The sequence below is a fragment of the Alexandromys fortis genome, unplaced genomic scaffold, assembly GCF_014885135.2.
Source record: "Alexandromys fortis isolate MF-2015 unplaced genomic scaffold, M_Fortis_MF-2015_v1.1 scaffold_62, whole genome shotgun sequence".
NCBI lineage: Eukaryota > Metazoa > Chordata > Mammalia > Rodentia > Cricetidae > Alexandromys > Alexandromys fortis.
In genome coordinates this window covers 1,701,903-1,773,991 of record NW_026067942.1, presented here as the reverse complement: position 1 = coordinate 1,773,991, position 72,089 = coordinate 1,701,903, and positions in this window count along the sequence as shown.

The window sequence follows — 72,089 nt, the reverse complement described above, 5'->3', positions numbered from 1 at the left end:
GAATCAGGAAATGCTCAACATCCTTAGTCATCAGAGAAATGCAAATCAAAACAAATCTGAGGTTCCATCTTATACCTATAAGAATGGCCAAGATGAAAAACACTGATGACAATTTATGTTGGAGAGGTTGTGGGGTAAAGGGAACACTCCTGCATTGCTGGTGGGGGTGCAAGCTGGTACAGTCCCCTTGGACATTAGTATGGCGATTTCTCAGAAAATTAGGAAAGAACCTTCCTCAAGATGCAGCAATACCACTTTTTGGGTATGTACCCAAAGGATGCTCAATCGTGCCACAAGGACATATGCTCAACAATGTTCATAGAAGCCAGAACCTGGAAACAATCTAAATGCCCCTCCACTGAAGAATGGATAAGGAAAATATGGTATATTTACACAATGGAGTACTACACAGCAGAAAAAAATGACATCTTGAGATCTGCAGGCAAATGGATTGATCTAGAAAACATCATATTGAGTGAGGTAACTCAAACTCAGAAGGACAAATATCATATGTACTCACTCACAAGACATAAAGCAAAGAAAACCAGCCTACAATTCACAATCCCAGAGAACAGACAATAATGAGGACCCTAAGAGAGACATGGGAAATCTACATGGGAAGTAGAAAAAGACAAGATCTGAATAAATTGGGAGCATGGGGACCATGGGAGAAGGTAGAAGGGGAGGGGAGATACAGGGAGGGTAGCAGAGAAGAATGTAGAGCTCAATAAAATCAATTTAAAAAAAAGCTAGTAATGGCTCAGCATAGGTCTTGTCTGGTGATGACCACCAGGAGGAGTGGAGGAAACAGGCAGTAAGAAACCAGAAGAGAATGGGGTGTTCTTGGAGCAATCTGGAGAACTCACAAGATCTCCACCAAAATGACTCATGCGAACTCCAAGAACTAGCTTTGCAATAATGAGACTACCCAAAGAGACCAGAAAGTAGAAGTAGAGATGTTTAAATATTCCTCATACAGAAGGCATACTTGGTGGAAGATTATGGATTTTTCTCACTCCTTAACACACATTACCTCTTCCTGTAACTCTGACCCTAAAGGGGTGTTTTCAGGTGGGCAGCCTGAGTAAGGTGTGGTAAAAAAAAAAAAAAACCACTAAAATATGAATCACACCACTCGTTGCCACACTGCCGGTTCCCTCTGCTGCCACCTAACTTGAGGCCGACCCGGAAGCTGCACAATATTGCATCTTCAACCAAGTGCAAGGTTTTCCTAAATGGTTCGGGTGCAGCTTTGTGCAATTTCTAACTCGAGATTTTGTGGCTTAAAGTGACCCTAGGACTTAAGCATGATCTACAAATAGCCTAATGGATTTTTTTTTCTTAATCTAGGTTAGATAACAGTGGGAAAGAGTAGTGGGAAAGAATTTTTAAAATTCATTTGATTACATCATGAATTCTACTTACTCGGGAATTGCTTGCCTTCCCGTAGATGTGATGAACCCTGAAAAACATTCCAAGTCTTCTTCCAGATCTGCCCCATCACCTAAATAAACCTTCAACCAGTTTTTCTCGAATCAGGGCTGCATCCCATCAAAGCCGTGACAAGAAAGCCACATGGTTATGACAGTCCCACTAGGTCACTTGGAGAAAGCAAGCGGCCCATTCTGTAAAATAGATTCTGGGACCACATGAATGTACCCTATGGCAGGACATAAAGACAGGTGACATCTGAAATACTATAGGGAGAATCCCCTCAGGTGAGAAGAGATAACTAAGGTTGAAACAGAGTGTCCTTTCCTGGGATGAGCTGGGGCAGAGCAGTAGGAACTGTCGCCTGCAGGGAGGGGGTGACCTGAGGTGTCAGAGTGAGGAGTTCTGGAGCTTTCTTTCTTGTGACTGTTGTCATTCCTAAGCTACCCAGGCCAGCCTAGTCATCAGCCTCCCCGATGCTGGAGTGAATGGTGGAGAAAATTCACACCAGCTCCCAGCATTATTCTAAGCCCTGCAGTGTAGCACGGATTCTTATTGGCTTCAATAATAAAAACCCAGAATCATAAATTTGGGGGTGAAATTGAATGATCAGAGAAGCAGAGCAGGCAGCCCCTGGTTCTTACCTGTACCGAATCCTCAGACGGAGTGGGCAATCCTGTCCCTAGGAATCCTCAGACTGAATGTTCTCCTCCTACCTTAGATTCCCATCTCTGCCCAGCCATATCCCTTCTTATCTCCACCTTCCTACTGCTAGGATTAAAGGCTGTGACTCCCAAATACTGCGTTTTAAAGGTATGAGCCACACTGCCTGGCTCTGTTTCTCTTTCAGAGGTAATCTCGCGTAGCCTAGAGTGGCCTTGAACTTACAGAAACCCCTGCCTCTGCCTCCTGAATGCTGGGATCAAAGGCATAGGCCACCACTAACACTGCCTGGCCTCTATGGCTAACTAGTGGTTTGCTCTGTACTCTGATCTTCAGGAAAGCTTTGTTAGATCACAAACAAAATATCAGCACACTACAGTACTCCTTAGAGTGACTTAGAGGGTCATAAAGTAGTTAGCAGTTAAGTATTATCTAGTATTTATGAAACAAATGCTGAACCTACAGTTTGGAGGTACCTCATTTTCTACACTCTTATATTCTGTGTGATGGACACCATGCTAGACCATAACGATAGTAAGAAAAGCATGTACCTGCTTGTGCCCCTTGACAGAACGGAGTTCTAGAGTATATGCTGCATGTGCTTGTACTTGATGAAAAACTGGATGCAAGCCTAAATGTCTAACAACAAAGAACAGAGAAAGTGGGGCTTGAACCCAATGGTATTTGCTTTTAGTCGTAAAGATAAAGGAAGTTATGTCATTTGTAGGAAAGTGAATGCAACTGTCAGTAATGAATATTAATTGATATAAGTAAGCCTGGGAAAGTGATAGCACACATTTATGGATCCTAGATGTCACAGGGAAATCATACTGTATACATACCCCATGGGCATAGAAGTCAAAGAGAGCTATCTGGGGAAGCAAGGGGGACTTGAGAAGAGGGAGAGGGCTGTGGGCTACAGGTCTCGAGAATATGCTCAAAGTCCATTGTATACCTGTACAAAAGTGGCCTTGTGTTACTCTGTAAACTAAAAACAAAGAACAAAGATCATGGTGTAGAGTACAAGTTCAGTAAACATCACTTCCTTGGGTTCAATGGAGGAGTAAGCTGTGTCAGCAGGATACAGTGGAGATGATGGGTGACCCAGAGAACGCAAACTACATAGCAACAAACAGAGCAGAGGTGAAGGAGGAGAGAGAACTGGGGACAATAGGATGCTCTGAGCATCCCCCAGCTCTAGCTTGGCCTTGTTTACTGCTGGTTCTTGATTTCATGTTGCCTCTTTGGGCATAGTGGGTCAATGGTCCAAGAGCAAGCACATGAAGTAGGGAGGGTTCTTACTGTAACTTTGCCATGGTGAACTCACAGTAGGGTGTGCTTTCCTGCATAAGACCTGCACAAGATCAAGCCCACCACCATCCCAGCACGGAACCTCACTGAGCTGCACCTGGCTGGCGATGGTTACTGGAAGAGGAAGGGTTAATGTGCCAATGATGTGACCCGGTAGGATGTGAGCACCATCCCTGTGGGACTGTGGCCTGTAATTTCTTGGCAGAAGCCATCCTCTTAGCGCTAAGGTCAGAGCTGGGGAAAGACGCCATAACCACCACACAGGCACTTGGGCCCAAAGGCAACACCCGCCTTGTGATCTGCACTTGTGCTGAAGTGCACAGCAGCAAACTCTTCCTGCGTGTGGCCAATTTGATGGGGTTAAAATATGATTAAGCCTAAACATGTAAACACTAAATTCCCAAGTCGACCATGCTGTAATACTCTATTAGGGTTAGGCCAGATTACAGCTGGTAGTGTTGCTTCATACTGGATCCTCGTCCAAAACGATGAATCCTCTTATAAAACCCGCAGTGATTCTCAGAAAGAACCCCATTCGCACAGAGAGCTGTCCTCAAGTTCCAAGAGGGCTTCAGCGCGGCGTATTTTAAGCACCACCTGGAAAAACCACAGGCAGAGCTGGCTGGCTCTTGGGGAGCCTCAGGGAAATGCCACACATTTAGAGCCCCAGGCCTGCAGAACCCTTCCTGGGGGCGGGGGGGGGGAGGAGCTCCACGTGGAGCCTGGGTCACGCGTGCTCTTCCTCACATTCTAACAGGGAAGAAAAGCACCAGGCCGTTAACCATAAAGGAAAAATAATACCACACTCGGCTGAAATCACATCCAACTGGAGCCCGGTTTGTAATCCTTCATCCTTTCTGGGAGTCAGTCAGCTGCCATGGACACCCCCACAGGATGGATCTTTTTCCAAGGCAACAAACGCTCAATTCATTGGGGAACTGGAGCCCGGCTCCCGTGCTGTTTCTTCGAGATCCTTGAAAGGGTTGAATACGAATTGAAACCAAAGACATATTATTTTCAGAAGTGAGCACATTTTCACCCTGGTTGAAGGATGTTGGCCTTATCCCTCCCTAGCGTAGGGAGGGTGTCCCAGCTCTGTGAGGCCATTCCCAGTGACTTCACAGGGCCCGGAAGACAGGCGGGTCTCTTCTGTTGCAGCCACAGCGTTTCTGACAGCCTCTAAGTGCGAAAGCAAATGTTTCGTTTAGGTAGGGACCTTAAAATAATGAGGCTTGGCTTTTGAAAAGATTAGCTACAAGAAAGAAAAATGCCGTAGGAAGTCATAACAGTAATGGTTATCACGATATTAATACGCAACATCTGGGCTCCCAGGGATTATGCCAGTGAGCTCCAGAGGGCGGCTGAGTGCATACAATTTGGGTGAGAGGGGAGAGAAACACACGTGCATGCGTGCGCCCGTGCGCACGAGAGAGAGAGAGAGAGAGAGAGAGAGAGAGAGAGAGAGAGAGAGAGAGAGAGAGAACAGTTCTTTAAGTTTGAATGTGAGTCTGTTTTGTAGAACTAATGATTACATGCCTAACAATGGGGAGCCTTCCTATTGGATAAAGCTAAGCAGCTGACTCTATTCTCCATCCTGTGCAACGGAGAAAACCAGTCAGCCTGGGAAAGTAATGGCTGCTGGGAAAGTAATTACTCAGTGGGAAAAGTGCTTGCTGCTCAAGGACGAGGAACTGAATCTGGGACCCTGGCTCTGTGTAAAGAGGAAGGGGCATGGTGCTCTTACCCCAGCGCTGGGGGCTGAAGAGAGCCAAGCTGTGGGGAGGTTGCTGGCCAGTCTGTCCAGTTGAAACAGCAAACAGCAAGTGCCAGGCTCAGAGAGAGCCCCTGCTTCAAATGGGAAGGCAAAGAAGCAAGTGAGGAGGGCTTTCAGACCTCAGCCTCTGACCTGCACACACGCCCGCACAGGTGAACACACTCCTCCACACACACATGCCTGCAGAGGTGAACAATCTCCTCCCCAGATACTCGCTCACTCAGATGCATGGTGGCCTTATTCCCAGACCCAGCCAGAAATTTCTATCTGGATAATTCCTCCCGGGATCATGTTTTTGGAGGTCTCCTATCTCCAAGCCCCACGAGGGCCATCATCTGCAGGACCTGCTATGGATAATGAAATGGGGAAAAGCAGGAACCTGTAGAATGGAACCCTAGTCACCCATCCCCTTTGGCGATTACCCGGGTATAGGTTCACTGTCTTTTCTCACCTCCTTTGCGTCATGGGAATTGCGACATCTTGCCAGTCCAGGGGCAAAGACCAGAAAGGGGATATGTCTCAATCTGAAGTCTATTTGTATGTTAAAAACAATGAGCTGGGTGGTGGTGGCACATGCACTTGGGAGGCAGAGGCAGATAGATCTCTGTGAGTTCAAGGCCAGCCTGGGTGACAGGGAAATGCCAGGACAGTTAGAGCTGCACAGAGAAACCCTTTCTCGAAAAACCAAAATAATAAATAAAGAAATTAATTAATAAACATAGTGAGGGAGTAGAGGTGTGACTTCACTGGTAGATTACTTATCTGGCAAGTGCAAAGACTAGGTTACATCGCCAGAAATACATAAACTTGGCAGGAGATGGAGGCAGGAGGATCAGGAGTTCAAAGCACCCTGTTACGGTTACGTGGAGAGTTCAAGGCCAGCCAGGGCTACACGAGACCTCATCTCAATGAAAAGGGAAGAAAACAGTAACACCATAGATCAATCAAACCTATCTGCTCTCATGCAGGGGAGTTAAATGAAGCAACTCCGGTGGCTTTGTTTCACGCTGTACCGAGTTTTTATTTGGACAGTTTGATGTTTTCTCACCTCTTTCCATCACCAGATACTTCCCCAGACCTTACCCATAATGGTTGAGGAGGAATATGAACTAACTGTAAAGACATGTGGGCCCCAAAGCCAGGCAGGACACTGACATATTTCTTGAAGACCCCTCTTTGTTTTACAATTTCGCCTTTGTTCTGCTTGTGTGTCACGCTTTCCTCCAGTGCATTTGTCTACCACTTTGTGTTTTAAATATCTCAACAATCCCTAGTCCCTGCGCTTATCCTGGCTCTAGCTCTTTAATCCAGTCACCCAACCTGACATTCCATCTCTCCGTGCAGTTTCTCCGTAGGAGACGTGGTACTCATCCCAAGGGACAGTGCCATCCTTTCACACCCCACCAAGCTCCCCATCTGCAAGGCAGCCCTGCTGTCATCTCCCTACAGGACTGGCTCTGTGTTAATTTTCTATTGCCACCCAGGCTTTGTACACAGCCTATCTCTTGAGAGTCGGAAGTCCATCCTCATGGGACCATCTTCTCAGTATCCCACACGACTCCTACCAAAGTGTCGGAGGCGGCGAGAGGGGGAGATCTGCTTCCCATCTGACTCAGTCCAGGTGAATTCCCTCCTAGCTGTGGGAGCCTAGCCTCCTGGGTCTTGCCTACTGTCCCTGGATTGAGAATCTACCTGGATTCTTCTCATTTCCGTTCCTTTTGACTTCAAGGTCTCATTAGCACTTTAGAGATGGTTTCCTTACTGGGTCTGCTATCCTTACACGCTCGGGAGCTCTTTCCCTTCCATCTAGAGCCTCTGACACATGGCGGCTCCAGATGTGAAGGAAGAGAACTTCTTGCATTCACCATGCATCCGGGGTCCCTCATGAAGGGTGCTACCATGTCAAAAAACGTTCTCAAGAACAGGCTAGAAGCACATTGCTGAAGAGGTACTGATGTTTGTGGGTTTTTTTTTTTTTTTTTTTTTTTTATCAATTTCAAATTGAGCAATCATTTTACATCTGTTTTCCAAACAGATAAAGCTGATGGTGGGCAGAACTGGAATAAACAGTGAAGCAAGAGTGGCCCTGGTATAAAATGCATTACTAAATTATTTTTCCCTCTGAAACACATTTTCATAAAGGAAATAGAGGGAGTGTCACCGGATAAGCTTGGTTCTCCCTGTTTGTTATGGGATTAATGGAACCAGGTTTTTCATTTGTTTGCTTGCATGTTTTTGTTTCTATTACTTTCTCTAGGTAAAAATTAAAGCTAGGTAAGAGTGCTGGGTGGCATACGCACACACGCATGCCCCCAAACCTGTGTAAGAAACAACTGCTTTTTGTCTCTTGAGCGATGTAAAATATATCCTGATGGCTGATTTCTGTTAAGATAGCTGGGATTTGAGTCGTTGCACACTGTAGGCTGAGTTTCAGGACTCTTCCATTTGAAAAGAATGAGCATAGGAAAATTTCCAGAACCACAGCTCTTTACTGCAAATAGGAAAAAAAAAAAAAAAATCTGGAGTCTATCCCTGAATACTCTCTGTAGGACAGCACCAGTCTGCAGGCGTTCTAAACTCGGAATATCCCAGATAAGACCCAGCTAAAGGAAGACTTGGGGCCCGCTGCCTTTTCACACGTTCGCAGGGAACAAGGATTGTGTGCTCTTTGCCAAAGGAATGCTGAGACGGAGGCAGCAGCTAAGTTAGGACAACATCTAACAAAGCGTGTTGAGCTGGCACCGAGCTTCCGCTAATGGTGTCCCAGAGAAGATGATTCCCACAGGTTCCTCTCCAAGGTGTTTTCAACTCTGCAGGGCGAAACAAAGGATGGGAGAAATGAATCAAGCAGACTACCTCGTGGGTAGTTAGGCTAAGCTGGGATGAATGAGGTTAGCCTCTGTTTTCTGATCAGTACCTTCCCTGAGACATTATGGATAGTGCCCTCGCCCTGGCCGGCGGAGACAGCTTAAAAAATCGGTCTGGAAAACTCAGCAGTTGACCCGGAACCACACTCTTTGTCAACGCATTCAGTCACATCTGGTCCTGAGTTGGGAAATTGCTGGCCTGCTGCAGAGCTGGTTGCTCTGATAGCTGCAGGCATTTCCCTACAAAGCAGTTCCTCTCGGAGATTAAAGGGACCAGCACCACACAGCCTTCCTCACTGGGTCACTGTGTATCTATTGTGTGTGTGTGTGTGTGTATCTTTATTCAGTGAGAATCAACAGACTATCAACTCATTTCTCAAAGCATACATGACATACAGCACCCCCAAGAGAGAAGAAAAAATATTTTTTCTGTATGGCTGAGGAGGTGACTTCATTGGTAAAGGGCTTGTCACTTGAGCAGGAGAGTTCCCAGCACCTATGTCAAAAGCTGTTTCAGTAGTCTAGGCACTGATGAAATGCCACGCTCCTGTAAATAACCTCTCATCCATGCTCACACAGGCATGAACTCAGTGGGTACCACACAGAAGAGGTGAAAATGAGAGAGGAAGGCTTGTTGGGCTGAAGTATTTCAGGCAGAGAAGTGGGTGGACGGTGAGATGGGGTAGTAGAAATCGAAAGAACAAAAACTCATTATTTTTACAATTATGAAACTGTCAAATAATAAAATTTTAAAAAATAAAACTAGACATGGTGGTACATACCTAAAAACTCAGGGCTGGGGGGACTTTGAGATGGCAAGATTTTTGAAGTTTGCTGCCAAGTTAATCAGGGAGCTTCAGGTTCAGTGAGAGACCCTGTCTCAAAGAGTAAGGTGGAGAGCAACCACGGAAGACACTGCTAGAGACCTCTGCCCACCTCACACATGGATCCGTGGGATCTGATGCCCTCTTCTGGTCTTCACAGGCACCAGGTACACATGGTTCATAAATACACCCACAGGCAAAATATCCATACACACAAAATAATAAATAAAAACTAAATTTAGTGCACAAACACTGCTGATGAAGCTTCTGGAACTCAGGATTTAAGCCACAGACACAAGGAACTGCTGAGCAAGAGGATCCTTAGGGTTCACAACCCATGTCTCTGGGTTAGAAATGCAGAAGGGTCATGCTATGTTAGCTGCTGTAGGACACCAACTGCCGGAATGAGCCAACAGTCTCTAAGTCATTCACCACCTTTTAAAGAGATGAAGTAGAACAGCCTACTTAGGTCCCCTCAAAGGTTACCAGTTTAAGCTTCCTGTTACTTAAGTGAGAGCTTTCAGGCCATTTGCTTGTCGTAAGAGTCAACTTTCTTTGTCCTCTGCTCTCAGTCTAAGTGTGTGGCTTCTCCAGAAGCTGCTGTTTCCACGGCGCTGGTGTCTATGCAGCTCCGCTCCGGTCACAGCATGCCGTCCTCTCCACCGTGTCTTGAATTGCTACATGAGTTCATGACTCTTCCTGGAGGTATTTTCAGTCACACAATAACTCCACTAGCCTATAATTGAGGAATCCTTTAACTTTGTTCCCATAGCCTTCTGGGCCCGTCTTTATTATTAGGTAGGTTACATTTAACTACCTGCTACCATTGGACTGTAAATTTACTATCTCTTATTTATATTGTGAGATCAGTAGGTGACTTGAAACATGTTCATTAAGAAATGGAAGGTAATTTCTTTGTTCCACGTCACCCTTTGTTATTCTGGGACCATGAGAAATGACTGTTACACGACTTCTTAATGCCATTCCCATATTTTCAAATCAATACTTAGAAGGACGTTTTCCACATTTACAGTCATACAAAGACCTCATCAAGTACCTGTATTGAAAAATATGAAAGTAGAAGATCATAAGCTTTCATAGTATCCATCTCCCCACATATTCAGGTGCAAAAGGACAAAGATGCATGTAATCATTAGATCACATAATGACATTTATCATTTGCATTCTCAGGGTCCCACAACTCTTAAAAGGATCAATTTCCCCTAAATAAAGGGGCTGCATGCTCTTTCTCGTCTGTAATCTTCTTTAGCCTTAGTTCAAGGCATCTGCAGGGTCTGAACTTGCCCATCATCTGGGGCTTTGCTCCCTTTCCTAGGTCACGTGCAGCTTGTCATTATCCCTTCTCAGGCAGATTCCCTTCTTCCAAGACCAGAGGGCAGCTTCCTAGGCGTGGATGTCTCAGACAAGGAAGCATTGATAACAGGCGGGTAGCCACTTAATCATCCCATGTGGTAGTTGAGCAACCCCTCACCCTCAGCCTGAACCCACACAGCCTGATGTGAATCAGAGATCTCCAGTCATATTTTTCTTTGAGAACAGCTTTGGGTTCCCTGGTTTAAGTTCATCCTTGAGCCAGAGCCTTTTTTTTTTTTTTTTTTTTTTTTTTTTACAATGATCTTTTCAACGGGAGCCCCAGCTGTCAGCAAGCAGAAGGAGTGGGCAGTGCACACAAATAGTAAGAGTAGAAAGTACACACGTGCACATCCAGTGAGGAGTGAACAGTGCACACGTGCACAAACAGTGAGAAGCAGAAAGTATACACACACATCCAGAAAGGAGTGGGGAGTACACAGGGCACAAATAGTAAGGAGTGGAAAGTACACATGTGCACATCCAGAGAGTAGTGGGGAGTTCACACGTGCACAAATAGTAAGGAGTGAGGAGTGCACACATTCACATTCACGGAGGAGTGCTGAATGCATACATGCACATACAGGGAGGAGTGGAAAGTACACACATGCACATCCAGAGAGGAGTAGGGAGTGCACACGTGCACATTCACGGAGGAGTGCGGAGTGTACACATGCACATCCAGGGAGGAGTGAGGAGTGCACACACACACAAACAGTGAGGAGTGCAGAGTGCACACATGCACATTCACGGAGGAGTGGGGAGTGTACGCACGCACACACACACACAGTGAGGAGTGCAGAATGCACACGTGCACATCCAGAGAGGTGAGGTTAGGAGAAACCCATCTTCCCAACCCTGTCAAGATCTTGCTCATCCTTGAGGATGCTTTGGATGGAATCTGACTCATTCCAGGATAATTTCCCCAAAGTTTAAGGCATCTCTGTCTTGGGTACCACTGGTCAGAGAAGAATGACACAGCTTTGCCTTTGTATTACCAGAGGTAGGGGTGCTTTTCTAAAATGTGTCACACACCCCTAGCTTTTCAGTCAGAGGATGGATGTGCTGTTCTGTCACGCGCTACTGTGACAGGACATTGTTACTGAGCTCTTCTTATTGTTTAATTAATTTCTAAGCTGATATCGAGGCTCTTACCATGCCTTTGCCTTTAGAACTTCCACAGGGCAGGAAGCAAAAGCTTTGTGGAGCCAACGACTCATCCCATCTTCTGTAAAGTTCCAAACTATACAGTGGTGGGTCACGGTCCCAGCATGCTGGCTTTTCTCGATTGTCTGTTTGCTTTGTGCCTGAAGATTTCAACCACCGTATGAATGCTAAGTTCAAGGAACTATTGCACTGACTGATGGGTTCCTGTGAGTGTCAAACAAACAAAATACAAAGCACAGTGGTAGTGCCTACTGACAGAAATCTTATGTCTAAAATCTAAACCCCACCACAGTTAGTACATAAAAGCTGCAATTTTGAATTCACTACTAAAGCGAAGAATCCATGACCAGAAGATCTCAAATCCAGTAGTCTTTGAATATTATCTGCCATCTCTTGATTTAGACATGGAGAGACAGAAGCATTTCATATTTATGTGGTACAAAAGCACATGTAGACAAATGTGTGTGTAGGTATAGGCCAGAGGACAACATTGGGTGTTCTTCCTCAGTTGCTATTCACATTTTTTTGTTTTTGAGACAGGCTCTCTCACTGGTATGGGACCATGTTAGGCTGAGCTGCAAGGATCCACCAATCTCTGCCTCTTCATGCCAGGACACCTGACTCTTTTAGTTGGGTTCTGGGATTGAACTCGTGTCTTCATGCTTGCAAGGTAAGACCTTACCAACTGGTGTAGCGTGATCTCTAATTGGTTTTAATAATAAAAGCCCTGAGTCAGACATAGCTGTTAATGCTGAAAGGGCAGAGAAGCAGAGCAGCAGCCACTAGTTCTTACCTCTACCAAATCTTCAGACCAAATGGAATGGCCTGTCTCGAGGAATCCTCAGCCTGAAAGCACTTGAGCTCCTGTCTCCTCCTCCCTTACATTCTTCTCTCTACTCAGCGTTATCCCTTCTTGTCTCCACCTCCTTAGAGCTGGCATTAAATGCACATGGTCCCCAAGTACTGGGATTAAAGGTGTGAGCCATCACCATCTGGCTCTGCTTCTCTTTTAGACTGGAACAATCTCGTGTAGCCCCGGGTGGCTTTGTACTCACAGAGATCAGTCTGCTTCTGTCTCCTGAATGCTGGGATTAAAGGTGTGTGCCATTACTTCTTGGCCCTATGGCTAACCAGTGGCTTAGCTATGCACTCTGTTCTTCAGGCAAGCTTTATTTGTTAGAAAACAAAGTATCACCACAAACTGGGCTATTTCTCAAGCTCTTGAATCTGAGTTTTCTTGATTGCAAGACCAGCAATAACAAATGTCTTAGAGGCTGAATTAGAGCTTCTGGACTGATGCAATTGAATATTTAAAATTCACCTATGACTGTCTGTCATGTGAAGAGAGATGTATGGGCTCCAGTTTTCAATAGCCAGGCTTGGCTCTGCTTGTGGTTAAGTTTTGGGTAAGTTATTAAAACAGTGTTGCTATTTGTAGCCTACCTAAATATGCTCTCTCTCCACAGCAGAAAAAAATTTGAAATTCAAGAAGCCAGTATGACATCTTGGCTGATTTTCTTCCGTATAAATCAGCTACCTATAAATGGGTAATTGAATTGAAACCTCTAGAGTTCAAGTGCCTTTGGAGTATTCATCCAAGTAAGCCAGACTTTTTTTTTTTTTTTTTTTTTTTTTTTTTTTTTTTACTCTGATTAACCTCTAAAAAGATATAATTGTCTCAATCTGGGCACAAGAGAGAAAACATAAACAAAACCTCAAGTATATTCAGTGGGAATAACTTGATACAGGGGGTTGGACTCTGGAGTCTTCAGAAAGGCCAAAGAATGGGCCCCAGTGTGAGCCTCCACCAATGCTCCCTCGGCACTAAAGGTTCAGAAAATCTTTGCTTGCATGACAGCTGCAGAGTCAGAGACTCTGAGGAGATTGATTTGGTGTCTTTCACTCTGCTTAGGATGTGGCGATTGGAGTCACTGACTCAAGCCTGTGTCACAAGAATCAAGAAGCAAATGTTGGCTATGCTCTGGAGTGCCGCGCACAGGCTACCACATCTGCAGACTTTTGAAGGATTTGAAACTAGGCCTGGACACTGGAACCCTGCTGCAGAAAACACAGAACACCCTGATTTTGCTTGTGTGTGTTTCCTAACAAGAGAAACTATAACTAATGTTTTTGTGATGACCCACAAGCTATCTTTTATAGAGTCAAAGATCTATTCCTTTGCTACTAAAAATCCCTCTATTTTCAAAGAGTCTAAAGAACACAGGGAAGATGAACTATATCAGGCTAGGGATCCAAGCTGCCTCAGATGCAGTAGTTGCCCATGGCAACGTTCCTCAGTTTAAATGAGATGAGATAGGTGGTGAGAAGAACAGTGTGGGAGGAGAGTCTGCAAGGTTGAGAGTCCCTGCATTTGATCTGGACAACAGAGAGTTGTTGAATCTAACATTTGGACAAGACAATGAGAGGCAGAGGCGCTGGCAGCCAAGAGCTGTCATCTGGGGTGGAACTCTTCCAAACGCCTTCTGATATCATTCCAAACCAAGTGAGCTTTGTGAAGGCAAGGCAGGATGGACAGACACATGCCCTGTGCTGAATTCACAGGCAAAGGACAGAGAGCACTGAAAGAGCCATCCCATTAATGCATGCCAATTACAGTGATGGAATTCACAATGGTAAGAATGTTTTTCAGGAGAAAAAGAAAAATTAGACCATAAACAAGCAAAATAATTAACGATTCAAAAATTATAACCACACCACACAGCTCTATTTACTACAGCACAGGCACGAAAACAACAGAAAGAAAAATACAGCTGGACAGTGGCTCACACTTATGATCAGTTCTTGGGAAACTGAGGCAGGAGGATTGCTATGAGTTACGGGCTAGTGATTGATCCATAGCAAGACCCCATTTCAACAGCCAACTCTGTGTATGGTGGGGGCTAGAGAAGTGTTTCAGCTCTTACAGAGGACCTGGGCTTGGTTCCCAGCATGCAGTGTATGGCAGCTCACAATGACCTGTCTCTAACTCTGGCTTAGGAGATCCCAATGACTCAGGCCTCTGTGTGAAGCACACACATACACATATACAGATAATTAAAAATAAAATAAATCTTTGAAAACATCAGTATTGTGTTCTGTTAGATGTTTAAGTAAATGGATCAAGGTAAGTGCTTACATTATATCAGCCTGTGCTTGAGCCTCCCCCCCCCCCCCCAGAACTCTGGTGTGTCTGCCTGGCTCTGTCACTCCATCACCAACTTTTGCAAATCAAAGACAATCTTTAAATATTCAATTGACTGACTGACTTTCCAGGAAAACACACTAAAGCAGAAAATAATAGCAAAATCTTAACTAAGCAAAATCGCTAAAATAATCTCCAGCTGGCAAATCTCTCCTCCCTCCCCCTTGCAGGAGATTAATCGCAGCACTTAACATTTGTAAAGCATTTCTGACACAGCAAGATGGCCAGAGGGGAATATGTACTGAAAATCTAATCTATTATTATTAAAAAATTGCCTTGTGGTCCCAGCAACTCCCCAGGGAAGCAGAGATGGGAAAGAAAGGGAAACTCACATTCAATATTTTTCTCAATGTCTTAATTTGGGAAAACGCAGAGGGTTTGTTGGTGGTTCATTCAGAGGTCTGGGCAAAGGTTCAAGCCCATTCCTGAGTTATCTAAACTGATTCATCCTTCCCCTGTCTAAAGCCAACAACTGCAGAGGTTTGCGGCCGCCGCTGCCCTGGCTGCGCTTCGCGCTGAGGGCTTTAGTAATCCTTCTCTTGTTGGTCTCCTTATCGTCTGGTGCTCCCCTGTCTCATCTCCCTTCCAGAGGCTCCCAGCACAATCAGCATCTCCTGCAGCTGCTGACAGACACAATGAGCGGATGAACCGAAAGGTTAATGGAAGGGGACCGGTGGATCCAGTTTGACCTGGAGAAAGGAAACCAGGCCAGAAGTTGAGCAAGAGCAACATGCAAGCAGAAGGAGGCAGAAGGACTTTAAAGAGGCCAGATACAAAGTCAGGAAAGAGGAACTGAAGAGGTGAGCTGGCCATTCTCTCACACCTTCTCCCCCAGCAGTTTAAACATTTTATTTGCTTCTTTAAAGAAGTGTCTTATATAGATTTCAGGCAAACACTATTATCTATCTATCTATCTATCTATCTATCTATCTATCTATCTATCCATCCATCCATCCATCCATCCATCCATCCATCTATCTATCTATCTATCTATCTATCTACTAATCTTTTCATATATATTTACATACACACATATTCCCCTAAAAGCTATTGGGTTTTTGTTAATGTATGTGAGTAACTTACCAGCTCTTTCTGTTGGGAGACAGTTCTGGATGATTATTAGTCTGTGTGTCCTGCCCGGCACCTTCCCTCCCTCTAAGTGCCCAGGAGGTGAGAATGACTTCTCCCTTCTACTCTGAGACATCTTAGTGAGACTCTCCATCTGATTTCTTTCAGGACTGAGCATATGACCCAAGGAGCCCAACCTGAACTCTTTCTCCCATCTTAGAGAATGGAGTCAGACAAGCTAAGGGACTGGGAAGGTTCCTCAGTAGGTACAGTGTCAGTTTGCAAGCATGGGAATCTGAATGCAGATCCCCAGGACCCACATTAGATAAGTCAGGAGTACACTTGGAGCCCTATCACAAGGGAAGCAGAAGCAGGTGGATCCTGGGGCTGGTCAGCAGCTATTCCAGCTGAATTTGAGCGCTAGGTTAATTGGGAAACCCTGACTCAAAAAGGAAGGTGAAGAAAGATAGAGGAAGATACCCAGTGCCCAGTGCTATTCTACATACATGAATGCATACAGGTGCACACAGACAGCAGACAGATACATGTGTGCACACGTGTTTATGCGCGCACGCACGCACACACACACACACACACACTGGAAAATAATGGTTGGTGTTATCTCAACAACTCTGAGAAAGAATCTCAGATGGGTGGATGTAAAACTAAGGATTACCATTGTGAGTTCAGCCAATGCAGTTCTTTCCCTTGACAAAGCTTGAAAAGCAGCAGGATCCTAACAGTCAAGTGTCCCAGCTCCATGAGCACTGTTCGCAGTTCTGGCTAGGAATCAGGGGCGCTGTAGATAGACCAATCGTAAGTGCAATTACAGCACCGCCTGGCCTCATCCATAGGCATACTTTTCCAAGAATATAAAGAATACAACAGAAATAAGCTCTCATGCTAGGAGTGCCTGCTGCCTCCCCATTGGCAGCAGTTTATGGAGACAGTTTCCTTCTGAATGAGGTGAAATAAATTAAGCCAGTCATCTCCATCTTAGTCTCACCTAAAGCGGTCAGTTTTTAGAGAGCAAATGTTTACTTTAGTTTATGGGGCATAGTCATGCAGAGGCTACAGTGTGCATCAAAACTGTTCCATTCCTGCCCTAGGAGCAGAAGAGAAGAGGGACAGGCTGTACTACACATTTCCCAGTGACCTAGTGACTTCCCACTAGAACTCAGAACTAAGGAAATTCAACTACCTTGTTCCTGGGCTAGGAACTTACAACATATGTAAATTAGATGGGAGCAATTAAGATTCAAATGTCTACACAGATGGTATATTGGCTACTTTTACAATTGCTATGACCAAGCGCCTGATGAAGCAATTTAAGGGAAGAAAGGTTTATTTTGGCTCATGGGTCAATCAGGGTTTGGAAGGCATATAGCTGGAAACTGTGGCCGTGGGGACATATGATAGCTGCTTGCTCATATCTCACTAGGACACTGCTCTACTTCCTGTCCTAGTGAGAGTAGAACAGTCAGGAAACAGAGAACAGACAGGAAGCAGAGAGCAGACAGGAAGCAGAAAAAGGAAAGGAAGCAGAGAGTGGACAGGAAGCTGAGAGCAGACAGGAAGCAGAGAGTGGACAGGATTAGAGAGTAGACAGGAAGCAGAGAAAGGACAGGAAGCAGAGAGTGGACAGGAAGCAGAGAGTGGATAGGAAGCAGAGAGTGGACAGAAAGCAGAGAGCAGACAGGAAGCAGAGAGTGGACAGGAAGCAGAGAGCGGGCTGGAAGCTGAGAGTGTTCAGGAAGCTGAGAGTAGACAGGAAGCTGAGAGTGTGCAGGAAGCAGAGAGTGGACAGGAAGCTGAGAGTGGGCAGGAAGCATGGCCAGCGACCCATTTCAAACACTCACACCATACTAGGTAAATAGGAGCACTGGCATCAAGGACCAGTGTGGTTTGTAATGGCCTAAGAAACTTTTATGGACCAGATAGGACTGGATTTAGATTTTGAATGATAGACATTGGAAACAAATAATCAGAAAAGACATGATGCATACCAAGAAGTCAGAATACAGGCATTAGGGCAAAAGGGTGAAGAATAAAGAAGTTATTAGAAGAAAAATTGATAAAATCATGCTCCTTTCAGATGGCAAAAGGCCTGCAAAGTCTGGATAAGAGGTTTGAACTTTATTGGCTGCCTCCAGTAAGGTAAAATGGCATTAGTAAAAGATACAACATGAAGACATTTTAATAAAGGAAAAAGGAAAGACACCTGAGGACTGAGAACATTGGTGCTGGTGAAGCCTCAGAGGAAAATATGAGCTCAGGATGAACTTGGGACATTTCCACTTGCTCTGTTACCAAATCCCAGACAAACTGTGTGATTCTCATTTATCCTCAGAGCAAAGGATGGATCTCCCTGTGCTGGGACTTCAGGTGGCACAGGACCAACCATTCAAGTCACTTTCTCCTCTAATTTGAGATAAAGATAGACCCAGTGAGCCACAATAAGTGTTAAGCTAGCTTGAAGAACCTGCCACTTATACTTCAGAACAGGGAGTCTTCTTGGATGGGTCTTTACTCATTTCTTCTGACACTCAGAAGTATTGTCAGTAAAATTACTAGGTCTTTTTGAGTGCCATCTTAGGTTTTCATACACAGCTATATGAACTTTAGGACAGACATTTTAAAACACCTTTACACTTTCAATAAGAAAAAGATGAAAAATTTCCTTGTATGTGTCAGCCAGGAGTGATTTAACACTGAGAATAAGAAACCTAAGAGAACAGGATACCAATAAGAAATTAATCTGATAATATGGGAACAAGGGGAAAACATGAAAGAATTCTTTATAAATTCTGATTCACAAAAGTATCTCCTAATAAAGATCATATGTGTGCTCTGGTGATTTAAGCACAAGTCTGTTCATCAATAGAAACAATATGGGGCTTATATGTCCACCGCAGAAGTCACAATGAGTGGAAAAGTTCATCATAAACACTTGGAAGAAGTTATTTTATAAAACTTCTTATCATCACAATAATCATCACTATCACCATGATTACTGTCATTACCATCATCATCATGAGCATCATGACCACTGTCGTCATCACTGTCATGGCCATCATCACCATCATCATGACCACTTATCACCATCAGCATCACCACTGTCATCACCACCACCATCATCATCATCATCAAATCATCACTAAAAGAAATGTTTACAAAACAGCTATAATATGAGAAAACTCCAGTAATACTCAGATAAAAAAGACATTGTTCTTCCCAAACACTGTTTGTAAATGGTAAACATACACTTTTTGAGATAAATCCATTTGGATACTAGGAATGGGAGTACACTGAAACACTTAAGTCAAGGTTTAATCAATGGCTACATTGATGAACCTCTCTTCTCAAAAGGCACATTATTAGTACTTCATGTTAAGGGAGATTTATAATGACTCCTCTCTGCTATAGCGTAGGATCACTTGGTTTTGCTGTATGACACTCCCTTATCCTATATTTCTCCTCATACCTTCTTCCCCACTCATTTTTCTTCCTGTTCAGCTAGTGTCTGAGTTTGGGGCTAAGCAGAGACTGTTGTAAAAAGCCATACCAGAAATGGTGCTCTGTCCATCGATACCCTAAGTTTCAGCCTAAAGGCTTTGGAAGGACCATCGTACTACATCCCAACCTGGTCCTGCAGAAATCATGTTGATCCAGTATAAATTAAAAGATTTGCTTGCTGATTCATGCAGATATATCTGCTGAATATTGTATATGCAGATATATACAGTATGCAGACAGTACAGTCTCTTACAGAAAGAGGGACTCCAGAGTTGGTAAGGCCAGCTTTGCCACCACAGTGTTCAGGGACACTGGCAAGGTCATGAGACCATTGCTGCTCTTTAAGTAAAAAACTGACCAAAAATAACAAACAAACAATAGACTTTTGGCCTTGGGGAGAACAGTATGAGAATACTCCAAGAATAAGGATGGGGTAGGAATATGTTAAATATTGACCTTGACATAAGAAAAAAAGAGTAGGAAATAGGGTTATGAAAGTTTCAAATGGATATGTTTTAAGTTCTGGGAAATGTTTAAGACAAAGTTTTATGGGATGGATGTGGTATTACAAACGTGGCCATGAAAAATGAGAAACAGCTTCTTCAGACTGCAACACCTGATTAAATAATCGTTAAGTCTGTGTTGGCAGATTCCAGGCTGATTCTCTCCTGGGTCTCACTCGGTCAACAGCAGCCACATGAAGTGAGCAAGGCAGCCAGCACGAACACAATTTTATCAGTGGGAATGCCGAGGCTCAGAGATGCTTGTCCAAGTATAAGCAAGTAGCACCAACCTTAGGAAAGCTACACTAGGCATAGTTTTGAAACCTGAGGAATATTCTGGAAGATGATACCTGGAGCTTTTCCCTAAGGAGTATGTCAGAACAAAAATGCTGATTTTGAGATTGATCATTTTTTCTTGGCATGTTTCATTGTGATGTCAGTCTGAAGAAGAAATTGATAAACATGGATTGGATAAGGATACTCACTTTGGAAAGTTGGTCACAGCAGAACTATGAAGCCTGTGGTTACTGTAAGGCTGTCAATGTGCAATGTCCCAATGGGAATGCAGGTTTGAACACTTTGATTTTTTTAGAAATATGAATCGGTTTTCTTGTACAATGCCTCTCCTTTTAGCTTTGTTGGCTCATTTAAACATGGGAGTGTGCAGAGCATGACCTATGGGTTGTAATGTCCTTGGAAATTAGGATGTTCATGCAGGATTTGTCTTTTGAAGAAGCTCAGTTTATTCACATAAACATTCCTTCTAATATCATGTTAATATAAAGGTTCCTTAATCAGGCTTGACTCCAATCAAAGGTAATCCAAGGGAGTGCAACTCCTTCGTCTCCTGCTTTATGGAAGAAGGCATCTCCATATAAAGCTTCCAGAGATGTCTGGCCCTTGCGTATGAGTGGCATGTATATGGGACTATCACTTATTTTTGTGGCATATGTAAATATGCTCAAACCCATTTCCAGGTATCTGGTGAAAGGTGTAGGATATGATTCTGCACCCCACGTTGAAGAGGTTCTGATCAACACTCTGCAAACTGAGTTCTTAGAGTTTCTACCTTCTAGGAGAAGCTTCAGGACACACAGCTTATCAGGCCCACCCAGGTGACTTAGAAAGTTTCCAGGGGCAGTGTGTTCACCAGGACCCCCGAGGACAGGCAAGGGAATTGCCTTAGATATCAGTGAGTTCCTGTGAATATATAAGAAAAACTCCATGGCAGGTCCTCCAGATAAAAAAATCCAAGGACTTGTTACTCAATAGACTCTGCCTTGCTAGCTCCTGGAGTGCTGGTGGAACCTCAACATTCATACACTCAGAGGGATCTACAGGGAAAGGATCCAACGTTCCCTGTTCAATTACAATCTTACACTCAAAATGGTTGCCATTCGTTTTTATTTTAAAATCATTGGGAGCCAGACCTGGTGGGGCACATCCTGAAATCTCAACACTTGGAAGATGGAAGCATTAGAATCTAGGGTTCACCTCCAAACCCAGTACAGATTTGGGCGTGGCCTCCAGAGCCCCCATATCCAGGCTGACTCCATGCTTCAGCACGCCTACAGTAATATACTTTCTTTAGACGCTGCTCAAATCCATAAGATCAAACACTTTGGCTTCTGTTTTCAGGGGAGGGCTTTTACAATCTAGGATTGCAACGTATCAGTAGACAGATCGAAACTTCTCAGATGGAGTAGAGAAATTTGACCGAAGTCATCAACAGGGAAGATGCTAAAAGCCCTCAACTGTTGCAGGAGGAAGTTAGGTTCCCGACGTTCTCTGCCATCCCGCTCCCTGGGTCTCCTCTCCCAGAGGGAGTGTATGAAAAGTGTTAAGAGCTAATAAAACTGTGTGAAGTGCCAGGCACCGACTCTGTTCAAAGCACCAGACATCATGACTTCTTGGGCCACTCTCTTTGCCAGTCACTCAGAAGGAGGACATCGTGGGAAGAGGAGCCTGGGAGGAAGACCACAGAGGAAGGATGGGGGTGGTGGTGTTCTTGCCTGGAGTAGTATATTCCATTGCAGGAGGGCAGCCAGGATGGCGGTTTTCGAATTTATTGTAGAAAAGAAACACACATCATGCAGAGGACTGTAATACTTGTCTTCTCCCTGTCTCGCTCGTTTCATCTTGATCTTTCCAAGAAATACCACACTGTGCTCAGCCAAATATTCAGATCAAACTCAGCCTCCACGGATGTGGGAACGAGGCGAGAAGGGGTGGACTAGGAGAAGCTGAAAAAGGGGGGGATGTTTGATGAGGAGAAGGCAGACCACCTCAAAGTTTCTCCAAGGCAACCCCGGCCCTGGAGAAAAGGCCGAAAATGAGTTGCAGCACAGACATTAATCTAGCTGGGTGAGAGAGGCAGCTTTTGGCCAAAGAACTGAGTATGCTTGTTTTATAAAGAGAGAGGGGTGATGAGGAGGGAGAGAGGAGAGGGGAGGGGAGGGGAGCGAAGGGGAGGAGAGGAGAGCAGAAGAGAGGAGAGGAGAGGAGAGGAAAAGAGAGTGTGGGTTGCTCACAGGTGCACTTTACAAGTTTTTCCATTTCACAAGTTCTTCAAATATTATTACAACGGGATATATATGTTCATCACACCGGAGTCATTTGGACTTCTGTTTAAATTCCCTGGTTTTTCTACTAAAATATCCTTTTGTCAGAGGAAAATATGAGTCTCAGTAATTATGACCTTTAGCTTTCAGGGGTTAGTCAACAATAAAAATTCACTGACTTTTTTTTAGGGATCTGCTTGTTATTTGTATAACTATGGCTAGTGAAATGGTTTAGATTTGTGGCATTTGTGTGATGTGTACTGTTTATTTACTGTGATTTGAAGAACTAAACAAGAATTCTTTGGTAGGATATTTACAAGTATGTTAGAAATTCTTTTGATGTCAATGTAATAGGATAATATTTTAATGATTTTAAATTAATTACTAAGGGTATATAATTTCCCAGTATTTTTCTTTTTCTATCTGTCTGTCTGTCTGTCTATCTATCTATCTATCATCTATCTATCTATCTATCTATCTATCTATCTATCTATCTATCATCTATCCATCCATCCTATTATTTCTTTGAGAATTTCATATAATGTACTTTGATACTTCTCAACTCCTTTCCAAACTTTTCCTAGACCCACCACTGCTTCTCTCTCTATATATAATGTTGTGTCATTTGAAGTTGTTAACACATCAAGTGTAGTTTGTGCTATATGTATATTCTCGGATGTGTGGCTATCCACTGGAGCATGGGCAGCTTCCTAGGGCTAGATAGGCTCTGAGAGAAAATGGACTTTCTCCATTCCAGCGGCTGTCAGTTGCCAGCAGCTCCTTGGCCAAGGATGGCACTTCATATCTGACTCCAGTCTCCTTGCTGGAATTTGGGTTGGCTGGAGCTTGCGCGGGGTCTTGTGTCAACTGTCATACCCACTGTGGGTTCATACATAGAGCTGCCCCGCTGTGTATGGAAGATACTGTTTCCTGATAGTCATCCACCACCTTGGTCTCTGCACTTTTTCTGCTCCTTCTTCCTCAAAGACCGATGGGCCTTGGAAAGAGGAGGTGAGGTATGGATGCCCCATTTAAGGCCGGGCATTAGGCAGTCTTACCCCTGAACTTTGGCCCATGGTGGGTTGCTGTGTTAATCACAAATAGAAACTTCTCTAATGAGGGTTGAATACTGGAGTAGTCCACGGGGATAATGAGCCATTAGGAGTTGGTTTCACATCATATCCATCTAGCAGAATAATGGTAGCAAGTCCTCCCCTAGGCCCTATGACTTGTCGGTTCATAGGTTTCATAGGTTCTTGACCCAATTATAGGGCCAACTAAGGGTTTCACCTTGTGAGGAGGGCTGTAAATCCAGCCAGAAAGGGCTTGGTTACTCGCATGGATGCATGCATCAGTGGGCGTGTCTTGCCAGGCCAGTCATTACTGCATGCACAGGCATTCACATCTAGGTAAGATTGGTGGTGACTTTCCTCCTCCAGTAGCATCAGAGCTCCTTTAAAAGTGTCATGAAAGCTAACTAGTCAGGATGAGGCTCTTACCAGCTTCATCTCTCTATGTTCTATGACCCAAGTATGTGATGCCTTCAGCAAGGGGATCTCATTGTCAAGTTATGAAGGGTAACAGATAGCGTTGAAAATAGCCTGTAATGGTTATGAAGTCCCTGAGTCCTCACTAGGCAGCAGCTTCAAAAGAAGTAACACATTCCTGGGATTGTTGGTTGTTAGCCTATGGTGTCTAGTAGGGAAAATTTCAAATCCTATTATACAGGAACGTAAACTCTTTTTGTATATGTTACACACACACACACACACACACACATAGTATTTTTTATATATGGAAGCTTCTACAGTGGTAAGTTTCTATATGAGTTTTACAACAGGTTTTTAATGTTAGCTATCCCTTCCCATGTTTTTTCCTCTACCTTGCCCTCCCCTCCCCACTGCAATTAAACTCTTTGTGTTCTATTAGTCCCCCGAGCTCATTTTCCTTCCTTTGAAAGGTACCTAGATGTCCAGAAACTGACAAATGGATATTGGAAAGGTGGTCATATATTTACACAATGTAGTATTATGCAGCCATTAAGAAAAATGAAATTATGAAACTCACAGGTAAATGGATAGAACTGGAAACAATCATTTTGAGTGAGGTAATCCAGACTCAGAAAGACAAACATATGTTTTCTCTTATTTGTGAATTTTAGCTACGACTCTGCAGAGATATGCATATATTTCATTTGGAATACTCATCGAGACCAGGCAATTTCCAGGGTTTTCTGTACTGTCCTTGTCACTTTCATCATGTGGGGAATTCTCACCGACCACTCTATCTCCAGTCAGAGAATCTAATCTGCCATCCTCTCATCTTTTAGAAGGACTAAAGGAAGAAAACCAACCAATAGCTCTTGGGTGTTAAATGGCCCAAACTCATGGCAAGGTGTATATTTGAAGGCTATGAATGTCTGGATTTGAGAGATTTCCTAAATATTGTCCAAATTTATAAAGATGAGCTTCTAAAGATGAAACATTTTTTCCTGGCTTTTACCATCTGAGGAAAAGGGAAAGGGGTAGAAAGTTAACAAATGGGCTAGAATTCAGAATAGGGTTCCCCGCTTCTGCTCCAGGAGCTCTCACTTTGGGGGACACGAGGATGAGGTTCAGGAACTGTCCACAGAAGAGTGTGGTTTTACCAGGAACAGTGTCTTTTGGGTGTCCTAAAAAATGGCAGCATCAGCTGAGAGCTCAGCAGTGAGCCCTGTAGATCCATGACCAGGTCTATCAGCCATCAACCATCTATGAAGACCGATGATCTGTTGGGATGCTGTGGACCCCAGCAAGAAATCATCAGTCCTTTACGAGGGTTACAAATCAACGGCATGATATACAGGCAAAATGAGTAAGTCCAGTTCTCTTAACGCAAGGGACCTGACAAACACAGTGATTTAGTCAGACATGTTTATGCTTGTGCACCCAGTTGGAAGGAAAAGGTAAACACAATTGGAAATTTCTTTTCTTTCCAGCTCTAACCTTAATCACTCGCCATCATCACTGATACAAATGGCTTCCAAGATGAGTACTTACACGACTGATGTGTATACACTATGAGTTCCCTGATTCAGGAGTCCAGGATTTACTTCAAAGAATACTTCACTGCTTCCAAACGGGCTGACAAACACCCTTGCCCTTCACAGAGGTGGTAAGGCAGGGGAAAAATGGAAATGGACACATTTTTTTTTCCTGAAAGGAGAAAACTATATGGGAAGAAAGTCAACAAATTATTAAGAATCTTTTCTTTGAATTTGGAAGAACACATAGTCAGCCTTCTATTGAAAATACCAGAAATTCACTTCATGCATGCGTTTTAATTCAAAACTAATTTAACTGAATTGAATGTATAGGAAAATTTGGTTAATATTATCTTAGAAACACATAATACAGAATGTCAATCTACAGCTGGAGGCAGAGGGCTCTAACACAGTCTGAAGGAGCCAGAAAGTCTTTGTAAAAATCATCTGGATCATTTTTCCTAAATTCTGTGTCATTCAGTAGCATGGAGGAAGAGCAGGATATAAACTTGCAATAATTTCTGGATTATTTAGCACTCTGAATACAAGAGTCATTGATATAGAAATGGAGTGGAGAGATTCTAGGTATCAGACACCCAGACATCTCCTGGGAGACAGTGTCTTCTACATATGACAAGGCGATGTGTCCGTGAAAATTTAATGATGTGGTCACCTAAACAAGATCTGTACACCAAAAACACCAGTTGGCACTCCAAAGTAGATGGGGGAAATATTTCAAGGCTTTACCCCTAGCTTAAAATCTACAAGTGATTATTGGCTGCTGAAGGAAGGAGAATCAGCCTTTTCTACGGATGAGCGGCCGGATAGGTTATCCAATCCCAAATCAGTCTTAAACATACGAACCTATGAGCAACTAAATGGATTCAGTAGAACCTACACACACACACACACACACACACACACACACACACACACATGCATGTGCACACACACACACACACACATGCATGTGCACACACACACACATGCTCACAAATGTAATAATAAAGAGGAGAGGCCATGAATTTGAGAAGGAGTGGGGGACATGGAAAAGTGTTGGAGAGGGGAGAAGGTGGGGTGGAAGTGATTTAGACAAAGTATTCCTGTATGAAAGTCTCAAAAACAATCTAAATATAACTATTTTGATGGCTATAAAAGGGTTAAGACTGCAGGAGGATGCCTTGAAGGTAGATTATAGGACAGTTTGTAAGTTCTGACTTGCAAGAGGGGCCTGGGAGTCACCAGGAAGGCAGGCCCCTGGGCCATAACACAATCACCAGCCTGTGACAGCCCTGACAACCATAGACAATCTTCTGGGATTATTGAAAGCTGTTCCTGGAAGAAGAGAGTGAAACAGATCCCTACAATGTCAGAACTTCCCAGAAAAAGGATTTAGTCTTTTACTGGATGGAAGCCAGTGACCTGGAGAACCAATGAAATCTTTTTCTGTCTTCAAAATCTGCAATTTATGAGGCAGTGACAAAAACTTCACAAATATGCACCAGGTTTGACAAATTTGCCGTCAGTGAAACCAGTCGATGCTCTCAACAAGCGAAAGCTGAACCACTTTCAGTGGTCCGAGATATTCATGTTTTTACTAAATGTGCCTTTGTAAGATTCCTTTGATTCTTAGCTCTAGCACTGTTTCATTCTGGGATGCACTTTGATGGCAGAAAACCATAACAGCCTGGAAACTTTGGATGCTGATGAAGCTTGGAAGCAAGCATATTTGGGAGGCAATGAGCTTCTTCTGCAGCAAAATTTACTTTGCCTTCTAGAGGGTGGAGTGGGGATTCCTGGAGGTGTGTGGCCAGAAACCGGGACCCTTGAGGCAGTTGGAGGTCATCCTCAGGACAGAGAGAGAGCCAGACCTGAGATTTTAACATCTGCACAAGACCATCTTGGGTCTTGGTTATCTCTCTCTCTCTCTCTCTCTCTCTCTCTCTCCCTCCCCCTCTCTCTTCCCTCTCTGTGTTTCTCTTTCCCACTCTCTCTCATTCTCTTTGTGTGTGTTTGCGTGTGTGCATGTGTGTGCGTGAGTATGTGTGTGCGCATGTGTGTGTGCACATGTGTGTGTGAAGGCCAGGGGTCAATAATGTATGTCTTCCTTAATCATCCTGCTCTGTTTTCTTGAGATAGCGTCTTGCACACCACACGAGCTTGCTGCCTTGTCAAGAGTGTGAGCGAGCAGTAAGCGCTGTTTCTACTTCTGTTTCTGTTTCTCTAGGGTTGGCATTACAGGTATACACGGCCATACTCAGCTGCTTTCTAATGGGTTCTAGGCATCCAGACTTAGATTCCCATGCTTACGTGGCAAGTGCTACACGGACTGAGCTGCCTCTCAGCCTCTTGGTGCGTTTTTTAAAAGAACTCAGACTCTGGAGGTCCTCCTCAGGCCTCCAATCTCAATCTGTGGGGAGTTAAAGATACCATCAGTATTTAAAAAGGTCTGGGAGATTATTTTGCACATCCTATATTTGTAAAATAAATATACAGATTAAAATTATAACAGAAAATCCTTTACAGTCCACATTTTATTTGTTTGTTTAGATTTTTGAGCTAGGGTTTAGTCTAGCCTGGAACTCACTATGAAGGTCATACTAGTTTTGAGCCCTCAAAGATCCGGTCACGTTAGCCTCGGTAGTGTTGGAATTACAGGTATGAGTCACTTCACTCAGGGTCCAGTGCACAGCATGGTACTGTTCTACCACTGGACTATATACTCAGTGCAAGCAACATTTTATGTTTAATTATGTGTGTGTGGGGGGCGGGCTGGGAACTGGACTTGGGTTCTCTGCAAGAGCAACCTGCTCCTTGACTGCTGAGCCGTCTCTCTGCCCACAGGCGACACCTAAATGAACAGTTCAGGCGGTACAATTCTCTTTAATGTTTCACAACACAGAGTAAACACTGAGAATGCGGCGAGGTCGCGGGTCTGGACACAGATGCAGAGTTGGCTCTGTGTGCTGCTGTGAGGAGCTTGCAGTTTATCCCGTCTTAATAATTATCTGGAACCCATCTAGTTTGACAGCCTGTCCTTTTCCTTCTCTTCTTTTGCCTTCTCTTACTCATTCCCCTTTATGTAGACTTTCAGAAATATTCAGTTTAAATCTCAAAGATGCATCGTTATACTTCACTGGTTTATTCAATACTTGTTCATACACGTTCAGTACGTAAAAACAGCGTCTATTGTAAACAGGTGCGCAAGTGCGAGAACAAACACCGCTGAGCGGTGGAAGCAATGCTGCTGTCCAGAAGCACCAGGGAAACTGTGGGCAGATATCCCCTGAACGTGAAGTGACTGTGGCTTCTAGAATCGATCTCAGAGAACTGGCTAATCTCGTTATTTAGTCAGGGTAAACTCGGTATAGCGCGGTTTCCAATTCACATGTGAGTAGGCCATGGCAGCCACAATAAGCAGTTAGGGCTCACATCCTCTGAGTGTCAGGTAGCTCAAACCAAGCTACGCTGTCTACAAACCCTGTGGATGTAATAACATCTGTCTTTTGGGATCCTCTTGTGAGAAGAATCTTTCAACCCTCTATTTGAAGAAGTTTCATCCCTGTCGGCATGTCCTAAGGCCCAAACTGTGTGACTCCATCCATTCGTCTGGTTGTGTGACCGAGGCTCCACAATGAAACGCATGATGCAAACACTGTGTGGGCTAGCTCGCTGGATGATCCTCAGATAAGGGGTGCTTGGTCATTCAGCTGTAGGAACACAGAGCACAATAGACAGCGGAGTTGCCGCCCCATACTGATCACATCTAGTGCAGCAGATTGTAACCCGGCCTTAGAGACAATAGACCAGGCCTAAAGGAACAGATAACAGTGAGACAGAGACAAAGCCCACCTTTGCCCAAGTTCTGTGGAATCTGGGTATGGTTTTTCCAGACTCCACACACTGAATGTCTACAGTTAGAAAACTGCATTTGTTATTTCTTCCAGTACTGTGTTGCAAACAACAACAACAACACCAAACAGCAGCAACAACAAAAAACCCCCGACCATAACGGTTAAAGTCTGCTTATCATCTGGCCTGCACTCCCTGTCCTGATATCAGCCTTTGTCTATACTCAGTTCGTCTAGCAGAGAGCTACAAACATCTTCATTCATAAAATCTTCTCTCTTGCAGACCCTACCACACTCCAAACTCTCACCTCACCTATTGAGTCTCCTTGCGTATTTCCGTACAGAATTTGTACACCCTCCATGGTGTAGGCTCTCTATGTCAGCTCGGCATGCTTCTGTGGTGGACTCGCGCTCTCTTTTTGACGTGTTTACTCGTCTCTGCCTTCCGTACACATCCACTCATCAATTCTGTCTTTCCACTCCCAGGGCCGCTGGGGAGAATGGCTTATAAATGAGCGAAAGAACTGAGGCTGCGAGCTCTAGGCCAAGGGCACTTAATCATGGGTTGGGAACGAGAGGGAAGTTAGAGAGTGTGACCCAGATTCTAAACTAAGAAACCAAGGTCATCTGGCAGCCGGGACAGCCGTCCTTGCAGATAGCTGCTTATGGTAGCAAATTTCCTTTTTAGGTTTGGGGATCCTGAGGCAGTTATCGTTGGTCCACTGGCAAATATTTTCCCTATGGTAACTTGGCCTTGGCTTGGCATGGACATCAGGAACTTTAACCTTACACCACAGAGCAGTAGGTCTCAACCTGTGGGTCATGACCCCTTTCGGGTGGGTGAATGACCCTTTCACAGGGGTCACCTAAGACCATCAGAAAACACACATATTGACATTATAATTCATAACAGTAGCAAATTTACATTTATGAAGTAGCAACGAGAATATTTGTATGGCTAGTGGTCACCACAGCCTGTGGAACTGAATTAAAGGGCTGCAGCCTTAGGACGGTGGGGAGCCACTGCTGTAGAGTCACACACATCAAGTGTTCTTGTGACTTTGTCTCTCACCATTCTTGAAAGCCCTCAGAGCAAGATTACTGTGGTCTTCTTCTTTTTTTTTTTTTAATCTATTTAATTTTGACTTGTTTGAGTTCCAAAGTACCGGATTCACTCAGGTAGCTTCCTCTGCCCGCTGCATTCAGAACCCTCCATTGCTTGCAACCTGTGCAAGGGGCCTGAGAATCTCCGTGGCCCGTCAGGGGAGCACTGTGCTGAGCCATGAGCCCTGTTTGTGTCCCATGTTTCCTGCATGAGAGCAATGAGAAGGTTCCCATCATCAAATGCGGCCAGAACATTTTTTTGGGACAGATTATGCAGTGTCTGACAGAATGAATAGCTGTGTTTGCTCCTTTTCTAAAGTGGAGTCATTTTTCATAGAGCCAAGCAGGCTTCATGGAGCCCATCATTCGGTTTGCCCACCTTTTATTTTTCCTTTCATCTATGAGATTATCAGCTCAAGAGAATTCTTCTTACTTGTAGGCTTAGTGCTAAAGGTCAGAGAAGAGGGGAAGAGTCAAATAAAGGTAGATTTCAGTTTGAAGTTTTCTTCAGGATCTGATTGCCTTTCCCCTGAAACTTCCACTGTTAAAAGGATCCAATTCAAATTATCAAGCAAGCATTTTTATGAAGCTCATTGGAGCCTGCTGACCTGGAGATGCTATACTTTCTAAGGTTTTGAGTGTATGTGACATTTCCTGAGCTCTTAAACAGAGAGTACACATCATATATGGTACTAGGTTGTCTCTGTCAGGGCTTCCTCAGCATCTCCTTGCTGTATTGATTTAGGTACAGAGGCAGAAGCCCTCACAAAACACAAAAGTGACAAGAACTTAAATTTAGGACACTAGAAGATATTACATCTTCTTCAATATGTAGTACTTGACTGAAGAAAGGTACTGATTTATATAAGTTATTGTCCTTTTCAAAAAGACCTGGCAATTACCTTGTGTGTGTTCTTAGTCTTCAGAACAATCCTGGTGAAGAAAGTAATATTGTCCCATTCTACAGATGCATTCAAGGAGTTAAGCAAATTTCCAAAGTCACATAGTAAGTGGCAAAAATAATATATCCACAGCTTAGACAAATAATTATGCTAATAATTCCAAGTGCCAGGGCACTTTGGTGTTGGTACATATTGATGAGCTTACCTGCCCCCCGAAGTGCCATTCCTGATAGAATCTGTGAGTGTCTAGATTTCTAACACGAAAGGACAGGGCAGGTAACCTGTTCGTCTATGCAGTTGTGAATCCTGTAGCTGGTCTGGGAGGTGACCCATGCACAAGCAGGAGGACCTGACTTCAATCTCCAAATCTCCTTGTAAAACCCCAGCAATACTGGTTTTCACTTGTAACCCCGGAGCTGTAGATGTAGGGAGAGAGGGCTCCTGGTTCTCAATGGCTGGCCGGTCTAGCCATCTCTGTGAGCTTTGGGTCTCAATGAGAGACCCTGTCTCAAAACACAAGGTGGGCTTCACCCGAGGAATGACATCTGAGGTTGACTCCTGTGTTCCATACTTATACATGCTTACACCCATCCCCACACATGTTCACTTGCACATACCTGAATATGCACACACATAAAGAAGATCCTCTGGTCCTAAAGTAGTATAGAAGTGTTTTTCTTGGTGTGGGAAGATAAGAAAGCATTTCAGAGTCATACAACAATAAGACAAAACATTGTGATTTGTATACTTAAATGTAAATATTAATGGGCAAATTTTTACTAAATCTCATATAAAATCTAGAAAAATTATCACAATGGTAAGTGGTTATCTGTAGGTATTAGAGGAAAGTTTTTTTTCCTTTTTGTTTAAATGTGTTTTTCTAGGCTTATTAAAATCATCACAGATTGTTTGGTTTTTAAAGTTATATATGGTATGAATACAGAGATTGTCTCTAAAAATAAATGGTTTTGTTTCTTTTTAAAAAATGAGTTCTTTTGTGTTAAGATGACAGAAAGCTTAGTTTATATTATGAAATATCAAACTAGCAACCATCAAGGAAAATACTCTTTGTGCCTGTGGGAAACCCTAGGGAAAGACCGAGGAGTTTGGTGATATCCCTGGATACAGTGCACTGTGCAGACTGGCTGGGCCCAGTATCAGAGCTAAGGCATTCACTTTTCCTAGACATTCTATCTCATAAGAGATGGAAACAATCGTTCTAAATTTAACTGATTGAAAACAGGAAGAAACTTAGACAAGCCCATTGTATAAAGAAACTGTAACCTAGGAAAGACACAAAAGCCCATTTTCTTCTGGAATGCCCACAGTGGAAACTTCTCAAGGCACAGAAAGTATCCCTGCCACTCAGCCTTTATATTACTCTGGGAAGGCTTTTGAATTCTCTCAACTCTAAAAGAATGAACCTGTTGCTTTTAGGCTTGGGTACTCATGGTGGGAGTAACGACCACCATGGAAGTGGCCTTTAGGGTTGCAGAAGATGAAGGGGTGGTGGTGGTCTCACCATGGCTGTGGTGTGATCTCCTCCCTGCCTTTGTGTGAAACTCAGATAGCTGTGGATCCAAACCAACCTTTACCTGAGATAACATCATATGTAGGGAGCTTTACTGAGTCTGATTCCATATCCTGTTACAGGTTTAAAGATACTCCCCAGAACTACCCCATTCCATTAAATTGCCTGGAGCACAACCATTCCGGATGTCCTTTTTTTGCCCCAAGTTTAACATGTCAGCATTTTCTAAGACTCCCTGTCTCTGCTTCTCACCTTTAATTCCTATATTTTCTTTGAATTACATTATATTTCCTGTAGCAAGAATCACAAATATATAATACACACACATATTATGTTACTGCAAAGCTATTTGTGGAATGAATTACCACAACAATCTCCCTGAAAACCTGCCTCCTCTTGGACCATTACACCTGTCCAATGAGCTATCAAATCGATGTTGTTAATCCTAGGATGATTGCGGAAGGCTATATGGAGGCAACGAGCAAAATGATGGGTTCTGCATAGGAGAACATGCCCAGGACATGGAACTCTCAGCTAAGGAAAGCATTATCATCTGACACACAGGGAGAGACCGGAGGTTCTGTGTGCAGGAGTCATGTTAATAGGCAACGTTGGTGGGTGGCATTTTCATTTTTATTGCCATTACAGTCCCTTTTCATAATTTTACATCTCCAAGCACTTGCCTGGCCAAGTGCTTCTTGACCGGCACGTTGGCTCTTTCTCTCGCTCCTGCACACTAAGGTCCGGCTATGGAGGGCAAATCCTCACCTTCTCTGCCGGACTCACCTTGGTCTTTGTGGAGCACCACATTCTTCCTGACATTTACAGTGGGTTGCTCACTTGCATTTTTTTTCATAATTTTGTCTTTGAGTTACAGTTCTAAATACCTGGAGGAGACTGAGGTCAAGGCATGACACAGCACATGAGGCATCTTGCCACACTTTCGTAGTTTATTTCTGTCCAGACTTGACCTGGAAGGACTCTCTCATATCTCTCCAATTGTATTTTTTTTGGGAAATGAATGTCATATCTAACATGTACTTCTCTCCTTCGCGTGTGTGTGTGTGTGCACACGTGTGCACATGCATGTGTATGTGCATGGTGCATTCGTGAGAGTATGCCCAATCACGAGAAGGGGGTCTTTCGTCTGCTACTCTCAACCTTGTTACCTTGAGACAGAGTGTCTCCCTGAATTGGAAGCTGGCACTGTGGTTAGGATGACTGGAGAGCCAGTTCCTGGGATTCCACCTGTCTCTGTCTTCCCAAAGTTGCAGGTATAGGCATGGGCAACCATGCCAGGCTTTTTATATGGGTGCTGGTGATTCAAACTCTGGTCCTCATTGGTAGGGCAGAGATTTGATTCCGAATTGATACTTTCTTTAGTTGCTGTCTAGGGACATGGTTTACAGTAGAAGATAGCCAAGGAATTTGGATATAGGCCCAGGAACTGGCTCGACATCAGTCCCCCATGAAGGATTTTGTCTGGCATGGACAGAAGTGGTTTTCCTCTGCTGGTTGGTGGTGTCTGACAGGAGCGTTGTCTACTGTGAGGTAAAAGAAGGGTAGTGGTAGAAGCATCCTTGCCCTCTTGTTGACATGTGTGATATGTTGGACCTTCTTTGGGTTGGAGATAATTATGATTTTAGTTCTTCACCCCATCTCCCCACAGAAGATAGAAACAACAGCCTTCAGGACTGGAGAGCTGGTGGTTACAGCACGTGTTAAGGTGCTTCACTTCCTTCCTAGCATCCATATCTGGCAGCTCCTAACTGCCTGTGATTCCAGCTCCAGAGGACTAAAAACCCTCTTCTGTTTGCCACAGGCACCTGGACCTGGCTTGCATAACGCACACCACACACATACACACACACGCACATGCACACACACACACACACATGCACACACATACAAATAAAAAATAACAAATAATTTAGCACCCTCTCTAGTCTACCTCGGGCATCTGTACTTGGCATTTGGAGAACACACACAGACCCACATATATGCACACAAATGAAAACACTTAGAAATAAATCCTTTAAAAACTCTAACATTTAAAAGGAAAAGTATACCTAATAGTGGTATATAAATAGATTTTCTATAATACCCAAAGGAAAGAAATGCCAACTTGTTTACAACTCTGTCTCAATGTGAGACACAGTCCAAAATTACAGAAAAAACAGCATCCATACATTGCCATAGCAAGGATCTTTAAAGGAACAGCAGCCATGTAACAATGGCATTTCAAACAATTCAAGGGAAGCGGAGTGTGACATGAGACTCCACACCCTTGGTTCTGAGACCCAGGATCCACATGCACGAGGCAGGCACACCTATTTCTGCACACAGCTGGATGGGCACCACCTTCCCTCTGCCTTTGGACTGACTCACACTGACGAAGCTACAGGGCCAGCCCACCCTCCACTAGCCTTTCTACTGGTGCAGACCGTGGACTAATAAGCCCTGCATCCTTTGGATGAGTGGGGGAATAGAGATATTTTTAAGGCTCGTGCTTTCCACAGGAAGTCTCAATGCACCATGGACAGATGATTTTGATTTTGTGGGACGTGGTGGGCCTTTAATGTCTCCTGCTTTGGAGGATGTTAGATTCCAAGACTCCTTCACTATCTTAAAGAAACAGTAATAAAAAATAAAATAAATAAAAAAGAAACAGTAATAAAACATGCTTCAGGGTTCAATTTGTGTAGTTTCAGAAGCAGAGATGGATGAACTATTGGGGGGAGCAAGATATGACCCAAACTTTCTTCTGAGTAAGTGAATCCAAGCTGAACTTTTGTTAACGTTCAAAATATGAAGGTGTAGAAACTTTCTTCCCAAAAAGATTTTCTAGTTTCACATTTTCCATCACCTTCCTGCATCTGTGGGTAGGAAGAGGAGGTCTGAATTGAAATGGGAAGATTAGGTCCCCTCTGTTCACCAGCACTGGTCATCAATAGACCCAAGCAAGTGCTCCAGCCTATCTCTGAGGCCATGGACTCTCTTTAGTCATAAGAACTCATTTGGTTAATGAATCTCTATGGCAGTTTCTTCTTCAATGCCAAGGTCTTGCCCATCCTTAACAGACACTTGTCGGTGAACTATGCCATCAGCCCAATCCTCCACCTCAACAATGTGTTCTGAATCAAACTTTCAAAATATCCACATACACACACCCCTTGATATTTCTTTTTGTCTGCAGAACAATTCTTCTTGCCCTCGGAATTGGCTGTATATGAACTGGAGTAGACCGGGTATAGGCTGCTGTCTAGTGCATCAGTGAAACTCAGCTCAGATTTTCTCTTAAGGTTTCTGAATAGTAAGTGATTAATTTATTTTCATAATTCTTGTAGTTTTGTCTGTTGGCAGTAGACTGAGCTATAAGGCAACTTGCCTAGGTTCTATGATCCTTCTGTGGCATTGGAATGCAGAGAATGTTACACACAGTTACTAGGGAATCTGTACATGCAATGATTTCATTGAGACAAGGCCCATGGGATGGTCAGTCACAAAGGAAGCAAGGGATCATGGCAGAAGACATATCTGGTGACTTCCAGCCTAGAGGTCAGTTTCTGGCAACATTTGTTTGAGCACATTATTTCTCTTGACGAAAGCAAAAGGCAAGCCTCTTCATCCCTTTGTAAACTGCTTTCATGTACAGTCAGTCACAGTGTATGCGAGCCGTGCCATGCTACATTCTGGTGGGCTAGGTGTGCCAGACACCAATGGAAATAAGAGCTAGTTCCTCAACAGTTAGGGCATATTTTTTTTGCCAGAAAACTTGAGCTAATTCAAGGAAGACCTTGATTCTCTCTGGTGTTCATTGATATCTATTTTTCTCTGTGCTTTGACAATAAAGAATCCAAGGTGTGATCAGAAATGGTAGAGATAAAAAAGAAAATGGAGCCAAGAAGTGAGAGAGAGAGACAGACCGTCTTCTGGGGACTGGCACTTTCATGACCACGTGGTCTGTGGGTTGCCATGGGAGGAGAGGACAACTGAGTACGACCTAAGCCAGAGAGGCTGAGGTTGTGTTCTCTGGCCGGCGTCAAGATGGGGGGGTGATATATCCCAATGCTTTAGTAGTCTTCACTGCAATGACCTATTAAGCTTCAGGGAGGGTGTGGGCAAAGACGAGTGGTCCATTTGAAGTAAAGGAAGACAGTGCTTGATGGAGATGACAGACATTACTCAACACAAACCTGTGTAGTCTATGTTGTTTTATTTCTCTGATTGCTTTTTGAGGGTCTCCCTATAGCAGATGCTGGCCTGGAGTTCACTATGAAACCTAGACTGGACTCATAATGCCTACCCCTGCCTACTAAGTGCTGCTGTTGTAGACACACACCACTATATCCAGCTTAAATTCTTATATATTCAAAAAATAGATTTATGTATTTATTTTGTATGCAATGTTCACCTGTAGGACAGAAGAGGGCATCAAATCTCATTGTAGATGGTTTGTGAGCCACCATGTGGTCCTGGGAATTGAACTCAGGACCTTTGGAAGAACAGCCAGTGCTTTTAATCTCTGAGTCATATCTCCAGTCTTGAAAAACAAAAAACAAAAACAAAAAAAGTTTGCTTTGAAAAGCCTGTATCCACTCCACGTCACACACTAGTGTCCTTCTCTATCTCACTTCTCCTTGTTTTTTAAGACTTATCTTAAATTCATATTAATTTTTCCTATTAAATACCAACTATGCTTGAAAATAAAACTGAAAGGTGTCTGTTCACTATCTGCGATCAATAACACACTTTCAACAGCTCTTATAACTTGATGATAAATCTGCAAATGTAAATTTTAATGAGGCTACATAGTGATTAGGGGGATTCAATAAATTATTCTCTGTACTTTTTCTAAAATCTTGAAATACTTCAGATGTTTATATATGAAAAAGAAGAAGGGAAATTATGAGAAGAAAGGGCATACATGGTCTTACAAGTTCAGAAAATCCCACTGGGGCAATATTTAAGCAACTGGTTTTGGGTAACATTGGCCTGAAAGCGAGGTCGGACCGCCTTCCCCAGGAATCTCTGAACTGAGTGGGAACACAGGTGGTTGTGATGGAAAACGTTAAGGACTTCACCCCCAGCGCTCTAGTCCTTTATTTCCCCTTGTTGACTTGAACAAAATAAATCTACAGGCCCGTAATTCCACAAAGCATCTGTTTTTTGTGGTTACACAAGTCCTAAAAATATATAACATATGTTGAAGTTGCAGGGAGAAACAGGCCCATAAAAAACCCTCGAGGGGCCCTCAGCTCTATCTATATGAAAGCCGGTGCCTGGGCGTGTGCTTGCCGTGTGCTTAGAAAGACAACGCTGGTGACAGATGTCATTGGTGCCATCATCTCTACCCTACTGCAGTCTTGTACGGTCTTCCCTGGTTTATTCAAGAGAATACCAAGGAGCCTACTGTCTAGACAGTCAGTGTGCTTCTCAAAGGGGTCCCTTCAACCAAGATTTTATACTGCTTCAAGTGGCCGTTTGCAAAAAACACACAGCAACTTATCTACTGTTGTCCGTACCGGTTTTCTCCTTAGCTCGGACCCTCTTAGTTCACCAGCCTCTGCACCTCATAAATGGTGTGTCACGTTCTCCAGCAACTGAATCAACAAAAAAAGGAACAATGAAAACCACATCCCAGTGTGGGTTTGGATGCTGTTTAACTTTCTCATTGGTTGTAATTCTTACAGAGGTCATGGATCACACGTTCAGGAAGGGCCGAGTCTCCATCTATTCTGAATTAACATCCTTCTTTTATATTACAGCTGGATTTTACCTTTTCTGCAAAAAAGTTTATTTTTATTTTATGTGTTTGAGTGTTTTACCTACTTGTTGTGTGTGTGTGTACCACATATATGCCTAGCACCCACAGAGGCCAGAAGAGGCTGTTGGATCCACTGGACCTGGAGTTATAGATAACTGTGAGTTGTCACATGGGCGTCAGGAACTGAGCCCAGGTCCTCTGTAAGTGTTACAAGTGCTTTTAACCATGGAGCCATCTTTCTGCCCCCAAACAAATTTTCTAGTGAGTTGCTATACTGTGAAAATCTTCCATATATATATTTATTATTTATATATTATATTATATATTATATTATATAATATATCATATATATATATTTAGGAGTTCATAACTTGATGAACAATCGGATGCTTTCTCTAAAGAAAACCCTGGAAATGTGTTCTGTCAGTGTTTTCTCTGCTGAATGAATGAGACATGGGATTAACTGGAATGTATGTCCAGATTACATTGTTATAGTCCTCCATGTTTTAGGTCTTAGGTTACACATCGATTTTAATAGTAGCTGTCTTTTATTGCATTCAAAGAAATAACACTATTTAATTTTTGTGGATGTGGGCGTTTAACAATATATAAGTCAGATTTTAGTTATTATCTGTTTTTATTCGTTATTGAGTGAACTTTGATCTAGTTAATGAGCAAGTTTTGCTTAAGAGAGATTCGAATCGCTTTGGGGGAGTATTTTGTCCTCTTCATACCCCACCTCAAATTGTAGGTCTACTGATTTGTTTTTCTTTCCATATAAGATTTGTATTTCTCTGGCTTGGTATTTTGTTGTTGACATAAGAAAGTGACCCAAATTCAGGCTGTTCAAATATTCCAAAATTCCTATATCCTAAAGTTGGGTGACTTTGGTCATGAGCTCACAGTGCTGCAGTCGAGGCCTAGGCTTGCTAAGCTTTACCATAGAGCTATTGAGAAAGATTTGCTTCTCAGATGGTGGAGGTTGTCAAGTTCAGTCCTATGGTGTTGAAAGGCCAAGGTCTCTATTTCTTCAGGGATTGTCTTGGAAGTATCTAGCCATGTATGGACTTGTGGTTCTTTCTGTGGGTCTTCAAATCTAGCAGCAGAGGGTGAAGAGGCTTACTTCTATCTTACAAATGGTTCTCTGTCACCCACCTTCTGTCTGCTCTGAACACAGGTGGATAAAACTTCTCTGCTAGTAGAGAACCACTTGATTTAAGCCATGCAGACAAACTATGATACTTGGTACAGTCAATGTCTCTAGCCTGAACTACGCTGGATTACCTGGCTGATCACACACAGCACAGACAAAACCATCTTTAATTGGGAAGTGGGAATTCTAGAATGAGGGGGGCTGTTCTTTCCATCAGAGTGGGAGATGTTTTTATCTGGGTAGGGTGGACATCAGGAGAGGACTTGAAAGAAATAGAGTCTTTTCATATACTCAGACTTTCTCACTAAGATAAAGTGCTAACGTCTAACAGAGCAGCCTCTGGGGAGTCTCACGGCAGCGCATGCGGGAGAGCCTCTAGTAAGTACGATGATAATGAGCCAGTGACATCTAGATAATTTGACAGTACTCTCTGTTAATAATGTATGCTGACTAGTTTTTATATCGAGTTGACACAGGCTAGAGTCATCTGAGTGAAGAAGAAACTTCAGGTAAGAAAATGCCCCCACGAGGTTGGCCTGTGGACAAGCCTGTGGATCATTTTCTTGATTAAAGATCAATGTGGGTGGACCCAGAGGGACCTGAACTTAGCAGGGATTAACACAGAGCTTGACCTTCTTGATGTTCTTAGTTACAGCTCATGCTTTTACCTGTTCTACTATGAGTCTAGTGTATTTCTAATACCTTACTGTTTATAGCTACTTGGTTAGGTATATGGGTATGACTCACTGCGGATCCCATGAAGATCTGTGCCTGACAATTGCCCAGAGACTATTAGATCTTATGTGTTGTTCACATATATAACAGTGTTTCCCTTCACTTCTAAACAACATATGCCCATGTAAAAGCTGGCCCAGTGTTGCGCTCTGGGTGGGTGGTCCTAGATAGTCTGAGCAAGCCAGAAGGAGCAAGCCAGCAAGCAGCATTCCTCCATGATCCCTGCATCAGTTCCTGCCTCCAAGATGCTGCTCTAAGTTCCTTGCCCTGACTTCCCTGAATGATGGAATACAAGCTGTAAACTGAAACAAATCCTTTCTTCCCCCAGTTGCTTTTAGTTATCATGTTTCTTCACAGCAACAGAAAGGCACCCAAGACATGATGCCCCTATGAAAAGCATGGCGTCAAGTCTTTCCAGGGTTACTTTTCCAGACCTTACGTGTGATTCTAACCCGTAGAAGTTTGTGAACTCATAACAACTGATGAGTACTCTTTGTTTAAGGGAGTGTCTGTGATTCAGCAAAAGTTATTATTAGTGCAACTTTGATAATGGTGTTTGTGGTAGAAAGCTTTGTCACCTTAACACAACCTACAGTTACCTAGGAAGAGAGTCTTCACGAGAGATTGCCTACATGGAGTTGACATGTGGTGTGTCTATAGAGGGAATTGCTTTGCTTCAGTTGACTGATGCGGGAAGACCCAGCCCACTGTGGACAGTACCATTCCCTAGGCAGGGTATCATATATGATGGGACTTCACCTCACTTCCCAACAATATTATGAGGCAATGTCAAAGGAATTTTTAATTTCCTCATGATGAAGTTGATACACCCAGAGGATCAAGGTCTTGTCTTAAAGTCACATGAATGTCAAATGCAATTGGTCTGATTGACACTCAGCAACAAAATGGCTGTGAAATCGCCCACCATCTCCCAGAGAGTAATATTAAAGTAGGAGCTTTATGTAAGATATCCTTGAGGATATTCTTTATCTCCTGTAATGTCAGAGAGACAGGCAGAAAATTCCAGAAGGTGCTCCACAAAATTCATTATTTCCTTAGCCACTTGTAAAGTTATGAGATTTTTCCCTTCCATACACTGTAAGATATCAATTCCAGCTGAATTTTGTTACTGGGCACATTTGGGACCCTGGGGGTTAACATGCTTCTGCTTCTCTTGCCTGTACATCTTCCCTCACAGCAGTGAGAGCATGCATGACCTTCCTCCAGGAGCCTTCTTCATCCCCCCTCCTCCCCCCTTCTCTCCCCTTTCTCCCCTCTGGAAAGAGCTTCAGCTACAGAGATTAGCCAAGAGCTAAATGCTGGCTGATAGGCCAATGGGAGCGATAGCCTGTTGATTCCACAGAAGCTTGAAGATCTTGAAGATCTTTCTAACTTTTCCAGATCGCACACAACTGAAGGGTGTGGGGGTGGGAGGTCGCCTTGCGTTATACAAACAGATCAGTCCAGTAACTCCCACTTAGCCTATGATTAGGAAGCTTGTGTTCCCAGAGGGAGGTGCCCCATCTGTCTCCTTAAGCTTGCTATCTGGGGCCGCCTCTTCTAGTCAACCTAGTGGTTCTCCTATGTTTTTTTTGGTGGTTACACAACGGGTTCATTTCTGTCAGCCTGTTAGTAAATACCCCATTTCTCACAGAACTACGTGGGTGCTGTCTGTCCATTCGAGGACACGGCCTTCTGTTAATCTGTTTCCGTGGGCGCCCTGATAAGAAGTGAGGAAGATGAAATCCAGTTCCTCTCCATGGAGGAAGATACTGGGCGGAAGAGACTTTGTAGAGACTTTTATGACAAGGGTTTTTCTCAGAAAACTATACTGTTGTATTTATTTATTTATCTTTCTATTTCCTAGTATTATTGGCTTGATGGTGGTGGTGATGGAGGTGGTTGTATGGAATAAACAAAAGCTATAATATCTTTAATATACAAGAGAGAGTTTGAAGGAAGCCAAAGACATGAATTCCTTGTCGTCGTCGTCCCCCACTCCCCCTCCTCCCCGCATTAACAGTACCATGCCCAGAACAGAGAGCTGACTGCTATCACTAACCTTCCATAGTGGCTGCCAGCCACATGAGCATCTCTAAGAGAATGATAAAGCTGCAGGTGGGAACAGAAGCAACAGTCAGAAGCTGCACCCTAGCATGGCCTGGAGAAAGCACTGCCGCTGGACCCCTCCCACACCCCAAGAGTCTTCCTGGACTCACCTATCTCTCAGCTATTCACCTCAACAGGAGTCCACTATTCTGAACAGAGAAGAGAAAAAAAAAATCCCTTCACAGGTTCTCTTAAATATGGGCAAGGTTTTGGAAAGCTGGCTTTATCCAAACAAACGCAAACACACTGATCTGAGCCAGGCAGAGCACCATGGAGGACCTGTCCAGTAGCCTGGGAGTACTTCAAGATAAACCGCGTGTGCGTGTTCACTGGGTGAAAACAGACAGGGGTTGTGAATCTGGGGGAGCAGCAGGGGCTGTGGAAGCCATGTGTGGAGCCTGCTCCACTTGTCATCGGCTGTGGGATCTTGTTAGCCATAAATAAGGCCCCATTGGTGAGTTAAAACATCTTAAAAGACCATTTTATTATTAAATTCCTTATGTAGCCCAATGTGAGGCTGAGGAGTCCCACCCAGAGCACCTAAAGTCACGTGACCCTCTTAGATTTCAGTGGCATCCACTTTCTTGAGTGGAAAGACTGTACGTGTTGGGATCAAGTAGAATTCGTTTGAATCTTGGTTCCCTCAGCCAATATGTATGTGCGCTCAGGTGAATTCTGTGATTCCCAGGAATCTATCTTCTCATCTGTAACATTGAGAAAGATCCAATCCTATGGTTAATTTAAGGGTATTGGATTTATTCTCTTCAAACTATTAAGACTCATCAGTAATCTGAGCCATGCAATACAAAGGTGTCTCAGTGCTGCCTGGGGCCAAGAGACAGCATTGAAGAGTGTTCACATGTCGGGCTTGCCATCTTCCCTTGCATCTCTTCATGGCTTTCTCATTTTAGGCCAGTGTTGCTCGGATCAGAGCATCTGCTTCTAACTTCCTCTTGGAACAAAAGCGCCCATCTCCACAAAGCTCTACCGCACTGCTGAGAATTGCTGTGTTGTTCCTTAGTGGTCCCTAATCTCACATGTGTTTGCCCTTCCCTCTCTGTTGGGCTCAATCTCTTCAGAGCTAGGGTCACTAGGTCAGGAGGTTCCCTGAGGACTCTGAGTGTTCCTGGTCACCACTGGTGACTCATACAATGAGCAGTCATTCAGTTTGTCTAGCCTAGGTGTACTCAGCAACCTCTCCTCAGGGATCACCAGGCACAAGAGAGATAGTGACTAGAGGCAGTTTTTATGAATACCTCCACAACCAGGGCTTTGCCAGGTCATTTCGCTTTATGTGCAGACCAAAAAGGGGAGGGGCTAGTGCTTCCCAGTAAAGAGAACTGACCTCTGAGAGGGCACATCCACCATCCAGAGGAAGGTCACGGGCCTGACCGCCTTATTAGCCCATGTATTACAGAAGAGTCCTCATGAAGAGTGTTGTGTCCAAGGCTCTCCCGTGCATCTCATGGAGAAGCAAGGAGGGTTAGCGTGCTCTGGTCTTTCTTAGATGATATTGCATGTCAACAAACGATGGTTTTAGGTGGGGAGCGCAATCTAGTTTAGACATGAGAACAGATTTTACACACCTCAGAGACAGTCCTGTGTGTGCCAGATACACAGGCCTCCGCAGAGAAACAGAGAGAGGTGGGGAGGCAGCTGAGGAAAACCATGCTCTGCTTTTCTACAGGTGTCTGCCTTTGAGGCAATGAAGCCCACAGGAGACAAAAATCTGTGACTGAATCCCAGGGAGGTCATCCATTAGTAGTGTTCTCGTGGAATTGTTGGAGCTCCCCAGCCTTGGGTTGGCTCGTCTGTAAGTCAATGAAATCTTCCACTGGGTCAATGGGGAGGTTTAACAAAGGTGCCGTTTTCAGAGCCCTGTACAAATTCTCACGGTGTCAGCCGATATCCTCTCTCCCTTCACCGTTATTTAATGCAGAAGTGGACTGGCCGTAGTCTATGTGAGAAGTGACTGGGTTGTTAGTGCAAAGCAACTCGTCTCAGGGTCTTCTTCAAATAGACAGATGTACAACAGAGTGGGAAGTCTAAAGCCCAAAGGCTAAAAGTTCTAATGTAATGTATGGGTTTGAAGGCAAATGAAATAAAATAATAGAAGTGATGATGTTCTATTGTTGACTTTGGAGGGCTACTTAAACCATCACGTCACCACTATCGTTCTGTGTTGTTTCGGTTCATGGGGAAACCAGGGATGTGTCCTTAGGATCAAATTTTTCTTAATAATATTGAAAAAGGACCCGCCAGTACATTTTGCTAACACAGGCTGTTCAGCAGAGAAAGAATGCTACTCTGCTCTAGTCACTTTTCAGAAACAGCTATGGAAGAGTTGGGATCCAAAGAGAGCTTGCCCTCTAGACCTGAATACTGTTTTCTATAAGAGGGCTCTGCACCAAGTAGTAATGCGTAAAAAGGGAAAACCAGAGCCAAGGCCAAGCTGATACAGCAACTGGGATTAAAATGTAACTTGAACTCAGAGTTCTTACAAATGAGATGAAAACTGCCATTTAAGGGTTTTCGATGGCACCAAGTGGATTAGATCTGTTCTGGAGACAGGCGTCTTTTGACAATCCCTGGAACCCTGTCTGTTTCCTGGAGGGCGGAGTGGATGCATGCAAAGTCAATTAAAGAGCTAACTGCCTAAAAGACGGTGGCTTGACACGATCCATGCCACACACTTGCCAAGAGTCTCTGGCTCTATTTATTGGCATTTCCCCTCAATAGCAGCAGTGTGGATGATGATTTGAAGCTGAAATTTGAACATCAAGGGTGGGGTGTGATAACTAGACTAATGTCTGATGGCAGAGAGGCAGAGAAATTCTATATCTGCCGGGATGCTTCTAAGAAAAATAATTCAGTCTGACATAATTAATTTTTTTTTTTAAAAATGAAACCCTACCTTTCCACTAACATGTGAGAACATGGAATAGGGACCACATGTGTGATTGTGTGACATGTAGTGCATAGGTTGATAACCGTAGGTATTTCTCTGTACTCCCTTTCACGAATGCCAAGGAATGATAGATTCCTTTGCTGTCAATGGAACCGGTGTTGGGAAAACCACACTGGCTTACAGAGTACAGCAATCAGAACAGAACGCTCTGAGTACAGATGACTTCTCCCTGAGGAATCAAGCCATACAAATCTTGTGAGAAAGTAGATGTTCTACATATACATTCATATATGTGCAAGTTCATGGACATGTATGGGACACGGCTGAACTGTCATTCCTCAGTCACTGGCCACTTTGTTTGGTTTGGCTTTGTTTTAGGAGCAGGGTCTCTCGTTGGCCTGGTACTTGCTAAGTAGACTAGTCTGGCTTGCTGGGGATTCTCGTGAGCCTTTAAAGGCGGTGTTAAGCAGAGCCTATGGCTAAGCAGCACTAATAACTTACCACGGAGCCACAGATGGTTACGAGGTGGGATGTTAAATGTTCTGTGCTTCTGATTGGTCTAACCTTCCTGGACCCCTAGGTCAGTACTGCCATGCACCGTGCAGCAGTCACTACTGTCCCTTTGTGCTGGTTTGCTGCAGGATGCAGGGAAGAACAGCTGCAGGGACCACACTCTAGAAGCCATCCTGTGAGCCCTTCAGCCAGCTTTAAACATCTACTATGTGAGACAATGTGTAGGCTTGGCATTGAGCATTTTATTCACACAACCTCTGCAATTGGAAATGTCCTCCATGGCACAGAACTGCCCACCCAAGCCTTCCAATGGGATACAAAATAAAACAAAACAAAAGTGGGACTTAGAACATCTCATCACTGCATAAATTGACACGATGAGCTGTGAGATGGGGTCATCTAGATAAATGTCCCTGTCCCCTTTAATGGTGGTGACTGGCATTTGTCAGTAACACTTCTGGCCCGCTGTGTTGTGCCAACAGCTGCCAGTCACCCATTCTGGCCTTGGTCTTCCTGAGACATGAGCACAGTCAGCATCCAGTCAGCGAGTAACTGAGACCTTAGAGGATGCACATCTTGACTGAGGTTGCACCTATTGGGAAGGGCTGCATTCTCACTGGACGGGTGACCCTAGAGGTGGGGAGCTTTCTCAACTCACACTGACCTGCCCACAATTGGTTCTCGGGGCCCTGAGGACACTAACTTTGTCCTAAACATCTCCCAAAGGCTCATGTGCTCCAAAGGCTAGTGATTCTCCAGTCTGCCACCATTGGGACATGATAAAAAAAAAAAAAAAAAACTTTAAGGACTTGGTGGAAAGTATTATTAGTTCAGTGGGGGCGTGTTCTAAAAGTGGATGGGATGACCCTGGTCTCCCCTCTCTTCCATATCCCAGGCATGAACTAAACTTTCCACAGCCCCACCACTTAGCTCCACCATGATGGTCCCCCCTCCCCCCGCCTGCCCCAGGCCCAAAAGTGACAGGGTTGACCATGGACTGGAACCTCCAACACTGTGAACTCAAATGAACCTTTCCTCTTTGTAAGATGGTTCTCTCATGAATTTTGTTATAGTATGGGAAAGTTCATGAGCACACTGGGCATAAAGGAATAACCCTGATGCGGAACATACAGCAAACCTGGTCCAGGACCTGGATCCTTTAACCCATTAGTTTACATCTGTTGTATCAAGTTTCACATCCTTGACACAGAACTTGATAATATTGGGGCTGGAGCGTTGGCTCAGTATGTAAAGTGCCTGCCAGCCAAGCAGTTCTATGTAAATCATCTAATAAACCTCCATTCTACAGGTTCTGTTCCTCTAGAGAACCCTAACATAAACCCCAATTCCCCCAAACTGAAGGACAGTTCATGTTCCCATGGATTCCAGGAGTTACTTTCTCCCTTCTCCCAGAGCTGGTTACTTTTGTGATTGAGCAGACTTTCTTAGTCTTTTATCTCATGGTCTCATGCTATGTTTGGAACATCTCAAGGATGTTTCCAAGGTATAAACATGATCTTCAAGTCATGATCAACATTGCAAAAAATCTGCCCTGTATCTTGGAAACTGAACTTTAGCGTCGGGAAAGTTCACGCTGGCTAATTCGCACGTGTGACAGACTTTGCTGAAGTGTTGGTCTTGTGGAGCAGGATGAAGGGCACATGGCTCATCATGGGGCATGAATTGGAGCCTCTTTCCAAGCCATTTCTGATCTCTATTTAGATCCTACTTTATCGTGCCCGTTCAGTCCACAGTCTCAGGGTTCCCAAGGCAGCACTTTCCAATATTGCCCCAAATTGCTGCTCTGTCATGAGTCCATCATATGCATGCCCCATCATTCCCAATTTTGTTTTTAATTCCGTGATGAATGTGCTTGTGGATTTGAGTTTTGGCTCCCTGGGCATGCCAGGGATTTCTATTTGTGGAAACAGAAAGGCTTCTGTAATCCAAGGGTTGGCAAAAATAAATAGATAAATAAATAAAAAAATAAAAAGAAAGAAAGAAAAAGAAAAAAGAAAAAAATTCTTGAGAAATGCACAAACTTTTATTCTGTGATTTTTCTGTAAGTGAGCAGTGTGACTCTGGCAGAAATGACCGAGCAGTTGTGTGCAAAGGGCTGCATGGTGCTCAAAGGAGTCTGGCATGTAGTGCAGTCTACTGGTTAGCTGCACAAATCCCAGGTCCCAGCTCCGCTGCACACCTGAGCAAGCTCGTGTTTGTCATAACGGCAGCTCGGGACCTTCTCCCCTAGAGCAGCCCTTTAGTTAAGGACAGAAGGAGCTAGTTCCAGGAGTCAGACTCCTTAGTCTTTGGGGTAATAAAATGATTGCTAGCACAACTGAATTACTGCCAAAGTTTCATCAATACTTTGCACAGTATCTCCCTTCTCAGTTGTGGAAGTGGGGGCAGAAAGGATGTGAGCACTGAGAACAGGAGGAGGGCTATGAGATGCTGACTTCTGGGCACGGCAAGTTCCTGTACTTAAGAACTCACAGAAGCTGTGGTCACCTGCATCAGACTTGTACAAAACCAGCCTGGTGGTGGTAGTGAATGCCTTTAATCCCAATATGCAGGAGGCAGAGGCAGGCAGAACTCTGTGAGTTCAGGGCCAGCCTTGTGCTTCCTAGTGCTAATCGTTTGATTGGGTTAATTACTAGTGATGTTAATTACTTTCATTTGGAGTTGCACCAAGTTTCTACAGAGCTAGGGCTGGTGCATAGAGAAACCCTGTCTCAAAATACCAAAAGAAAAAAAAAAAAAAGACTCATACAGGACCAAGCCAGTCAAAATTCTAGAATGGCTTCCAAGGCTCCACCCCTAGCTGAGGCATTACTAGCAGCTGATAGCTGCTAAAAGACATTGCTTTTCCTTGGGGTGTGGTGCAAATCTAATTGGTCTTAATAAAACTCCTGAGTCAGCTAGTAGGGGCTGAAAGCTCAAAGATGAGAGAAGCAGAGCAGCAGCCCCCAGTTCTTCCCTCTATGAGATCCATGGACTGAATGGGGTAGCCTGTCTCTTTAAGTCCTCAGACTGAATGCCCTGAGCGCCTATCTCATCCTGCCTTATATTCCTCTCTCTGCCCAACCATATCCCTTCTTGTCTCCACCTCCCTAGTTCTGGGATGAAAGACGCGTGATCCCAAGTACTGGGATTAAGGGTGTGAGCCATCACCACCTGGCTCTGTTTCTCTTTTAGATTGGATCAGTCTCGCGTAGCCCAGGGTGGCCTTGAACTCACAAAGACCCGTCTGCCTTTGCCTCCTGAGTGCTGGGATTAAAGGTGTGCACCACCACTGCCTGGCCTCTATGGCTAACTAGCTGCTAGTTCTGCACTCTGATCTTCAGGTAAGCTTTATTTGTTAGATAAACAAAGTATTGGGGTGTGGCGGCTGGCAGATTTCCCATGCCCATGTGGAAGTCCCACATCTCCACACATATCTGCAAAATAAATTTGGCAATTTTAAAAAGAAGACACGAATTGCTGGCTAGGTTTTTATCAACTTGACACAAGCTAGAGTCATTGGAGAGGAAGGAGCCTAATTGAGTAAGATACCCGAATAATATTGGCTTATAGGCAAGCTTATGGAACATTTATTTATTAAAGACTGGTGTGGAAGGACCCTGCCCATTAGGAGTGATGATACCCCTGTTCAGGTGGTCCGGGGTGTATAAGAAAACAGGCTGAGCATGGGGAGCAAGCCAATAAGCAGACTCCTTCGTGGTCTCTGCTTCCTTTTGCCTCCGAGCGTCTGCTCTGAGCTCCTCACAGACTTCCTCAGTGATAGGCTGTGTCCCGAGAATTGTAGACTGAAATAAACCCTTCCTTCTTCCAGTTAATTCTGGCCCTGGTGTTTTATTGCAGTAATAGAAACCCTAACTAGCACTGCTGAAGTTAGTAGGGAGATGTACGGGAGGTGCAGGGGGTGAATATCAAGATTATGCTTATTTGTATTAAAGTTTTGAAGGATAAATAAATATATTATTGGGGGATGATTTAGATTTTGTGAAAATTTATTTGAGTATATTTTTTATTTGCTAGTCAGTTCTTCATTCTTTTTTTAATTGTTTTCTTTTTAAAATGTATTTACTTTTACATACAGACCACAGTTTCCCCTAACCTTCTCTCCTCCTATCCCTTCCCCCCACTTCCCCTTGCTACCTCCTAATCCTCTCCTCCTCCATTTCTGTTCAGAAAAAGGCAGGCATCCCATGGATATCAACAAAACATACCTTATCAGTTGCAGGTATTTATAAAAGTTGGGGTATTTATAAAAGTTGCTCCCCTTGAATTTAGGCTGGGCAAGGTAACCCAAAAAGCCATAATCCAAAGAAGGAAAACACACACACACACACACACACACACACACACACACACACCATCAACAACTACAACAAATGACAGGAATTAACAATCATTGGTCATTAATATCTCTCAATACCAATGGACTCAATTCCCAATTGACACAAACTAACAGAATGGATGCAAAAAGACGATCCATCCTTGGACTGCATACATTCTTGTGCAGTCCTCAAACACACCTCAAAATCAAAGATAGACATTAACTCAGAGTAAAGCATTGGAAAAAGATTTTCCAAGCAAATGGCTCCAAGAAGCAAACAGGTATAGTTATTCTAATATCTAGAAAAATAGACTTCAAACTAAAATTAATCAAAAGAAATAAATGTATTATTAAAAATAGATCACATGGCTGGATGAACTGGGTGACTGGGGAAGAAAGGTTGGTTCTGAGGATGGCATGGTAATGTCAATGTTGGGGTATTTATAAAAGTTGCTATGAAGGTGGAGTCTCTAGGTGTTCCCAGGAGGAACTCCAGAGAAGGGGCTGTACTTAGGGGACTTGTCAGAGTTGTCTGCCCTCAACACCTTTCTCCCCATATTGCCTTATAGCCTAAGGACTTGGGTGGAATGGCAAATTATATATTTAGGTAGCTCCTGTGATCTCTGGAACAACAGTTAATATTAAATAACAATTACCAGGCTGGCCGGACAGTGGTGGCACACGCCTTTAATCCCAGTACCTGGGAGGCAGAGGCAGGTGGGTCTCTGTGAGTGTGAGGCCAGACTAGTCTACAAGAGCTAGTTCCAGCACAGGCTCCATACAGAGAAACCCTGTCTCAGAAAACAAAAACCAAACAAACAAGAAAACCAAACAAAAAAGTAGTTACCAGGCTATTGTATCTCTGTCTTGTGTTAATCTAGGAAACAGAAAACTTGTTTTATTTCCAGATATTTTTTATTTGTATTTCTTTACAACTTTTGGAAAACTTAATTTTCATGGAAAATAGGATAATGTTCTACAAGGAAATTCATGCCGTGTTTCAACCTTTAATTTTTACTACCCTGTGCCCTTAATTGCAAATTGTGATTTTCTAAAGGAGTTAAATTGGGTAGTACAGAAAGGTAGTCAGTGCTTTAAATGGAAACCAAATTGTAATATAAGAAGTTAGACAGATTTATGGTTATGACAATTGTATACACATGTACAAACCATATCCTAATCAATGTGCAGAACATTTTAACCTTTCAGAAAGTTCCCTGTACCTCATTCCAGCTGATTCCAACTCCTCTGTAGATAAACAGTGCTGGAAATCCAAGAATCATTAATCTGCTTATTCTCAAACTTCATGGAAACTTGATCATATACAGTGTGTACTGCTATAGGTGTCTATTTTTATGTACTTCTCTGTAAAATGTTTTTGAGATTTATTCCTGTATTTATTTTTACTGTTGTATAGTATTTCATTCTGTGTTTCCTTACCTATTTTCCTGTTGGTGGCTGGCTTGGTCTGTTTTCTTTTTTTTCCCTCAGTTTTTTTATTATGAGGGAAGCTCTTTATAAATATAAGTGTTAGCATGCAAACATTCATTTGAATTTCTGGAGGAGAAATTTCTGGCTCAGAGTACTTGTGCTTAGTAAACACTGCCGGCAATGACCATTGCTTCATACACTATCCAACATTTGGTCTTTCCAACTGTTTACTGTCTTCATAGGTGTGAAGTGGCTTGCTCTTTTAAAGTTTTATTATATTTTCAATTCTGTGCATATGTGTGTGGGCATTTATGTGCAGATGTGGGGGAAGGTGCAGGTGAACTCCAGTAGAGGGCACCAGATCCCCCGCAGCTGGAGTAACAAGAAGTTAGGAGCCTCTAGGTGCTGGGAACTGAACTCAGGCTCTCTGCTCACTCTGAACCCCTAAGCATCACCCCAGATCAGACAGGGTTTTTTGCTTTGTCTTTGTTTTCTTTTTTTCTTAACAGAGCTGAGGATCAAACTCTTGGCTTTCCACATGCTAGGTAAGGGCTTTATCACATGCTAGGCAAGGCTATTACCACTGAGTTACAATCCAAGCTTACTGAGGTCTGACTGCTGTTTTATTTTACATTTCCCAGTGATTCTGAGCCAGTTTTGTCACATATTTTACCTCTTGTCTTAAATATTTGTTTCTTCTTAGCAATCAAACTTTTAATAGTTTCTGTTTTATATCTATAAGCTATAGTTCAGATTTATGCAATACAAATATCTATTTTCATCCTGCAGACAGCATTTCTAGCTTAGTAATAATGTGTGTATGTGTATTGCATGTGTGTGCCTGTGTGTACATGTGTGTGAGGTTAGTACGTGTTGGTTTAGGTACATGTAAGTATGTGCATGTGTACATTGAGGTCAGAGGTAATCATCAAATATTTTCTTCAGGATCTCCACCTTTTGTTTTGATTTAAGACCTTTCACTGAATCTGGCACTCATTAATTTCCGTAAGCAGCTTGGTCAATGAGCTCCAGGGGCCCACCTCTCTCTGCCTCCCCAGTGATGGGAAAATAGATTCTTACTGCTATAATTAGATTTTTGCTGTGGGAGATCCTTCTGCCGTGTGTTGCTTTTATTGATTAATGAATAAAGAACTGGCTTGGCCCATAACAGGGGAGAAAGAAGGGCTGAGTCAGGGGGATATCATGGATCTGCCCCTGGAGATAGACACGCTGAAACTTTGCTGTTAGGTCAAGACCTTGTGGTGATACACAGATTTATGGAGATGGGTTAAATTAAGATGTAAGAGTTAGCCAATAAGAAGCTAGAGCTAATGGGCCAAGCACTGATTTAATTAATACAATTTCTATTGATTATTATTTTGGGTCTAAAGTAGCTGGGTGGCAGGACGAACAAGTGGGCCCTCCTCCAACAGATTTTGTGTGTGTGTGTCTCTGTGTGTGTGTGTGTGTGTGTGTGTGAGAGAGAGAGAGAGAGAGAGAGAGAGAGAGAGAGAGAGAGAGAGAGAGAGAGAGAAAGAGCGCGCGCTAGGGGGCTGAACTCAGGTCTTTATACCTGAGTGCATAGCAAGCATCTTACTGATTGAGTTGTCTCCCCTGCCTCTTCATGATATTGTTTAGAAGCACAGAAATCCTCATATTTTTGACAAAACTTACTTTATCAATCTGTAGAAAATTTTGAAATAAAGTCTAAAAATTACTCTGATTTTTTTTTTAGAAACTTCTAGAAGCATATTAGTATCTGTAATTGAACATGTGACACCGGAAAGTCAAGTCCTGCCTGTTGCATTTTCCGAAGGCCAGGGTCCCAAGGACAACACCCAGAGAGGACACTGAGGGCTCGGTGGCTCTGGGCTCCTGTGCATCATCGTCCCAGCGTGACAAGTGTGAAGAGCTCGGAGGCCCTAATTGTGGTGTTGTTTTTGGAGATGACTTCAGTTTCTGCAGCTTTGGCTTTCTCTAGGATCAGAGCCACGCTCTGCCGCGATGGCTGCCAAAGCAAACTTTTCCCTGGGTTTGAGAGCACGTGTTTACCCACGTGCAGCCCCGAGCCCCAGTGGCCTGCTGTAATTGCATCTGTAAAATCTCTTTCTCAAATATTGCTCTTTGCCTCTGTGGAAAAACAGCATCTTCAGCTGAAAGGACAAGCAGGCGAAGGTCTCCCCTGTCCCCCCACGCCACTGAGCGGTGGCGTTTAAAAATGGAAGCGGCTTGGGTAGCATGCTTCTCTTTGGCTTTAAAATAACAGTTTGTAGATCTGCATTTGTTTTCAATTCTTGGCCTTATGACCTTCTGCTCCTGTTTAACTTGATAAATTCCATCTCGCCTTCCACGGCCCGGGATTCAGGCCTGAACGCTTCCTGGCATATTTCATCGACCTGGTTTTAGGTAAGTCTCCAGTTCCCAAGACTGGGAGTTTTGAACTGCAAAGAAGAAAAGTACATGTCAGTAATATTTTACCACTTCCCTTTCTCATTTTAAATGGTTTTATGGGAGTTTAATGCAATTGCTACTCACAATTAGGCCATGGAGTGAATATAACATAAAGCAGACCCCCTGACAATTCCCAAACAGGGGCAACTCTACAACATTTTATTTTCTTGTGGTTGTTCCATTCCCAACTCCAAGTTAACACGCGACAGAGACAAAATAAGTCTTCTGGCCAACCGTTTAATCTCTGCAGCAAACTCAGTGTGTATGAGCGCCTACATGACGCCTGCATTTTATGATAGCTAATATAGAAAACTCACTGAAAACACAGAAATGGTTAGGTGAGCTGAGAATCATTGCAAAATATACAGGGAGAACTTCATGCTATTTGCATCTATGGGCAAAGAAACAGATCTTTAGAAATACTTCTTATATCAGGTGTGAGTGTGTGTGTGTGTGTGTGTGTGTGTGTGTGTGTATACATGTGCATGTAATGTCTGGCATATAGAAATCATGGGACACTTTCCAGAAGTCGAGTCAGTCTCTTCATGGTGTGTATCTTGGAGACTGGAATCAGGTCACCAGGTTTGGTAACAAGTACCTTTAACCACTGACTCCTCTCAATGTACCACATAGAAACATTGTAATAGTGTAACCAAGTGGTACTAGATTATGGTAGAGACGTGACAATAGATGGACTAAATAATACAGACCCATCAACCCTGCTACTGGGGAAGCTGAGCAGGGGGATAACAAGCTCTTTGAGCTACTGGGTTATGGAGTGAATTCAAGACCAACCTATGCATGGACTGTGGATAGTGTCTCTGCAGTGTCTTTAGTGACCTCTGTTGATGTACACAGCCTGGTGTTTCTTCTCCTTGTGAATACATAAGGTCTGTAGGAACAGGGCTCCTCTTGCCCTTAGTTACCCCTTTAAAAGTCCAGCCTCCAAATGCATTCATATTGTAGGTTAGACTTTATATTACAGGTATAGACTTAGCCAACAGTTGTGAGAACACACACTCATCACTTGCTATTGTGTTTAGACTATCTAGTTTTCTTATTGGTCAGATTAACATCATCACTCAAAATAAAATAATCCCAATTCTGTAAAACTGGTTCACGTGCATCATGCAAATATATAACACAAAAGGAATGTCATGCATGTATTGAGGGAAAATACAGTTGCCTAAATACTTCCTTTCCAAGGAATCATTATCCACATCAAACAGATGTCAGCATAGACAGATGTATGGAATCAGGACCAGATGACAGACAGATATGTATATGACAGATAAATAGTAGTTAGTGAAGAGATGTATGGATAGTTAGATAGATAGATGATCAATTGATGACAAGATGATAGATTGATGGTAGACAGATGCTATATGATAGGTAGATAGATGGTAGATGATATAAGGATATATGATAGATAATAAATAGACTATAAGTAGGTAGATACACAAAAGGTAGAAGATAAAATGGTAGATGGATGATAGATGATACATAGAGATGGATAAATAGGTAGACAGACAGATGGAAACAGATGGACAGACAATAGATGACAGATGATGACTACATTATAAACAAATGTACATACATGCTATTCTATTAAAACATTAAATTTGCTATTTTCTAAACCTAATGAAAGAAGAAATTTATAAACAAAGAAATTCTGAGAAGTTAGTTGCTAAATGGCCCTGCACAGCATGTGTTACAAGGTTCTGAAAAGCCTGGTGTGGTGGTACACCCAAGTCAACCCAGATAACTGAAGCAGGAGGGTTTCAAGTTCCAGAACCACATGGGCTGCATATCAAAATTTTATATCCAACACCAGCCATTTACTAACTTTCTGAAACACTAGCTCTGATATTTGAAGCTGAAAACCATTAACAAATGGTGTTCATGCTTAACTACATGCTTTAAGCTTAGTAGTGTGTATCAGTGCCTGCGAATGGAAGGAAGGGAGGGCCATGCCTTTGGATCGCTGACACACTACCACATACACATAGTTATCACCTCTCTCCATTGCCAGTGTTTATGATGCTGGCATAGGAATGGAAACTGCATTTCTCACACGCATGTAGGTTGCAGATATAGATGCATATCCTGTAAGCAACAGGGGATATCAATCTACCTGGGATTTCTTCAATTTCTGAGAGATGATAGCATAATCAATGCCATCATAGTGGAGTTACTTGTGTTCAGAGGAAAGAAAGGCACACGGATTTTCTGGTTTTTATTCTAAACTTCCAGCACACAGTACCGCCGCTGGAGGCAGTCACAGACTTCCAGGTGTTAAGGGTTGAACTGAGGGATCACGCTCGCCAAGCGCTCTACCACTAAGCTAGCTAGACTACTTGCTCATTTTAAGCCATCCCTGTCTGTAAGTGTTTACAAGTCTGAGAAATCTTGTTTTACAGAAATTTGTTTTGAAATTGTTGACTGAGAAGCAGTCACACAGTAAACACACGAAGTCCTAAAGGTAGCTGCTGTTAATCACATCGGTGGCTCATTTGGTAGCTCTAATTTAAGGCACAAGTAATAGACAAGAATTCCCTACAGTTGTTCTTTCCAGCTAAGCACAAATATTATTCATATTTCTATCAACAGATTTATTTTAGGCAGCCATTTTCAAAGTTCCTGTGAATTTAGCAAATATTTATGGGCCTCCAACTCTGTCTGAAAAATTGCTTTGTCCTCTACTTTAATCTTCATTATCATAAGGTATAAAGGGACTGTCACCGTCCCTACCTCACACGAATGAAAATGGAAGCTTGAGGCATTTATATAACTTTCCCATGGTTACTCAGATTATGGCATAGCTGATTCAAACCCAAACCCTGACATTTTCCATCATACTTTGTGGTCTCTTGTTCTTAAGACACACACACACACACACACACACACACACACACACACACACCTGGCAGCTAGACAAAGAACCCTTTCTGCTCCAGGCCTTGAGTTTCTAGAGGACCACGTCCACTCTTCCAGTCACAGCACTTATCATGATTCATTGTGTTTTCCTTTTATGGTCCCATTGTCCCAGGAGACCCCGGAGCTCTTGAAAGTGGGTTTCATGCCTTATTCATCTTTGTAACGTCTCTGGCACATATTGCCAGGCACATGGAGGAGTTTTGTAAAGGTAGGGTTGCGCTTAACTCTTAGCTGTCACTGTTGTGTGTGTGTGAAAAGGAACAAGAGAGGCCGGGGGACCCCATGTCTGTCTTCCCACTGTCTGCCTTAGGTGCTAGCGTGTAGAAGGAAAAAACAAAAACCTACCGTGGTTTTATGTTCACGGTTGTAATGCACAAGAAATAAAGGCAAGGTTTTCCCTTCACAAGTCATGAAGTGGGAGCCACGGGTGCAGGGACAAAGGTGACATCTGAACCCCTAGACTACGATAGGGGAATAAAAGTGAAGAGAAGGGTGGGGGCTAGAGATGAGCAGATAGTTCTTCCGTTTACACTTACCAGAGTCAAGGATGGGACTGGTGTGTGTATGTAGTGTGGTGTGTGATGTGTGTGTGTGTGTGGTGTGAATGTGTTGTGTATAGTGTGGTGTCTATAGTGTGTGTATAGTGTGGTGCATATGTGTGTGTGGTGTGTGTGGTGTGTGTGTATGTAGTATGTTCCTGTGTGTGGTATATGTGGTGTGTGTGTAGTGTGCTATGTAGTGTATGTGTGTGTATGATGTGAGTGTATGTGGTGTATGTGTGGTGTATGTGTGTGGTGTGTGTGCAGTGTGGTGTTTGGTATCTGTAGTGTGGTATATACACACACACATACATATGTGTGTGTGTGTGTAGTGTGGTGTGTATGGTGTGAGAGTATGTGATATGTGTGTGTATGGTGTGTTGGTATCTATTATGGTGTGTGATTGTATATGTCTGTGTGGTATGTGTGTGCGTGGTGTGTATGGTATCTGTGGTGTGTATGTGTGTGTGTGTGTAGTGTGGTGTATTGTAAGTGAATGCGTATTTGATCAATATGCTAAAATAACCAGACCAGCTCAAAACAACAGATATAATTTAGTAATTGAAAAATGGGGAAACACACACTACCAGAGTAAAAGGTCCAAAGTCCAAACAGGTCAGGCAGGCACCACGCAGAGAGCCCTCACACTTTTCTATCCCCTTTTATCTACCTGGCTCCAGGTGGCCACACCCAAGCCAGATGTGACTGGCTGATCTTCCCCATCATCTCCCCCTTTTGTCTAAACAAGATCGAACCAAACCCAATACAACTATATACAATAGGAACAGATACCAAATATAAAATTACAAGCAATAAACAATATTAAGCAAGATACATATAACAAAAGTTTCACTAAGCATTTTATTTCAAGAAGTCTAAATAACATATTGAAATTAAGTTTAGCTAAATCATGAGAAGGATCACTACAATTATCTAATCTTTAACTCCATCAAAGATCTGAGAAGGAAAGTAATATTACTTGAGTAAACAGGAAGTACAATCGAGAAACTTCCAAAATGTGTAACAAATGGTAGAGACAATTGACTACCTGGGCAATCACCCAAGGTCTCAATTGCAATGTTGAGGCAACCAGCTTTGGCATAAAAGCCAGAATATTGTGGAGACCATGCATGTGGGTATTACTGCTAATGTGTCTAAAGGTGTGCTTATCCCTGATTTTACATCTCACTTTACTAGGGAAGTAATGGTTTAACAGAACGGGGAAGCATGCCATTTTAGGAAAACAGAGGATCAGGAGTCGTTAAAGAATACAACACACTCTGAAAACATTGAATCACTTAGGCAAAAGGAATACCAAAGTTGTAAAACAAAATAATGGCTTGACTTTTGTATTTGAATCACCCAGGTCCCAGGGAGCCAGCAATGATTTGACAGAGGCCTACAGATGAGGAACAATCCCAAGTTTCTACAGCTTATTCATGATCATAGCTGTTTCCTTTATGATAATGTGCGGTTTTCTAGTTTTTCTTCTGGACTCACATGTAAGTTGTGTTTGTCTCTGAAGGAAAGTACTTTTACGACCTGAACAGAGTGGTTACTAAGCTTGATTAAAATGTGCAGAAATTAATGTAAAAATGTCCTTGAGTTCATGCCACTTTAAGTAAATGAATTAACTTAAAAGTAGGTATGGTTGTTTAAACAGAAATAACCCTCATAAACTCATATGTTTGAATGCTTGGCTCATAAGGAGTGGCACTGTTAGGAGGTGTGTACTGTTTGGAATAAGTGTGGCCTTGTTGGAGAAAGTGTGCCATTGTGGGGGTGGGCTTTGAGATCTCAGATGCTCAAGGTAGACCTAGTGTAGCTCAGTCTCCTTCTGCTGCCTGCAGATCAAGATGTAGAACTCTCAGTTTCTTCTCTAGCAACATGTCAGCCTGCATGCAGCCACATTTTCTTGCTCTGACAATAATGGATTGGTAATCCAGCTCCAATGAGATGTTTTCCTTTATAGGAGTTGCCATGGTCATGGTGTCTCTTCACAGCAATAGAAACCCTAGCAAAGCCAGGAGGTGAGACTAGATAGCTCTAGTCTCTAAGACTGGATTCCAAAGTATGCATGCAGATGTCTTGACCTCAACAATGTGGAGTGTATGCCAGACTCATCAGGCATGGATGCACCTGGTAACTTTCTCCCAGGGAGTATGGAAAGGGAAAAACATTATGTTTGCTTGGGGAAAACCAAGAGACACCATCTTAGCTGTGTGATCAAATAGGTACTAGTAAAGATAAACCATGACAAGAGCTTGTGTACCTGACATTGTTTCATACAAATGGATTTTTTCCCTGAAGCACGACCCCATCATTACAACCACAGCAATTGTGTATGCTTGCCCTGGCCCACAGAAGTCAGCCCCTTCTAGCAAACAGCTACTGAATGGGAAGGAAATCATGGATCCCTACCATGTTCTTCCCATCTATTGGCAATCAACAGATTCTGGGAATGGGGGTGGGGACATAGCTTCCAGTCACATACCTACTGTTGAGCCAAGCAGGTGCTGATGATTAGGTCCAAGCTTCAGGCACAAAAGATGGCCCCAGGGAAGCTCTGTGAGACATTGATGAAGTAAATAGGCAGAAAAGATCGGTCATGGGGTGTTGAGAGAGAAATGGTGGAGGGTGAGACCTGAATATATAAATTACATGTTGGAAATTGTGAAGTCATAAAATTAACTATGAAAGAATAGAGATATTAAGGAAGGCATTCTTTGATCTACATATACAAGTGCACATACACTTGTGCACACATATATGGACAAACACACGTACACACAAAATGTATACAGATATCTCGGCTGGGACCTCCAATTGCTGATATCTCGGTGGAGACCTCCAATTGCCGTGCAACCGCTCCCCCATGTCTGCGCTCTGTGTGCTGGCACCCAGTTACCGAGCTTTGGGCAAGGGGCTGGAGGTTAAAATACACAGACACACACAGACAGAGAGACAGTGACACGGGTCATCCTTGAATTCCTCAAGAATGCCCCCTTTATTGTGTTCAGGGGCAGATTATATAGAGATAGCCAAGCCCCAGCCAAACCCACCAGAAACCACTCTCTTGCCATCAGGAATTCCTGAAGGTCTCGTGCTCAGAGCAGCTGTAGGCACTCAGATTTGTGGAAAACAAGTTGTTTACAAGAAATTCAGGATCAGGGGTCTCACTGCTCCCAACAGATGACAGGCTCACACTCATCCTTGTAGTTCTAGTTAGTTCTTGGAGAATCCAACTTTTAAATCAAATCTTCGGATATTCCATAATGAGGGCGTGTATTCCAATCACCATTCGTTATACTGGCAGATGCAGCTCTCCAAATATTTCTTTTTCTATTATTCTAAATGGCCGTGTCAGCAACTTTCCCCTTCACGCTGACAAAATAGCCAGCAGGAACACCTTGAGAGAGGGAAGATTTGGATTGGCTCATGGTTTGAGAGGGCACATCACACCACACCACATCAGTGTAGTAGGGGTCACAGTGACGCACACGTGTCAAGGATTCCCCAGATCGTTACACAGCAGGGGGCAGAGAGTGCAGGCCAGATGCAGGGCCTGTCTATAAGCCTCAAGTCCCTCCCTCTCCCTCAGTGACCCATTACCTCCATCAAGGCCCCAAGTCCAAAATGTTCTAACCACTCAAAACACCTCCTATTTGGGGACCAAGTGTTCAAACAAGTGACACTCTGGGGAGTGTTCCACATTTACACCTTGGCAGTGACTGTTCCTTCTCTACAATGTATGCAGTTTTTTTTTGTCAGTTTCTTGCCTCCTCCTCCTCTCTCCATTTCTCTGCCATAACCATTTCTGCTGTTTCTGGCACCCCTTCCTTGTACACCAACATTTTGAGTGGTGACCAGAAAGCAAGAGAACATGCAGTGCCTATGCATTGTCTATATGCAGTATCTATGTTTCCCACCAATATCTACCGAGTCAGTTTCTAACACAGCCTACTATAACCAGATGCTAGCCTACCTTTCCAGCCATGTCCCCGATTTCTCCCAAAGATTGCCCTGTGTGTCACACAAAACCCTTGCTTCATTCCATGCCCATGACCGCTGTATTTTATTTGTGGTTTCTTTCTTTTCACCCTATTTCTTCCATTCATTTTCTGATGCCTTAATGCTATCCCCTACCTGGCAATTTGCCATGCTATGCTTTCTTCCCACCGTTCACTGTGGAAGTAACTCGAGAGCTATTATCAACCTACAGAGACTTTCAGAAGGATGGACCTAGAGATTTCATGGCAAGCGAGTCTGTAATGTAGATATTTATGGGCTATGGTTACATTGATAAAGGAAAAATAGACATAGAGTCAAGATATGGTTATCTGATAATGCTGGCAAAGGAAGATTTATAAACTGAGAAGTCCCAAAAGTGATAGAAACTTCCAATATTAGCTTCTATCACACAGATTTAGTCTTGGCAAAGTGTACATACAATTAAGCACCCATCTTTCCTGGGTCCTCATAGTAAAAGGATGAAAGCTTTGGCTCCTTTACCACATCCGTCAGCAGTCTTGGCTAATGCTCACGTCTCCCCTGAGTCTGGCTGGTCATCTGGGTCTCTGACCTCACCCTGCTACACACAGTCATTGCACTCTCATGCCAGCGGAAAGGATGCTTGCCATCTCTATGGTCCTGTATTCCAGTTCATGGCTTCTTATGCCAGCCTCTCTCTGGTTATGCCCCTGTTAGTTTAAGATCCCAAAGTCTGGAGGTAGAGTTTGGAGGTCTGATTACTCAACAGGTGCTTGACTATGGTTCTATTCCTGAATTTCTGTGACCATAAAATGGAGATGATATTTCTATTCTAAAAGGTTGATGTGAATTCATAAAATATGTGGAGCATTTTGAAAAGCATATGAAAAACAGGGAATGTATAAGGAGTGTCTGTCTATACTATGGGATTGTCCTCCAAAATTTTCTTGAAACTGGGACATGTGAGCAATATTTTAAGCTGTTGCATTAGTTATTTTCCTAGTAGGCATGGCAATCAACTAGTTATCATAGTCAGTTATCATACCTAGTAAGCATGACAAACAACTAATTATCGTAGTTAGTTTTCGTACCTAGATAGTTATCATACCTTGCATGGCAGGATACTGACATAAGCGACTTCAGGGAGAACGGGTTTACTTGGACTCACTGTTTAGAAGGCACAGGGCATCTGGTGGGGAGAGCAGTGAAAAGACTCCATCTATGGCAGCCTGTCCAGACAGAGGGCCAGTTCCTTGAACTTTTCATTTCACTTGAAGTTACAGTCATTTCTAGTTTCATGAGCAAAGCCCACCTCTAGTTCAATAGTCCATGCCTGTCTAGGCTCTGAAGTTCATGTCCACCTCTAGTTCAATAGTCCATGCCTGTCTAGGCTCTGAAGTTCATGTCCACCTCTAGTTCAATAGTCCATGCCTGTCTAGGCTCTGAAGTTCTTGGAGCTTCTGTGTTGCTCACTCCTGGAGGGGGACGCTTTATACTGTAGAACAACACATGCACCTTGCGGAACTTGATCTAGAAGGCTCATTTTAAGATTCTATAGAGTTGAAGTTTTGGCCAAGTCTAGGACTTCCTTTACACTTGTTCTGAAAACCCTGGGTTCAGGGAAAACTAGGCACAAAGGCAGTTCTGGTAAAAGTTCTTTTGGAATCCTCTGAAATTTTTCAAAATATAGTTTATACCATCTACAGCATGATTTTCTCTAATGTGCAGACTTAGCCACAGTTCAGAAGATGAGAGCCTCTTGACAAGACTTCAATATTCCTTATTTACCTCTTCTGTCTCTGGTAATTCTACTACTTCCTTCCAAGGCTTCTCTGTGAAGCAGATGGACCTTTTGGCAGAGCTCTGGAGTATAAACAGCACATACTCCTATGAAACTCAGTATATCCAGGACCTGTCTGCTATGTCGTCATTAGTTGAGGAGACCTGTAGCTGAGGCCCAGACTTGCCTCCTTTCCAGACCCCCTGAGAGGCATTGGACTGGAAAGAGGAAATGCTGGGACCCAAGATGGAGGCCAGCTGAAAGGAACTCCGTGACAGCAACGAAACACTGAGCAGCATCTGTCTCTTCATGTGGTCATTGGTGAGGTTCAGGGGGCAGAGAGTGGGGAGCTGGGTGACCAGAGGGACAAAGTTGTTCTCTAGAAAAACAGAAGATGAGGAAAGAGGCCAGGAAGTCAAGTTCCTTCTGGGAATGGGTTGGCCCATTCTTTGGCCTTTCTGAGGCCAAAGAGGATGGAAAATGGGAGAAATGGGATGGGACGCTTCTCCCATGCATTCCTCTCATCTGAAAAGCAAAGAAGAGCCAGGGTGCAGATATGGTGATAGATATGGATCTATTTTCATTCTTCTACATGTTGATATCTAGTTATGCAGGCACCATTTGTTAAATATACTTTTATTTTTCCATTTGATATTTTTTACTTTGTCAAAAATCAGGTGTTAAAGGTGTGTGGATTAATATCTGGGTCTTTGATTTGGTTCCCTTGGTCTTCCTGTCTGTTTTTCTGCCAATACTAGGCTGTTTTCAGTACTGTAGCTCTGTAGTAGTTTGAAGTTAGGGATTTTTGATGACTCCAGAAGTTCTTTTATTGTATAGGATTATTTTGGCTACCCTGGGTTTTTTGATTTTCCATATGAAATTGAGTACCATTCTTTCGAGGTCTGTGAAAAATTTTGCTGGGATTTTAATTGTCATTGCATTGAATCTGTACTTTGCTTTTGTTAATTAAGATTGGCATTTTTACTGTTAATTCTACCTACCCAAGAGGATGGGCGATTTTTCCACTTTCTGGTGTCTTCTTCAAATTCTTTCTTCAAAGATTTAAAGTTCTTATTATACAAGCCTTCCACTTGTTTGGTTAGAGTTACTCTGAGATATTTTATGCTATTTGTGGCTATTGTGAAGCGTGATGTTTCTCTGATTTCTTTCTCAGCCCATTTATCATCTATGTACAGGAGGGCTACTGATTTTTTTTGAGTTAATCTTGTATCCTGCTATAGTACTGAAAGTGTTTATGAGTTGTAGGTGTTCCATGGTAGAATTTTTGGGGTTGTTTATGTAAACTATCATATCATAATGCTTTACAATTTTTAGCAAGAGTGACAATTGCAGTGCATTTTCTTTGTCATTGACTCACTACTGATGATTAGCGTGTTTGTAAATCACACCTCACATTACCAAGGTGTTTTGTGAAGAGCATACTTCACTACGATGGGACAATTGAGCATTGTTATTGTTGGGGACAGCGTCATCAGTTGAGAGGACTCTAACTTTGGTAACCATTGGTCTATTCTTCTGGGCAATCTTCTCCACTCCCATACCATCCAGCCTCTGCAAGAGCAAGCATTAGCAGCCATGTTAAGAAGCCAAAAAGACAAGGAACTGATTGCTTACTAGGCATTAGTAGGATTCCACATAACCTCTAATTTGGGATGTGGCTCCATGCTCACTGCCTTTCTGGAGACCGGGAGCCCAGAATATCTCAGTTTCCTCACCTGAGAGAGTCAGCCACATAATCTCTCACCTCACTGTAGAGGACACATGCCTCTTGGCTGTGTGGAATTGAGGAAGGAATGAAGAAATGTGTTGTTCTAGTTGTTTTTCTGAATCTAAACCAATGTAAATCTCTGCAGGTATGTTACCTCCAATACTGAATGTTTCCTATTTTCTTGTTTGCATCCCTGCCTGAATAACATTACACATCAACTTGGCCATACTTTTGGTTTTATCACTTACACCCTTGCCTTTTGTTGTGATGTTTGGTTATGGACCACTTGTTCCCCTCCTTTCTAGCTTGTAAAATGTTCTTGCTATATCTCATTTGCTTTTCTCTTCTTTGCTATTCTAGTTTTTTTTAACTATGGCTTTGTTCTAAGCCATCTTGTTGCTGTTTCCATCAAAGTGGAGGCCTGTTCCTTTTCAGTTTGCCCTGCCCGACAAGAAACCCTGATTCTAGCTTTATCTATGCTCTTGGTTTTGTAATCACACTGTCCCAACATTCCATGGTCACATCCAGAATAGGGACTTCCAATTCTCAACTTCTAGCAGTGACCTTCCCAGAGTCTATAAATTTGAGTTTTCTCTGCCTCCAGCAGAGAGTGACCCAAGCTCACCTTGGCCAACACAGAACTCTTTAACACACTTCCCACTTTGTAGACTGAAAGAAATTCTCTCCCTCAGCTGCTTCCTTGCTCCTCATTTTATTTTATCACCGAATTCTGTCCATTCTGCTTCTAGGATTTCTAGAAAATTGACCCCTTTCCACTCCTGTTGGTCTGTTTGTAATCTGGGCTATCAAAATGCCCCTCCCCCCCAGTCAAAGCCTCTATGCTCTTCAAACTTTATCTACCACAGAGTGATTACATCATCGTAAGAGTCCCTTAGCATAGCCTTTCTGGGAGCAAAACTTGTTTATTCTCCTCATTCTCTATGGCTTTCCCTTCACAGCTCGTCCATAGCTTCTGTCAGTTTTCTTTGATGCTCCCTTGATGGAGTCTTCTCAGTTCTGTTTGCCTTTGGATAATTCTAATTAAACTCTTAGGGGTGGGGATTGAAGAGACAGCATTTTCACAAACATATGCAACATCTTCTGCATAGAATTTCCCCAGCTGATTGGACAACAAAGGCTTAATTTGCACTTGAGCTCAAAGTTTTGAATTTTCAGTAACACGAGGAGCATGGCTCACAAGGGGATTGGTCACTGGCTAGCAAAGGAATTTATGACCCATGCAGATGGTGTTTCTTTATAGCAAGGTAAAGCCAGCACCTCTATCCTAGGGATAATGAGTCACCAGGACTAACCCAATGCCAAACTAGAAATATTCATCTCTGAGTGGGATGAGACATTCTTTGAGAATAATCAAAACACAATTGGAAAACACCATTTCACAAACTCAGTATCATGATGACTTTATAATTCTTTCTTGCTATAAACTATTTATCATTCTTTAAAAAAAAATCGGAAAGGACCAAAGAACATGTAATTTTCTTTGGGAAAAAAAAAAGGATCCTGGCTTTCACACAGTAAAAGGTTTGTGTGGGTTTAAAAGGGGCGACATAGACACTATTTTTTGCTATTATTGGCTTGCTTTCAACATTGGTGTCCAAAACAAATGAATCTGGGTGGAAGTAGTTAAGGGCTGAAGTGAGCTAGGCCAATTCTTCTAAAGATACTATTGCTGCACTTTCCCTCCCCCACTTCAAATCCGTGTTGGAAGATAGAAACCACTTCAGCTCAATGAGTCACTTTGACATCCTTGCCAGGACAATTAAACTTCCAGTATAAAACATGACCTGAAGCCTGCCCTTCACCATACCATCCCACCTCAACCTCCCCACCCCACAGGGTCAGCTCTTGACGTTTAACAGCCCATAATTGCAATTGCTTGACCCAACAAAGCCAATTTAATGTTTTAACAGCTGATTTGTTTTCTTTAGCCTATTGAGTGATATAGAAAATGTGGTGTTGATTCCTTTGCTGCTCTGAGTACCATGCCACGTGCCTCTTGATCATGATGGAGGCAGTCTTTGTGGCACGAGGAAAGACAGGTCAGTTCTCCATCCTTCCTCCTCTTCTTTCTACTCCTGAGCCATGAAGGAAAGAAGAGAGGAAGAATTCCAATAAACACAGTCAAGAAAAAGATGTATAACCTGGCAGCTCTATCATAGATGTCTGCACAAAGTCTTAGGGATTAAGCTCCTTAAACTACCAGCTCCCAAAGCAGCTAATACATCTTGCAAATTTGTGGCTGCCTTATTGCTAACAGTGGAGAAACTTTTCCTCCTCCTCTCAACTGCTGTTGATGTCTTGCCATATTTTGAATATAATCCCTTCAACAGCATTATCTCATTTTTTTCTAAACTACACTCTTGCAGATTAGCTCATCTGGGTTATGCTCTTTGGTGAATTGGTGTTGAGTGTTGACCACGTCTTTATTTTTCAATTCAAAGGCATCTCTAACCATAATAGGTGTTTAATGAATTTGGTTTCCTTTGACATCATCTGGTCCACCTGTGTATGAGGAGGGATCGGTATTTTGGTATTGGCAGCAGGCTGGCTGATGTGTTAAAAGAGAAGGCCTTAGAGGAATATTTATTCGGCATGATTGTGATGGAGATTCCATCTTCATATACTTTAATGTGATGAGATTTTCAAGCTCTTGATCAAAAAAGAGCTTTTCATTTGTTGAAGATTTTTTTTTTGTGTGTATATACTTAAAAATATACAGTCTATACCTCCCAGGACACAGAACTCAATATTAAAAACAACCAAACTCAATTTAAATAAAATAACCCGAAGTATAATGGAACTTCACTATCATCTGTTCCAAGTCCTGGTGTACCAGGCAGTTTCATTGCAAATCTAATTAACTCAACTTTCCCCCACACTCATCTAAATTACAGCCCTCAGAGTAAACACACACACAAAGGTCCTATGCACTCTGTCCCGGAGGGTTTTTTTTTTTTTTTTCCTTCAGTAAGTAAAACAAACAAAGCCCAGTTCTGTCTCTGTGTCCTCCCTCCACACCCGTCTCTCTACTGCCACCTTTGTCTCTCCTATCTCCATCTTTATCTCTTTCCCTCTCCCTCCCTTGCCCTGTCCATAGACCTACACATTCTCTTCTCTATCCTGAGCCCTATTCCCTCTCCTACCCCTACCTCTATTTTTACCCCAGTTCCCTCCCTTACCTGGATCTACACTCCACCCCCTCTCCTTGTTCTTGGCACTCTTAGTGTCTCTGTCGTTGTTTATCTAAAACAACTCACATGATAAGAACCCTGCTCTCCATGCTTCTACCAGGAACAAAATTGAGCAAAAGTGATTGAGAGGTTCACCTCTTTCTGTGGCTGAGCACGGGAGGACTAAAAGCCTAAAGAGATTCATTTCAATAGCAACTCCATAGAGTGGGAGTGGGAATAAACAGGAAGGTGTGGAAGCCGCTGGGAGAGACTGACGACCTCTTTCGTGAACTGAGTTAGCTTTCAAAGAGTGGGAGAGGCCTTCTGCCCATGAGTAGGCGTTAGCAAGACAGAAATGAGGGGGTGGCGTGAGACAGATGAACAGTATGTGCAAGGATGTCCCGAGTTAAGTGTGGGGTGTGTTTAGGGAATGGCAAACAAGCCAGTGCGGCTGGGGTTTGGGTTGTGTGGGAAGGAATGGCAGCAACCCAGGGTACAGAGATGGAACAGACCCATCATCTCATAGTCCCTCTCCATCTCTTCCTTCTGTATCTCACAGCCAATGTGTCGTTGATGCTCTCATCCTTGTCTGGCCCAGGGAAGTTGATTTAATCTCTTTGAACTCAAAGGAAGGATGTCAGGAATGGAGACAGGCTAGAAGCCAGGTCGCAACCTTTCTTCTCAATGGCCAAAATGCTTTGGTTTTACGTGTGAATCTCTCTGTCTTTATAAATCTGAGTGACTCAGCATTTAGGTAATGTTCTATTTTTAATCGGTTTACTCAGATCAGTATTTGAGACATTCTTCATCCTTAGATCCAATAAAGGATAAACGATCGTTTGATGTGCCTTCATGAAATTAAGGCTGGCTGTTGTTTGAAACTGAGGTCTGGTTTTGAGATGAGTGACAAGAGAAATTATTTACTGAGTCTTTGATCCCCCTCCCCCCAGTCAAAATGTTTTTACCTCCCGAGAGCATCCAAACAAAACTGTAATACATCTATCTCCTTGTGGGGAAAGATCATTTGGCTCCTCCTTGCATTTATCACTGGCCCGGCTGCATGGCTATCAATGACAAAGCTCTTTCTCGGCAGTGCTGGAGTTAAGTTACACAATGGCAGCTCCATGTGCTACTCAGTAGCCATCACATTTAGCAAGACACTGACACTGCACTCCAGGTGACAGTGTGAGATCAGCTCCCAAGACTTCTCCCGAGAGTACCAGAAAGCCTGAAGAGCCATCTGCAGCTATCATGTTAACCATTGAACAAGCACTTACTGTGGTTTCTGAGACATCAGACAGAGAAAGAAGGCCAAGTTGCCCTTGAGAATTAAATTAGAATACGAGACCGGAGTTGAAAGGTACATCAAACAGTTATCTAGCATCTAGCAATCTACATGGAGACAAAAAACCAAATCAAACCAAAATCAAACAAGACAATCCAAATGAGGTATTTTTAACTTGAGAAGGCTGGTTGAAATAGCAAGAAGACTAAATGAAGTCCTGCACACGTGATGCAAAACAAAAATCCTCTTATGAAGCCACGATGCTGGCCAAAGACAATGATAAATAAAAACTCACAGAGTTTAGAAATACAAAAAAGACTACAAGTTTTCATTGAAAATATCTTTATTTAAGTGCAGTTAGTTGCTTAAAGGGTTAACTGACAAATGCTTTAATAGCCAGTGGAGAGGACTTCGAATGTTTCCAGCAGAGAGAAGTGAGTCATCACTTGAAATAAGGGTGGCTGTGCCCTGAGTTGGCCACTCACCACACATTGTATGTATGTAGTTTAATATCACACTGTACTCCACAAATGAACATAATAACTCTGTCAATTACAATTGCTAAGCAATGAACTAAATAATTTATAGCTTTAAAATGGTGATATAAGTTCTTGTATTAAATTCATCTTTTGAGTCATCCTACATCACTGACTGTATTTACAATGCTGTGACATATACAGTACAATTCAACATTATTATTCAGATATAAATGGTACTCCGTTCTGCCTCATTTTAGTCATCCCTGCATATATTTTTCCTTTAGATATTTTATCTAACATTGCAATCCAGAGGCAGCAGTTACCTGTATTATAAGATCTATATTAGACCAAGTTAAAATTCCTCCACAGATAGGGAAGGGGATCCCAAGGTCCCATCCCTAGCCAAGGAATTACTGGCAATTTAAAGTTGTGGACAGAGGGATAGTTACTTTTCTTCGGGAATGTGACCACTAGTAGGCTCCAGTAAATGATGCACCCTTGGGCATATGGGCAGCACTAACTATTTTCAGGGATTCCCCTCTGTATGCTGTGATTACCATTAACGAATAAAGAAAACTGGCTTGGCCTGATAGGGTAGAATAGAGGTAGGTGGGGAAAAATTAACTGAATGCTGGGAGAAAGAAGGGCAGGGTCAAAGAGAAGCCATGGAGTCACTGCTGGAGACAGATGTGCTGAAGCTTTCTTGGTAGGTCACAACCTTGTAGTGATACACAGATTAATGGAGATGGGTTAAATTCAGATATAAGAGTTAGTTAATAAGAAGCTAGAGCTAATGGACCAAGCAGTGATGTAATTAATACAGTATTTGTGTGATTATTTTGGTTCTAAGCTAGATGGGTAGCCAGAAACCAACAAGCTGCCTCTCACTATAATAAATAAAATAGAAATGAGGACATGAAGTTGGGAAGGATACAGGGAGACACTAGAAGCTAGAAGGAGATAACTTTGGGTGGGCATGAACAAAATACATTGTATAAATATATGAAAATTTCAGAGTAAGAGAAATAAGATTAACAATAAAGAAGCAAAGAATAGCAATTATAATTTCCTTATTAGCCCCTCACAAAGATCATGAGGTTTAGCCTATGTTTGTATGTAATAGATTGCAATTCATAGAAAAGTCCTTCTGGGCCAGGTGTTTATTCAGTTGTACACATCCAATGCAAGTCCTCCAGCAGCTCTAGGAGATAGCCCACCTTAATTCCTTATTTTGCAGAATAGAACAATGAGCCTGAGTTCAAGGAACTGGTGGGCAATAAAGTCCAGCTCTGATATATCTACTAAGGTTGACTGACACCAGGATTTTAACCGCAGCTGTGGATTACCCAGTAGGCACATAGGGTCACACTCGAATCCTTGGTTGACACACAACGTGGTCCTGATTTATCATTTTTTAGTTAAAAATAAAATGATTAGTAATTAAATGAGTTATCAAAATATAAAGTAGTGTAGAGAGAAACAAAGAAACTCTCAAGCCAATGGTCTCTAAATAGAGAGATTTCCTGTTTGTGATTATTTCTGTGGAAAGGCAAAGTTGCATTTTTCAAATCTACCTGATCAAAGGCACTCTGACCGTCATTTAAACACAACTTCCTTTCCTTTGTATCATTTTTCTCTAAGGCAAACCATAATTGTTGCAGCCTACTAACAATTCTGCTTGACTTCATTGTAACCCTGTGGTCATTTTTTAAGTTTTTGCTCAATAATTCTGAGTTGATATTGTCATCTTTGAGATCAAGATCACAGATGCTAAAGATTCAGACAAGCTCTTCAAAAGAACTCGCGGATGCTAGATTTTCTAATTCATGCTTCAGAGCTTTAAAATAATAGCCACCTTGATCAAAACACTTTCACGGCAGAGTAGACACCCCCCTCCAGAATGATAGTATTTGAGCACAGCTGAGTGCTTCCTTGATTCAGAGCCATTGCAGGGTTGTTACAGTGGCCCAAGATGGTTAGGAGTGGACTTTTCTCACGTTTGGATGGACCTAGAATTCTGTTCTTTGGAAACTGAAGATCACTCTTTCACTGTGCTTCTCCACTGCTAAGCTGCAGACATTCTGT